We start from the raw sequence: 72,089 nt of genomic DNA on the forward strand, positions 1-72,089 counted from the left end.
AACACCTCTAACTCATCTGTCTTGAAGTTAAGTGCCCGACATTGTTTTTGCTCCATTTGTTTTGTATGTTTCAATGTATGTTTCAGGACTATAGAAAAGCAACTGGTTAAAAAGTTGCTGAGCTCCCTGAGATTAGAAAAGTAGTGTCGGTTGCTAGGTAACAGACACAGTTGATTTGTGATGTTGATGTTGAGTATTTAGGATTTCCTAACAGGAGATAAGATGGAAGTAAGAAAAGTTATTGTATCTGTATCAATGTATCTTGTTTCTGTGATACAGCCCCCAGGCCAACAAGTACAAATGATGGCACCATTTTTGGAATATTATAACAAATTTGTACAAATAGTACAAAAGTACTACCTCATCTATTTCTTCTGTTTTACTTCACTTTATGGGGGTTATAGGTTAGTCTTTTTCTAATTGATTTTAAGGTAAGGCAGTGGCGGTTTGGCTTGCAAACCCACGCAGGTGTTTTCAATTATACTGGCTGATTAGACTTATGCTGGGTTGCATGAGGTTACCAAAATCAATGAACCAACGAGAAAGAAAACCTTGAGAGTTGAACATTTACACGAGTCTGTACTGTACATGCCTTGTAAACAAAACGTGGTCACACAGGTTGGCTAAAGCATGAACTATTTTGAGTGAGTCATCAACCGGTTGTCTAGCTAAAGTGTTTACAGTTGTAGCTAGCTTGCTAACATGAAGTTACTGTAGATACTTTCCTGGCTCAAACTATGTGTAGTACCAATTAACATAATATATTCACTACCAAGCATACTCAGTAATGTATTAAACCAATAAACTTTAGCCAAACCAAACATATGCAGCTAACGTTACAGTTACAGTAACGTATGTCTTATCTTGCTGATGAAGTTAGCTCCCTTGTGTGCCTCTTAGCTAGTGATGCGTTAACGTTACTTAATTACTTCTTTTTTTTTAAACCTAACGTAACAGGTCGTTTTGACAACACTTACCTCTATTTATAAGATATGTCCAGGCTCTTCAAAGACTCTTATATCCATCTTGAATTAAATTTAGTCCGTGGACTGCACAATAAAGCAGATGTTAACACACTAACACAGTTGAAACGGCAGCTAGCCTAGGAGCTAATTGTTGTCATTTACTTGTTAGCATGTCAAGTAGAGCCAGTAGAGAGGGGAGGGGGCTGCACTAATCATTACTGATATATTCAAAGCTGTCAGGTACTTTATTAATTTATTATTTTTTACATATACTGTCTGATAACAGTTCTTATTTTAATGCACTCCATTCAACGAGGAGGTGTCACTCAAGGCATTTGTTTGGTTTAAGAAACAGAAACAAGTAACATTTTGTTTTTATTGTGCTGCAAATTGAATATTGTACATTCAGGCTAGATTAAAGAGTCTTCAAGGAATCTGGAAAATCATTCAAAACAGCAGTAAGTGTTGTCTATGACCTACAGGGGCTCTCAGAGTGTGGCTGTGATTTATCTCTTAAGAAAAACAGATGCTTCGCTGTGTGACTTGAATGTAATTATCATTGCAAAAGGCAAAAACAGGGGCTAGTGTGCGGACGGACACATCAAACATAGCAAATCAAATTAGCTGCTACATTGCCAGCACCACAGCAGGGAGTACCCAGGAATCCCAGAAAATGCTTACTGCATGTTTCTGGTATAAAGGATGTCCTCTGCTGTGCACTGTAGAGTGATACTCTTGAATGGGCATGCTGCGTTTTGTCCTGGTCAGAAGAGGTTATCATGGCCTTTCTTATTCAATTCTGAAATTAAATCAAGAATATGAGACTGTGTAAAGTAGGCCACTGCCTTCAAAAGAGCTGCGGCTGCGGCTGCGACTGTGCTGTGGGAGGACACTATTTTGATTACTGTCAAGTCTTAGTAATAGCAAGAACTATGTCTTACATAATCACACTTACAATGAATGTTTCCAACGTCAGCTACAGCACAGATGCTCTAAAGCAAGGCTGATCATTTTAGCAGCAGTTCCACATGCCTGTAGGTTGAATATAAAAAGATTAAAATAGAGTATGTTCAGAATGTGTGCGTCATATACACACATATAGATACATACGTAGATAAATGAACGTTTTCCTTAAAATATTTTGTGTGGTGTAATGTACCATTTATTTGGGAAAAACATTATGTATTTACTATGCATGTGCGATCCATGCAAGGATTTGTGTCTTGAGAAAAAAGTGACATCCTTTTTTATCTATGCATGTTAAGATTCCTCATAAAGCAGAAAGAACTGCTGCTTCTGAATCATCCTCACTGTATACGTCCCCCCACCTCTAACAGACGTGTGAAACATCTCAACGTACCACAATTTTAGTGGAATTAACGAAACATACATGAAGACAACCGCTGTCTGCCGTCGTGTTATTGTTTATACGAGATTGATTAATCACCTTTGATATGCACAATCTGAGACTGTGAATCAATTGAATTACTTTAACATGCAAGCATTTTTTGATTTAGGGATGATGCCATTTCATAACCTGGGCTCTACGCAGTTTTCAGACATACCGTATTTTCCGCACTATAAGGCGCACTTAAAAGCCTTTAATTTTCTCAAAAAGCGACAGTGCGCCTTATAATCCGGAGCGCTTTATATATGGATTAATTCTGGTTGTGTTTACTGATCTCGAAGCGATTTTGTGTGGTACACGGCGCTCTGTCAAAATGTTTTAGTACGACTTTTGTAAACTACAAAGCCGCACTGTGCTGCCTATTTCTATGTTTATAGAGTTGGGACATGTTTTTTGACTCAGAGTGAGCGCTCCTTGGTTTGTTGGTTTGCTGGGGGCGTGTCAGAGTGAGCGCTTCTGCTTTGCGAGGATCTTTGTTTACGGAGCTGCGAGATCAACACGTGGAGCAGAGACGCTAAAAAACTGTGTTTGTGTCTGTGATGCTTGAGCCTTGGAAACTATTTGTCTTTTTACGAAGTAAAATAAGACCAGTAAAGTCAAGAAAGCAAACCTTGCATCTTTATTGGAGGACTTTTGCATGTTAGCCAACTGTCTAGCTACGCATAGGGATACGCGCTGTACTTGCATAACACGCACCGCTTGCAGCATTATGGCTACCGTAGTCAGGAGCGTCGCGGAGTAATACATACTGTGCTTCACCATAATATTACAGTGTGTGTGTATAAGGACCCCAAAATGGCACCTGTCAAGAGACACGCTTACGACGCGGACTTCAAACTCAAGGCTATCAGTCACGCAGTAGAACATGGGAATAGAGCAGCTGCGAGAGAATTCAACATTAATGAATCAATGGTACGGAAGTGGAGGAAGCAAGAAGATGACGTTTGATTTGGCGGTATCAGACTGTTTTTTTTACGTGTTACAACTGAACAAGGTTGGGAGTTATTGTGAATACGCTCATTAACGTTTGAACAATGTTGAGTTATTGTGAACACGTTTAATAAAGTTTGACTGACTGACTTATCTGACTGTTTTGTTTCGCTTAATGCGCCTTATAGTCCGGTGCGCTTTATATATGAAAACAGATCGAAAATAGACCATTCATTGACAGTGCGCCTTATAATCCAGTGCGCTCTATAGTGCGGAAAATACGGTACTTAGAGGTGGACAGATAAGATGGAGCAGATCTGTGGAATACAGAAACCTCAGGTGTGGAGAGGTTTAGTCTAAAGTCGGAAGTGACAATATGTCAATGTGTCGTCTCTGTTTTAGTGGTTGGATGTCAGATCGTCAGCTCGATAATTAGGGCCCGGGGTGGAGAAAGAGCAGGGTAAACGAGCTAGTGGAAAAGCTGAAGTCACGCTATCGCACATTAGCCCAAAACTATTAATAAAAACTGTCACTCTAATTAATGGGTATGAAGAGATACGTACACACAAAAACAAGCACAAGTATAGGCTACTGACTGACACAGACGAACATGCTAACACATACACACAGCTAGATTCTCAAGCTCATCACATGCATGGCCATTCTTTCCGCGCACAAAATATTGTTCAAACTGTGATGCACTTTCAGGAGAGTGAAAAGAAAATAGAGCAAAGGGCAGAGAGAGCAAAGAATTCAAAGGAGGGATTGAGGGGAAATTAGATGGAGAGAGATGGAGAATAAGTTGCACAAAAGAAGAGCCGCAGAAAAAGAATCTCCAGGCATTCCTGTGGGTCGAGTTAATGAAAGACGTTGATGCATGTGCACGTGCCTCCCTGCAGTGCACATGCTCGGAGAAAGAAGGGGTTGACGGAGGCTTTACCAAGACCTCCCACCTCAGCTCACCTCACCGGCATGAATTATACACCACCCCTTTCCATCCACCAAGACAAAGAGGTGCACGCTCTTAAGATGTTAAAAGCCATTGGATGATTTATGTATGTGTGAGCTGTTTGGTGTGGATCTCCATGATAGAGACGGCTCCACGGGCTGAATGAAGAGTATTTGGTGATATAGTTTCTATTTCTCTCCACTGGTGATTGTACTAATGGACACAGGAGATGCCCAGCCTCTCTGAGCTCCAGCGTGTCTATTGATCAGTGATTGCTTGTGGAATGCTGACGTCGTCATCCTAATGGCTCAGCAATGTGATCAGTAGAGTGAAGTGTCAAGTCCATGTGCACTTGTGCAGAAAAATAGCTCAGTCCCAGAATTATTTTTTCCGTGTTGTTTGCAAATCCAGGACAGTCTCTATGATCTGAGCAGAGACAGCTTTTACAAAGCCAGGCCTCATAGAGCTGCACTCACATCTGGGTTATCACCATGATGCCACACTACAGTGAATAGGAGGCTTTTCGGGAGTATTTTCAATTTTGTCGCCGCCTGAGCTTTGCTCTTTTGCAATATTAGCTGCTCAGAAACACAAAGGGCTTCTCTATCTGTGATATGTCTTATTTTGATGCCTTGAAGATCTTTCCTATAATTCCTTATTTATGATGAAGCTGGCATGTTGTTGACATCACAAGGTTGAAGTATATACTATTCATCTTTGGAGAGGAGCTGCTCTTGTATGCACATATTGACAAGTTTGTCTCAGACCCTTAAAATGGAGGAGATATAACTGTATATGCAAAAATGTTAAAAAAAAGTAGAATAAATGTTATATGTATGTTTTATTATAACGTTTCATACATGCATGGAACATAATACAAATGCATACAGACAAACACAAAGCATGCACACACAAACTGACACACGGCCCTACCTACTAACACACACACACACACACACACACACACACACACACACACACACACACACACACACACACACACAGATTGTTGACTATAACTGAAAAAGACAAGCTCACACACATAGATGAACACAGTAAATTGTACATTCACACTCCTCAACACAGCATTGTATTGTATATTATGCAGTCTCATGATGTCATAAAAACCATGAAATGAACATTTCTAATATCAGTTATGATTATAAAGCCCCATTCACGCAAATGTTTTCACAAATAATATTCAAACAAGCCAGAACGCTATGTTCAGTTTTATAATAGACTGCTCGAGCACATTATTCACAGCAGTAAGGGAACATGCAAAAATATTTTTGCAGGCAGATAGCTTAACAAATGAAAGCCATGAAAGATAGATGAGGAAGTCAGTGCTTTATTCATATTTGATAGCCAGGCTTAAGATGCATTACCCACCCAACACAACAAGCCACAAGCTGGCAGTCCCAGAAATAATGAGCTTGAAGGAGCATCTGTGATGGCAGAGGTGTGTGTGTGTGTGTGTGTGTGTGTGTGTGTGTGTGTGTGTGTGTGTGTGTGTTGTGTGTGTGTGTGTGGATTACGCTGGACAGTGGTTTAGAAATGCTGTGTTGCAGTATGACAGGCGGACAGCTGTTGTCTCTTCTGCCTCGTCTTTTCATGTGTTGTACCAAAAGACGGGAAAGAGGTTCAGCGTTACAGACAACTGACTCATACCTACATGCACCCACTCAAGTACACACATCTTGAACTGCATGTGTGTATAAATGCTTCAAAGTACTCGGCCACCGCATAAAGCCACAAACAAACTACTCACTTCTATTTCCTTAACCCCCTCTCAAAACATAAACATTATCATTCATGCAAACATACACCTGTTGAGGTTTCCGCCCTCTGTGTGTGTGTATGTGTGTGTGTGTGTGTGTGTGTGTGTGTGTGTGTGTGTGTGTGTGTGTGTGTGTGTGTGTGTGTGTGTGTGTGGCTCCAGGTGCCCCCCCCCCCAGTGTGCCAGTCAGCCAGGCATCAGATCAGCTGATGTGGCTGGATCGATAAGCAGCCAGGCAGACTCTCTTCATTAGGAGTCCCTGGGGCTAGGCCACCTGCCACTCACTCACTGGCTCCTCTCTGGCAGGAGCTTCATAGTCTGCCTCTGGCTGCCTCCACTCAATAGATTTGGTGTCTCCATGTCTTTTCTTTTGTGTTCGCTTCATGAAATCATGTTGGTAGAGAGAGAAAACTACACACTGTACCTGCCACAGTGCTGACACACATCAACACCGTTGTTCTGGCATCCAGTGGAAGATCTGCAGGAAGTCCAGAGATTGATATGGTGAAGTGCTCGGAATTTCATGCTATTCAGATTCAGAAATCAAGAGGCTTAAAGTAGCATTGATGAAAGTAAAGAATGAGAAGGGAAAATAAACAATAGAGAGAAAACTCTAGGTCGGGAGTTGGGAAATTATTGTGAAAGCATCATGGTGAGCAACTTAGGAAAGAAATGTAACAAAGCAACAATTTAGAGATTCAGGTTTTGAATATGTTTAGTGGGTGAAAAGCATTTTTCTTGTAATGTCTCATCCTGTTATTTGGTTCAAAATGACTGAAATTCAGAAAGTGTAACTTGGGTTGTATATGTTTTGAGGCAAAGAATGACACAAAAACAGAATTAAATGGGACCACATTTATTCATGCAGTTTGTTTAAAAAAATCCAAAATGCTTAAGGCTAATCATAAATTTGAGTATTTAATCAAAGAGCTGCTGTGGGAAGCAGTTTGGAAGTAACCTAGCCAACAGTGTTGGCACATTCAGCTTCCCCCCTTCAACATTGCACAAAGGTCTAATAGCTGTGGCACTTGAGCTTGATGAAAGCAGGGCGAGGAAAGCAGAGTTAGGCTGTAAGAGGAGTTGGCCCTGCTCACTGCCACTCCTCCACATGTCTGCAGGTTCATTACCAGAGAGCAGGCTCAATAAGCACAGTCCTACATGCCCCATTTCCATACCACTACCCTCTAACCATTGCTCACCTGTCAGTTTGAAGCACTATTATTCAGAGCACCGGGTATTTATTCAGAACTGTGTGAGTACTGGCGGTTTCCAGGGTGAAAAGGGGGCTGACATATGCATTTTATGTGCATTTAGCAGGTGTTCTTATCTAGGGAAGCTTATGCTTTGTATTATTTGTCATTTATCATATCAATATGATGAATGACATGCAAGGGAAGGGCATCCAAAGCATGTAAAAGTTGAGTTTAATAACACACCGTTATGCCACACTATTAATCAAGCCTGTAAAACAGCTGTCTACCACAGTAAGTACAGTCTTTGCATGAGGTTATGTGACCCAGTATTACATGAAGGTACATTATAATATGTTGTATAGGGCTTTGTGTATGTACATTAAGCAAGTATGCTACTTGTATGTGTCTTAGCAGATACAATGGGACCTGCCCCGGTGATTTGTGTGTCCACACTCCACAGAAGGGCCCAGAGGCAGGGGGGGCTGGATCGTACCACTGAGATCCACCCAGCAGGGGTAAGTGAGGTTATAGCAACCACAAGCAATTAGCGCATCATCTGACAGCGTGAGTCTTCTGCTTCTTGTCTCTCTGCTGAGAGATTTCCGGAGGCCTGCGATGTTGAGCCTTATCGATTGGCACGCTGAAAGGTCAGTGATTTGGCTCACTGCCGGAACCTCCCCGTGCTCTGGCATTCACTGGAACTCTGCACCCACAATGCTCTGCTGCTCAATCAGGCTGGCACCGTGTGTGGAGCAAAGGAATACCCTGCTGCTAATGTAGGGAAACACATACCTAACCTTTCAATCATCACCACGGTTTATTCAGTGCGTCTTATGCGAGGCCCTGAAGACCTTGGAACTCTTGGGGGTTATAGTAACACTATTTTATCTCAGAACATCTTTTTTAATCCGATATTGGTTTACGCTAAAACTTGAGTTTCAAGGTTAACAGTTGAAAGGATAGTTTGACATTTTGGGAAGTACACGTATTGCTTTCTTGCTGAGAATAACAAGAGTGATACTGTTCTCATGAAACAGGAGAGTGGTATCAATCCTCTCCTCTAACTCTCTGCAAGAAAGTGAATAAGCACTAACGGCAGCGTGACAAAATCTCACCGCAGTTAAGGTCCAGTGTGCTTGTTGTTGGCCTTTTGTCAACGTCACCTTTCTCAGCTCATCTCCATGCACTGACAAAGGCAATGAGATTCAGCTGAAAGTTTCGGAAACGAGCAAAATACACCATTGTATTAAGAATTTCTGTCAGATAACTTCTGATGTCTGTCTTTCAGCAGGATTACAGAGAAACTTCTGACCTGATTTTCATGAAATGTGGTGGAAGGGTGTACCATGGGTCAGGGAAGAACCCATCACACTCTGGTGCCGATCCGAATCACAGAGCAAACGCACTCATTACATCTACAGTCTGGGCCGGGTTTGCCTGCACACGGCTCGTAGCTCTGACGTCACAAGCAAACATGGAGATGGCTGTATCTCTTCATATTACATTACATTACATTACATTACATTACATTACATTACAGTTCGTTTAACTGACGCTTTTGTCCACAGCGACTTACAATAAGTGCAAACAATCATGAGGATACAACTCCGAACAGCAAGAATCTTACAAGTGCATCAGCTTCAAGTAGGTGCAATCCTTTAAGTGCAGAACAATAGCTTCAAATAAGCCAAACAAAAGTGCAACATACAGAAACAATAGAATACGAATTCAACTATTAGCTACAAATAAGCCAAATCAATGTAAGTGCAACATACAAAGAGAAAAGTTTTTTGTTTTTCTTTGCCGAGGTGCAGTGGAAACAGGTGAGTTTTCAGTCTGCGACGGAAGGTGTGAAGACTGTCTGCTGACCTGACATCAATGGGGAGGTCGTTCCACCATTTTGGAACCAGGATGGGCAAACAGGCGGGTTTTTCTTGAAGGGAATCAGAGTCCCATCCGCAGTGAGGGAGTAGCGAGCCGATTGGACGATGCAGCGCGAAGTGAACGCACTGGGGTGTTTGGTTTGACCATGGCCTGGATGTAGGAGGGGCCTGATCCATTCACAGCACTGTAGGCCAGCACCAGAGTCTTGAAGCAGATTCGGGCCGCCACTTGTAGCCAGTGAAGGGAGCGGAGCGGCGGTGTAGTGTGGGAGAACTTGGGTGGGTTGTAGGAAAATAGTTTTTTGCTGCTATATTAATGTCCTGAATGTTGTATATTGAACCATTGCAAGATAGGGCATTTGGCCTTGGCAGAGGTCTGCGCTCTCTGAGTGCTCTTCTAGTTTTAGAAAGTAAAACAAAGTATCTTGCGTGGGAGTGTAACTACATCGCCTGATTAATATGTTTTATCAACACTGGATGAGGCATCAGCTCACTGACTTGCATGATTAATGCCACGTGTATGCTGCATCAATCTAAGTTAAATTTCCATTGCCAGGGTAGTTGGTTGTCTGTCTGACCAAGCAAATCATCATCACATAGGTAATGAATTATGCAGAGGCAGAGATAGGTTGTTTTTTTTCCACTAGACTTGGTGACTGCTAAAGAACTCTAAGTGCTGCCTCTCTCTTAAAATAACATTAGCCAGTTCTCAGATGCTTGAGCTTGGAGCTTGACTGCTTCCTGCTACTTTTTTTTCCCTCCCTCACCAGTTTCTTATCCACAGCCTCTGCACCAACAGATAAGATTAATAGACTACGGTAATTAATTCTCTGGCAGGAAAATTATATTTAAAAAAAAAAAACATTTTCATTCAGAATATGGTAATCTCAAGATCATTGCTGCGTAAAATAAAGCCCGGACAATAGACTTCTGAGGCTGGTGCGTCAGGTTGTATTTGATATACAGGCTGCTCCTGTGTGTGTGTGTGTGTGTGTGTGTGTTGTAAATGGGGAAGACCATCAGAATTAACTTACACAGCTGACACTGCCTCTGCAAAGTGATGAGGCGTTTAATTCACACATGACTATGCCCAGACAGCAAGGGATCTGTTCATTTGACCTGCATCACTACCCCCCTTAAGTGAAAAAGCCACTCAAGAGAAGGCAGAATTCAATTTAATCATACACTGTGAAAGGCAATGTCAATGTCTTTAGCACTCCAAAATCAGCGGCACATCAAGGTGTAGGACGGATTTCATCTCCTGGGAGAGTGATGAGAAAAGACATTTCTGAACAGCTCAAATTAAGTCTCTATTGGGTATAAAAGCAACACATGCAGTGAATCTCCTCACATGCTGCACACATGTGATTGCTCTGATGTACCTGAAGAAGTTTACAGTAGAGGGCACAACGTCTGAAGCCTTTCACCTAGGTTGTTAATGATCTGGCTCAGGAATGGATGATCCATGTTCCTCTGACTTAAGGTGGTTGGAGATGGAGCATGTTGGGATGCAGATGGTGGTGGTTTGATATCTTGAGAAAATACACTTAGTCGTTTTTTCTTGCCCAGAGTACAATGAAAGATCGAAACCTCTCTCGCATCTGTCTGTTAAATATGAAGCCGGTGCCAGGAGGAGTCGATTAGCATAAAGAGTGGAAACAGCTAGCCTGGCTCTTTCCAAAGCTAACGGACGGATATGGAAGTGGTATCGATCTTTTCATATAACTCTCGGCAAGAAAGCAAATATTTCCCAAGACGTTAAACTATTCCTCCTGTACTGTGGGCTATTTTAGTTTGTGGTCAGAACAGAGACATGGTTCCCTGTTTAATTGTGTCTACTACCAGTGATACTTTTCCCATTTCACAACCGAAAACAGCTCCAGGCCAATATGTAGACCTGAAATTTTAAATGTGTGTTAGAAAAGATTAACAATATCTCAAAAACCTGGAGGAACACCTGAACTAAGGTAAAACTAAATCAACCACGTCTCGTTTTGTCCAAAGGAAATACATACAGTAGATTTCCCTGGGGGGGGGGGGGGGGGGGGGGGAGAGGAAGTCCATTTAGTAAGCAATCAAGTAATCTGATGAAGTGAAATGACTGGGAGTGGGGTGGGGTGGAATGGTTAATCGCCTGTGGAAGCATTTTATCTCGTTGGAACACATTAAAATTGGTATTTGGTCAATGTAGGCTATGTTGGGGGAGGCTGTGAAAAATGACTGCCGGAGTGTGAATCAATGTCACTCTGGTGTTCTTTTTAGCAGATCACAAAAAGACTCAACATTGAATTCGACGGGGAAAGAAAATGAAGTGCAAAGTAAATCGCAGTAGAGAAACATCAACCAAGACGAAGAAAACGTCAGAAATAAAATGTGCACATAATAAGAAAACACAGCACACGGCTTTGTCTCGATTCCTATTTATATCCCAATCCATGTCGTCGACGTTAGAATTAACATATACTTAATATTTGCAGGCTCTGCCATGTACATTCGCTGTGGGAGAGGAAAGTGACAGACTCCAGTTCTGTGCAGACAAGTGTGATATGTGCTGTGACTGTCCTCCTCTCTCTCATCATGGTAATGCTCCTCATAATTAAATACGTCGGCAGTGTCACCATAAATATCACACAAGATCTGCATTCTGTGATTCTTTGTATTGAGACGGCAAAACGAGCGAGAAGAAGTCTTTAAATGCACTTCAAAATGTAGCTATTTAGAGACAAACACGTGCATCTGCAGTTTTCTTTGTTATAAAAATATAACCAAAAGCCTTAAAATAGCTGATACGTTGTTCAACAAGCTTGGAAGTGGAGTCAGTTGATCAAATCGTTGAAAAACTAAACAGAAACGGCAGAAATCAGCTTCTTCAAGTAGAACTTTTATCATACAGAGAACCATAATTCAAGTCTAAAGAAGATGTGTTAAGAAAGGTGAAAGGTGTTTAAGGCTGGGACATGGAAAGTCTTTAATGAAATTCATTTACCCCAAGTATAAACCTGCATAAGAACGACTATAACAAGCTCTCAAACACACCCTTTGTGTCTGTTTAAATACTTATTATTATTATTAGTCATAGTCCATTCTGTCAGTGACTATATGAAATCCCTGGCTGGTGTTTCAGGCGGAGCACATACAGTTTGTCTTAGTGCTGCTAAGTGCCCTGTTTGTTTTCTATGGTTGGGTACAATCATTTGACATCCATAGTGGCTAGAAAGGTCTCTGTGCCTGTTTTTAAAATGCTTGATCTAGCAGAGCTCATCAGTAGTGTCTTGAACATAAGCAGGGAGTGAAGGTAAAATGGTTCAGTAAGGCTGTTATAGCCCGACTAACCACACATTTATGTATTTTTGGAGGCATGTAAAAAAAAAGAAGCCATTCCTGGATTTTTATTATAAAAGGAATCTTAGTTCAGCTTCAGAAATGCGACCATTTTTATTTTTGCCTTGTGAGCATCTCTCTCAGTTCCAATTTGAGTGACAGAGATGTTGTATTTCAAACTGAAACAGATTTTGTGCTCCAAAGCCTGTTTTATAATTTATTGTCTACTTCCCCTGTGACAGAACATTCAATCCATTTTCACTGTATGAAAGAGCGTGTTACATCTTAAACAGGTCTTTGATGTTTCTGAACTAATTTTCCTTCAATTATTAACCCAAATTCAAAAATAATGCATTTTGATCCACACATTTGGTGACTTACTGACAAAACATGTGCTGTAATCTGAACATAGAGGGTAACAAGACTAAGAGTCTACAGCCCCGCTCTCTGTGATGATGTAATGAGGCAACACCACTGCTAACATGCTGATGTTTAGCAGGTACAATATTTACCATGTTCCCCCCATCTTGTGTGTTCGCAACATGCATAATTGGCTAATTAGTACATTCGAGGCTGATATGTCTATAAATTTGGTCATAAATCAGTATAAGATACATTTAAATTCTGGAGGAAAAATGTTTAGGGACCATTTTTGTACCCACAATGCAGCAGATGTTTAGATAAGTGACCATTTGACCTGCTAGTGGCACTACAGGAAAATGTCAGGATCACCAAAGTCATCAGGATTCATTATCTGGGAACTATTGATATGTGTACTTCATTTCATAGATATCCACACTATAGTTAGATATTTCAGTCAGGACCGACCGTCAATGTCATCCCCAGACCCACGTCGTTAGCGTGAATAGTTAACTATGCTGTAATCTAAACAAATCTCATCAAAAATAAAGAAAACAAGCACGATGGTCGATCTAAAACCACCTGTTGTATTCCTTAATCTGCCACAGAGTGCCTGTGATCAGAATCTGAGAAGTGACAAGTGACTGATTATTCAGGACTGGTCCATTGATGTCATTAACAAAGCTATGGTCCACTAATTTACAGCTACACTCGGACAGTGGAAGTAATTGAAAAGGGTGAGATATTATCCACAATCCCCTTCATAATCAAAGTCCAATATTGCTATCTACTTGTTTTTAATTAATCACACTTATGTTCAAACTGCTTAGATTGGGAATGGGGGGAGGGGACATAAAAAAAATTTAAATGAGAAAATTAAAAGCTGGCAAATGATCAATCAGCTCCAGCGATGCCTTCGCTTTGTGTGTATGAGTTTTGGATTCAACTCACTGCAGAAGGTGAAAAGTCCCAAGTTCTTGTGATTCGTGATGTTCTCAGCTGGATGATATCTTGGACCAATGTTCCTTGGACAGTATTCGGTGAGGTTCAACTCTATTGAAAACAGCAGGGGGAACTCGAGCCAAATAAGCAACACGCAAGCTGCCTTTGATGCTGCATAAGGGGATATGATCAGCCTCATCCAACACTGAAGTAGGCTTCTAACTAAAAGAAATTAAGTCAAGGCATGTGTGTGAAACTGACCCCCTGAAAAGGTGAAGTCAGCGATTCTGGAGAAAGATTGTTGACATTTGACCTCAACATCCAAACAAATACCCCCCTCTAGATTTACCGTCCCTCTCGCTCTCGCTGCCTTTTCTCTTTACACATCCTTGACCTTTCCCCGGTCTTGTGCGCAATGTTGCTGGTTGCCTGAGATAGTGTCGTGTCGCTCGCCCTTTGTATTTGTTTTCCGTTCACAGAGCCAGGGATGTAGACACCATTTATTTTTTCAGCGCACCGACCGAACGGACTGTGAAGAGATAATATCTGAATTTGACTAAAGTATATTGGATTAGAATTGCTGACTGCACCTTTAAGTATTTGGAGAAAATTCTGAGTGCATCATTTGTATCAGATTATTATTTCCATGCTCAAGTGTTATTGTGGTATTTGTGTTTCACATCACTGCTCTACAAAACACAATCCATGAAATGTCTTTTTACACTCAATTCTGAATGCCTGTAGTCTTATTGTATTTTCTTTTTTGTGTATTTATATTTCTTGTATACATTTTTTTATTCCATTTTAAAATAGTTTTTACAATAGTTTTAATATTTCTAGATTTGCTCTTATTTTACATTTTATTTCCCTTACTGCGTTTATGCATGCACCATTATAAACCAAAACTACTTCCTTGTATGTGTAAACCTACTTGGCATTAAACTGAATTCTGATTCTGACTCTTTAGAGTTAAAAGCTGCCACGGTCCATCTTTCCTTGCTTCCTGGAAAAACTGCCAAATGAAAACGATCCAGCAATTAAAACTGCAAAAACATTGCTCAGAAAACGACTGGTGGACTTCAGAATAGTTGGTTATGGTTATTTTTAACACATTTATCGACTGAGTGACTTCGTGGAAGCCTTGCTGCTTTATTCACTACATGATCCACCTAATCAGATACCAGGCGGTGGAGCTGCATACGAATTGCAATGCTATCTCTGTATCTAGGCCTCACATGTTTACTGCACCGTCTGGAGTCCCTCCTGAAAGTGAAAGTGTGTCATCTAATGTATGCAGCCAACAGTCGCTGTTCTGGGTATTGGAGATTACATAAACTAAACAGATATGCAGTGTGGAAATGGCCTCCTGTCAGTGTGTGTGTGTGTGTGTGTGTGTGTCACAGTTATATGGTTCCTCTCGCTCCTTGACAACTAAAGCCTGAGTATCTCCAAAGACTTTCACTATGGGGAGCCTTGTTTTGCATTATCATTAAAGACACATATGGGGGTGTGGGGCACTGCAGCGCTGCATGCATGCCACACCAGATCAAAAACTAAGCCTACACTGTGGCAGTTACCGTGGGCGCATTTGCTGAATTTCAGTACTATAGAGCTATTTTATACGACATATCTCACAGGAAAGCACCCAAAAGATTAGGACGAGACAGCGCTAGGGACGGCAGCATCACAGCCCTCTGCAGTGCTGCTCGTATTCCTAGGAAGACACCGACTGGTGTCTACGCAGCATTTGTCAGAATGTGAAGATTTCTGGCAAGTTTTCCATCAGAGCATGTCATCCTGTGTGAGAGAGAACCAGCTCGTCTCATGCAGAGTACAAATGTTGCATGCTTTTATTTCCAGCAGTGTGGTTCACTTTAATAGTGGAAATTGAAAAACGCACTCCTACAGAATTGTACCTTTTCTACTATGAAAGAAAAAAAGGCAGCTGTATTGTACTGCTTGTATTTCTGTATCTTTAATCCACCGTTCACCACGCCGTCACAAAAGACATGGCCGACACACACTCAAGATGCTAAGAAACAAACAGCAGAGCATCATCGATGAGTAATTGAGAGTGACTGCAGGGTAGAGCGTCAAGACCAGGGGGAACAAAGCGACTTGGCGCGGGCACCATATTTCACCATCTCACTCAGCAGCTGGTGATCAAAACAATCAGATATGGTTGGAAAACTCACCCCCCCCCCCCTCCCCCCCTTTTCTATTTCTCTTCTTCTCCTCTCATTACCCTCCGAGCATCTTGATTCACGTCTCCATCGCAGTTAAATGTTGATAATAGCCTGTTTTTCTCATCGTGGATGCTGATGAGTCACACTTTAATGGATCCACAACGGTGTACAGTGAGAGCAAAAGTGTTTTTTTTTAAGATTGTTTTTCAATAATAAAGCCTGACAAAAAGACACAAAACTCAACAGAGCGAGAAGAGGCAAAAACACGATTCCAGCAGTGCATTTTGTGTTTACTTACTTTACAATTAACGACAGTTAAACGGGTACATTGACATCAGATATGTTCCATTTATTATTTCCAAATAAACAAATATTGTTACTCTTATCCATCACTTTCCTAATAACAACAATAAAAGGCCACAAGAGTTACTGACAGCATTAACACATCAGTCACGGTGTTACATTCCAGTTATTAATGTTTGTGCATGTTTACCACAACTGAAACGTCTCCGCTGGGAATTGTTTCATTATAAACAGAAGATATGAGCATGCTATTGTAATATAGCTCTGCATGGTCCGTCAGTGTTGGGTAATAATCAGCTACTTTACAGGTTCAAGTGCTCCAACAGATCCCTGGAAAATCAACTGTTTACGACATGGGTTCGGTTGATTGAGCCTTATATGACCTGCTGGAGAGATATGATCCTCAACTAGCGAATATCACTTTTATTGCAGCTGCGTGTCCCGTATCAAATTAGCATACAATATAACGGCAGCATAAAGAACTTTGTTTTACTATGTAGGACATGTCTGGCGTAACAGATGGCCACAGGGGACAATAAATAACCCTTTTAATAACAGACAGAATATTTATACTGCACTCACAGGCTAAAGACACAAACTGAAAGCTGTCACTTCTTAAGTGTTCAATACATAAAGCATGAGCACTATATTAAAAAGGGAAATTTCACCTGTTCCTGGTAAATCTTAAGACTTATTTTCTTAAGTCTTAAATCATAGCATTGCCAAGGACCATGAACACCTAAACAACCACCTGTTCTCAAACTTGTCTGGGGGAATGTGGATCAAACTTTATCGTCTAAAAACAATCTATACAATCCCGAGACAGCTGTCCCTCCCCTCCCTCTGTGGAGCGGACTATAATCTTTCTACGGCCATTTGGTCCATTCCACTTATCAGCAAGCTTTGTCTACACAATCGTGTCCCGCTCATATTGCCAGAAAGAGCCTTTATGGATTACTGGGAACTTCAACCCCACAAATGATGTCCATCTTCCAATACGCTTGGAACTTCTTTTGTGACTTTGTGATTCAATGCACTGCACACATAAATACAGCAGTAAGTAAGTGAAGTACAGCCAAGCACATCTTGCGTTGTCCCTTTAGGCTTGTGTGTGAGCAAATACGCACAGATGTTACCACGTACGTGCACATTATTGTACATCATTATATTTGGCAAATGGAGGGAGTATGATTGTACTCAAGTGCCCACTGTTGTACTGGCAGAATGGTCTTCTTCCATCTCTCATTTATCCTTTCGTGAGTATACATTTGTATTTCAGTACGATCGTCCCTGACAAAGCTTCCTTTTGAGACCAATGGGCCAACAGCCCCGACAGCCTGTGAAGGTTAATGGTAAGGAAGAGGTCACAAATTGCTTCATTCAGTCTCCTCCATTATCTGCTCCTGCTGCCAAAAACTGCACTCTTGATGACTTCCATTCATAAATCAAACCTCAAGCACACAAGGAACAAGTGCTCATCTGAGGAGGATCCGACTGGAGCGAGTCCAAAAGATAAGTCCACCGCTGCACACCTCTGACACGGAGAGGGAGAGCCGATGATAAAGAATTGGGAGAGGACCAGGAAATCAATCAGGAAGCCATCTGGCAGCGCAGCACTCGGGAGACAACCAACAACTGTCTACTGCTCCACGGTTTCCCTTGGTCCCTCTGCATAGCCGGAGGGAGAGACACACAAGTGACCACAGCAACAGGGAGATCTATAGCTGTCTGATGCTGACGAATGGAAACAGAGGCAGTGTGCACAAATCAGAACAACCAACCAGAGTAATACATGTTCACTCAGGGGAACACCATCTTGCCTGTGCGTACTGTACAGTCAGCAGGGGAGCGGACACTGCAGACACTTTGTCACAACTAAGTACAGTTCTCTCTCATCGTGCAGACAAAATATACATTCAGTACAAAAGCATCTTCCTCAAGGGATATTGTAAAATACAATTTTAAAGTTGTTTCTTTACATTAAAAAAGGCACTTCGTATGGATTTCAAGTTTACAAGTAAGATAGAGAGGAGGATCCTATGGTTGCCATTTGCAAGAGAATAAATTCCAACTTATTTATGATTAAAGTTGAGATATGTCGCAAAGCTATGAAATAACACAGTAGTTTAGTCTCATCTACAAAATACATCATTTCAAATAGTTAATAATAACAGGACAGTAAAAACAGAAAATATGGCTATGATTTAGTCTTTTGAAGATGCATATCATTTTTTTTATAAAAAGCAGAAAACAAGTACAAAAATAACTACAAAACTAGCTTCATTTTACCTTAAAGTTACATTTGCATTGCAAAATGACGTCAGTAAAAGCTGAACTGGAGTTTCTCCTGTTATCAGTAGTTCGTGATTAAGAAGAAGTACTAGGTACTTGCATAATGTCTGTGATTTAAGGCTTTTTATAGTAGAAAGCACTCAAAATGTCCTGAAAAGGTTCTTATGAACAAAATACCTGAAGATTCGTCCCATTTTCTCTGGACAAATAGAGAACACAGTGAAAGAGAGGAACTTGCAGAGAGGAACATTGGCCCCCTCTGCAGGAGAAAACCACAAACATTTTTGAACATGACTCATGATGTGGCTCAGAAGAAATCCCTGTAATGTCAACCACTAGCTTCACCAGAAGCTCCGAGCTTGTTGACGGCGGTGTGCGGTCCATCCAGACAGATGCACACGGGTTTCAGTGACCGTGTGTGTGTGTGTGTGTGTGTGTGTGTGTGTGTGAAGCAAGTGCTAAATTGATCCTACAAGATTGCACCAGTAGTGGAGTGGGTAAAGAAGAAACAAGACAAATATCAGCATGTGCAGGTTCTCACAAATTCTCGATACAAAAACAAAAACACATTCCAGTAGGCTTCTGTCTCCCAGCAACAGCATCCAAGAAAAAGATGTTCCCCTATATATATATATATATATATATATATATATATATATATATATATATATATATATATATATATATATATATATATATATACACACACACACACACACACATATACATATACACATATATATATATATATATATATATATATATACAAAGTACTTCAGAAAGTAAGTAAAGTCATTTCCCAATTTGTCCATTAAATCCAGCCGGCACAAAAATGTGCAAATGTTGAAGTTTGGAAGGAAGCATGGAAGCTTCCTTTCAGAGCAAACATATCAAAAAAGCATTTCAATCCAGCCATATCCCTCCTCAGGATGTCAGCCCTGAATAAAACGAAATTGAAATATATTCTAGGGTTGATACAATTACATTCTCTCCTCAAAGAACCACTTCTGGTGGAGGCTGTCGGAGCAGTGTTGGAGTGAGGGGGCTGGTGTCCCGTTTTCTGTCTTGTCCACCGCCTCGACACACTTCTGGCTCACCGCGTGGTACAGGCTCCCGTCCTGAAAGCAGCCAGGTGGAGAAAGTGCATTATAAAATCAACGTTATGCATAAGACAATAGTTACGTGCTGGTTAATCACTCTACTGGCCAACAAGTAGTTATTTAATACACGTCTAAAATAACAGAACAGCTGCTATTATCGTATTGTATTCTCTCTATTGGAACATATATATCTGAATGGATCCAAGAAGTGTGGTTTAGCTGCTGACTGAGCGTGGTGCGACGACTCTGAACACAGGCTTAACAAGTTGCAGCATTGTGTGGTGAAACTTGCTAATGGCGCCACACTTTCGCTCAACAACTGTGGAGTATCTCGGCGTATCGGGCTTGACATGACTTTGACTTTGGCATGAATTAGATTTTGGCCCCCGGAGGGGACGTCGTGATTCAATTCTCTCAGCTTCAATCCAGTAATAACGCATTAGTATAGTATAATTTTGAAAGGAAATAATTCTGCCAGTTGAACAGTGCTTTCTGATTAATGACACGATTATACGTTTTGCCAAAAGCCTATTTCGCAATGAGGTTTTCAGAACTGATAAATAAAATAAAATCATCACATTATTTATATTTCACTCTGCCCTTGTATGGGGAACAGACACATCTGCACAAAGAAGAAAGGCTTGGAGGTGATTGGATTGGTGAAGAGCTGGGGCTCCAAACAGTAAGAGCATTGTGAAGCATTAGTGGCGGTTAGAGAAGAAAGTAATAGATATTGTGAAAGTCAAAGAAATTCTAATTTAAAACAACTCATTGGCCACTGGCCTCACACTCTTCGGTTAGACCTTGATTTAACTACTTACCTCTCTGAAGACAAATTTCTGGTCCGCAGATATAGGTTGCCCTCGTGTTCTACACAGCTGCAGAGTCAGGTAGGTGCTGATGTTGTCACCCACAACGCATCCAGCAGGTTCCCTGGTGTTATAGCGGATCTCACCGTCCCTCGAGTATTCAAAGAACTGCGGGAGGACGAATCAGCTCTGAATCTTTTTATGCAAATTGTATAAATGTCAAATCTTTTTCTTTTTTTCAATGACGGTTTTATATATATATATATATATATATATATATATATATATATATATATATATATATATATATATAGCTTGAAATGGAAATTCTTTTCCAGAAGGAAGAAATAGAGTAAAAGAAAGATCATGTGTTATGCATGTGACCCAAAGTCAACTCAACTGACTGAAACACAAATGCAGAATTTCAGTTATAACAGAAGGAGGTCACTTTAGTCACAGAGAGCCTGTAAATGTGTATGTATGTATGCATGCATGTATATGTGTGACTCATGTGCAGCATGAAGGCAAATGGACACAGTGTACTGAGGGATGTTAACGTCCGCGCATACACACACACACACACACACACACACACACACACACACACAGCGTGTACTGCTGGTGTGTGCGCGCACTATGAATCAAAGTGTGGGGCGATTCTGCAACATGCAAATCAGTCTGATAAGGCAGACAGCACAAGCGCTGCTTCCTACAGAGAAGACATCAGTGTGTGTCCACAGAGGGCTGATGGACTAACAATGGTACATTTCAGAGTGCTTCCTGGACTACTGTCAACCACAGAGGATAAAGGCGTTGGGAAAAGCACTCTCCTTTGTATCAACAAGGCCGACATATCGCTTTTCAACCCTCGTAAAAAGGCAAACTCGTCCACTATTCCCAGATATATTCTACAAACCTTTGTTCTTTACTTTGAAATAAGATGACTATTACTTTAAGAGTCTCAGCAGCGATTGATGATAATGATAAACTCTATAGTTGTCAAGTAGCACTGAGAATAATAAAACATTTTCACAATGCATCACAGCAGACTGAAGGGACTTTTCACCAGACAACACGTGAAGAAAGCGTTGATGGCCTGAAAGACTGACGTTCATTACCTGGTTCTGACCCATGCCGTGACACTGGTAGAGGATGACCCTTTGGCCCACCACAATGTGTTCATCTGTCGGGTTGTAGTCAAAACAGTAGTTGGTCTTGCCCCGGTTCTTCAGCTGTGATGAGCAAAGAGCACGTCAATACATCTTTTCAGATATTGATCAAATATAGAGAATTTCTATATATATATATAGAAATTCATGCCAAATATGACACTTTTAACCTCTCTATATAAAAGTCTCTCGTGTGCACCGCTCGGCTTGATTCGGTACATTTATGCTCCGATAAAACCTGAGCAATGAAACGATGTTATATAATGTAAAAGAAACCTGCAACATTTCCCTTTGTTAACATTCTGCCTTCTTTAACAATGAGATGACATTAAAAGTAGGACTCTTCCTGGACCAACTCCAACTTAACCTTTTGAAGTGCAGACTTTTACATTTAGGTCGTTGATGTATACGTGTACATATGTGTATAGAAGTGAAAATGGAACAAAGGGAAATGGGTGGGGTTGGGGGCTTTATTTAGGTGCTGTACTTTCACTTTCTGTCGCTCTGTTTGAGCATACAACACATGTTTAGTTTCTGTTTAATATGTTTTATATGTCATTATCACTTTCTTACTTGATTCTTCATTTACAGGCATCATCTGCTTTTTCCAATACAACTAATCAACAACCTGACAATCAGCACATGTGTTCTCACCATTCCAAACATGCCTGGCTGATCCTCTGGGACGTGAATGTCGGGGTACACATTATCCAGATACCACCTGAAGCTCTTGCAGCCCAGCTTCTCTCGGAGCTTCTTCCGCACCGTCACGTCTCCGAAGGCCTCCTAGAAACAAGCCGCGAGTGTTCCACCGTATTATTTTTAGCACCACATTTTTTTCCCATAATAACCTGAGATTCAAAACAAATAACAAGAACAGACATTGCTGTAATGTGGACATAACATGATTATAAGTATCAATCTTGAACCTCTTGATGCAGTCAGTCAGCCTCGTTCTCTGATGTAATGCTATACAGCTGCAGCAATAGCACCACCTATAGGTGTTCCATAACACTACACCATTACATTCCTAATAAAAAGATGCCTTCAAGGCTTGTTAAAAAGCACAAACAGAACAGACAATAAATACAAGGTTTAAAATACTGTATAATATTCCAGATGTTCAAAAGAGAAAAGTGCTATGTCATGGTCTATGGGAATGTCCAAAAGATTCAAAACTTGTCATAAAATGTTTGTCAGAGATGTTTAATACCAAAGTCTGTTTAAATGTCAAACTGTGTGTGCTTGGAATATATCAGGAGGACTATATACAAACTGGATTTCTTCTAGCCAAGAGAGCTATTGCACTATGTTGGATGAGTATGGACTCTCCATTGTTGAGAATGTGGGAAAAGGAGCGTTCAGATTGTATCGGTCTGGAAAGACTAACTTACATTGAGAAAGGCGGAAAGATTTTGATTTTGTCATTTTTTCATGAAAGTTGGAAATGTAGGATTTACCTGAAGGGAATGTAGGACATTTTCTTATTTTTGTGTTCTTTCTTTACGATATTGGTGCAAGTTGTGTGTGTGTGTGTGTGTGTGTGTGTGTGTGTCAGAAGCAAACAATATGTGTGTGCTCATGTAAATACCTGTACGCACACACAGCACAGTGATCATGACTAGTGATTTACAATGCAGGGAGGAATACAGTCTCCACTCTGATTTGCGAGTGAGCATATGCTCAGCACACCTTCCCTGCTGGAGGAATGGTTCAGCAGCACTGCAGGATGATGGGTGACGGTGGTTTGCCCAAACACAGCTTTTATTGGCCCTTCATCAATTTATTTTCTCAATAGATGGATTCCCAAGGGAGAGAGTCCACCATCAATGGGAAGGACCAGTGTGGACCACTACAGTATATGAGGCCAACGGTAGGAAAATTAAGGACCAGTAGAGGCGCTATTTAAATGACAATGAATAGCAAACGTAAGAGTGACTTGCAGTCCAATCACAATCCAGCATATGGATCAGAAAGGGGTCAGTGTGCAAATTAACAGAGAGTAAAAAGACGGTGGGGAAAACAACAGATACATGCTTACAGATTCACTCTTTAGTCTGAGTCATCCCTGAAAACCACACTGTTGCAATTTGAATCTAGTTTATTTAGGTTTCAAAGCGCCTTATTACTTATTAACCAGGAGTTGTAAACATAACTCGCATGGACTGACAGGTGACTCATCAACTAAACAGTTCAGTCATCCATCATCCTGTCACCCCAATGCACTGTGTTTTTGCTCTGGGGAGGATGACAATGTAATCGCCTACCCGTCTGACTTAAAATATTAAAATGATCCATCAATATTCGTATTAGACTGACTCAAGTTACATTTATTGTGGGCGTAGAACCAAATCAGGACTAAAGGGGGGTCACGTTTAGTCGTATCAGACCTCAGACCTGAGTTTATCTTTAGCAAAAGGAAGTCAACTGATCCTGAAGGGACAAAAAGGAGAACGTTGTGTGTGTGTGTGTGTGTGTGTGTGTGTGTGTGTGTGTGTGTGTGTGTGTGTGTGTGTGTGTGTGTGTGTGTGTGTGTGTGTGTGTAGCATCTGCTTTGACAACGTCTGCTCGCTCAAAACAGGTTAATATACGTACGAATATGCAAGAAATATTTTGATCAATGCATTGTTCAAGTTTACAACAGGGATTAATTATCTCTTCATAAAAAGGTTTGACAAAATCTGCACCCGCGTACGTCTGAAACAACAAAACAGCCAAAATAACAGAACATGAGAAGTGAGATAAAGGCTGTCAGATGCTGGGAACTCTTACAGTGTCATGAGAATGAAACCTCATTTAATATAATATATTGACAAATGTTGGAACTATTAGAATGGGAGCAGCAGTGTTTGTTTAGAGGCTTCGGTGTATTGGGTTTGCCGAGCCACTGCGAGGTTGGCAAGGCTACCTCCTCTCAGGGACATGAGTGCCACCTGATCTGTGTTTAGAGAGCTTCTCCTCTTAACTACACTGCCACACACACACACACACACACACACACACACACACACACACACACACACACACACACACACACACACAAGGACAGGTGGGTGACACCTGTTGGCACGGCGCGACACGGAAAGGTGGTAATCACACACCGGAACGCCCTGACACCCCTGTCACCTTGGGTGTCTGCCACTCATGTATCCCAAGTGTCACTTAATCAAGAGAGCTTTTACACCGCAGCGGGAGTGCAGTGTGTGTGTGTGTGTGTGTGTGTGTGTGTGTGTGTGTGTGTGTGTGTGTGTGTGTGTGTGTGTGTGTGTGTGTGTGTGTGTGTGTGTGTGTGACTTTGTGCATGTGTGGAACATCAACAGTGTTGTGATGAGTGCAGCTGCAACTGTCCTCCCATTACTCCATAAAGAAAACAAATAATTGGGGCGTTACTATGCTGTTACTATGCTGTTACTATGCTCGCTTATAAAAAAGAAAAAGAGTTGTATTTAATACCACATACACAGGCACACCATCTGTGCAGACTCACCAGTCGTGCGTGGGGGTTTCGGTGGTAGTAGACCTCTTTGTATTCATCCATCCAGACCTCAGCAGCTCTCACGCTGTTCGCCAGTGCTTTACTCCGGGAGTAAGGGGCCTTTTTAGGGAACACATGACCCACATGGGAGCATGGGTGGACCTCCAGGCTGCCCCCACACTGCCAAATCTAAGAGAAATCAACAACACCACCACCACGAGGGATGTTGTTAGCCTCGCAGCCATGACTCAATCATTCAACACAAAGCACAGCCTTGTAGTGGAGGAACTTGGAAACAGAAATGCATTTTTGTTGTTGAAGGAAAATATTTTTGGTTCCTTCCCTTTGGGAAATTGCGGTTACTGAAGAAAATGAAAGTGAAGATTCTTCAGTGCAATTACAGGATTAGAATCTTTGGCCTGTTTTCACTGGTTGTTTTAATTCTTAGTCACATGATGCAACTCTTGGTAAATGTGAACCACATCTGGATTACCTTTTTGGTGCCGAGTGTTAAAATGTGCATATTTCATGTTAATACGGAGACAGTATATGCATTGTGACTTGTTTTTACATAAAGCTATGACCTTACACAGGCAGAGTATATGTACACACACACACACACAGACATCATTTCTTACCCTGAAGGAGAATTCCAGGTTCTCTCCTCCCCACACCTCCATGCCTGTGTCGTAGGTCCCCAGGTAATGGAAGTAGTTCTTGCTCACAGCAAACAGACCACCTGCCATAGTAGGAGACCTGAGGAGAAAAAACATATCAGACGATCATTTCCTTGCATCTTATGAATTATCAGGATGAGACAAGCGATATATCAGCTTTAGCACCAGCTGATAGTAGTATAAGTAATAATGCACCAGATGAAATTCAGCGCCTCCTACAATTCAACACATGTTTGAATATCAAAAACTAAATTTAAGACTTTAACAATCCGCTTGGGACGCTGTTAAAAAGTGTGTAATCAAGCGGTCCCACTGACACACCTGATGACATCAATGGGCGATCGGCGGCGTTTCTGTTCATATTCTGGGACAATGTGCCAGGTAAAGACCAACCGCCAATCAAAGCCCCCAATCTGAGGTTCACCAGCGTTCCCTAAATACTGGAAGGTGTTCCAGTCGATCACATCAATGACAGGACACACCACGGCCGAAGGCTCCTCTTTGATCCTGGAGGAGAAAGGAGAGAAAAGCTGTTGACGGGGAGAAGCAGTGCAACAAAGCAAAAAGAAAACTCATCTCAAAAGGTCTGTGTCAACTTTCTGTGCTGCCCTGACTCTAAAGAGAGCCCAGTGACTGAGCATACAGATTCTGAGTCAGATAAATAACAGCACTCCTTTAGCGGGCTGATGGAGATTCCGTGCTTCGCTCTGTGACACTTCAGTTATGCCTTTCAAACCACACTGACAAAATACTCAAGAGAAAGAGTCCATTTTCCTGCTGAGGGTTTTCTGACCTGTGGAGCAGAGGCTCTAACCAGCCTTCATGACACTCGCAGTGACAGTCCAGGAAGGTCAGCACATCACCCGAGGTAATGGATGCCCCGAGCAACCGGGCCCGCACCAACCCCTCCCTCTTGGTGGCCCGGATCAGACGCACCTTCCTCAAACTTGAGATGTACTTCTCCAATGGCTCCTTCAGATGAGCTTCAGGAAATAAAACAAGGAAACAAACTTGAAAAAATGTAATTTATTTTATGTGTGTGTGTGTGTGTGTGTGTGTGTGTGTGTGTGTGTGTGTGTGTGTGTGTGTGTGTGTGTGTGTGTGTGTGTATATTGAGAACAGTCACTTCAAACATTATGATTAAATGGAACATGGACGACAAGCACAACACAACAATTACAATCTGCTGCCAGCTTTTGATACCAGCTGGTAAAGCTGATTAAGAAAGAAAGGAATATAGTGTTTAAGAGTGTTCGATACACAAGTACTACATTCAGATCATCCATCTGGTGTCTGGTCACTAAAAAAAAACACAACAGTACATGGATGTATTTGAGTGATAAAATGGGCTTTGATAAGTTATCTCATTAATCTGTGCGTCTTTAACAGACCGTCGGCACGATTCTGAGGATTTGTGTTGATTTATGGGATAAGATACAAACATATATGCACTTAATAAATGTATTACAATGTTTATTTTTCTGTGCCTGTGTTCTAAAATTGGATTGTGAATAGTTTGCGGTCTCTCCATCTCCGCCTAAAAGAGGGAGAGGCAGGCATGGCCTCATTTATAGGATTATGAAATGTTGTAGAGCCACTCCCTTAGCCCAATCCGGCTTCCGCTCACAACACAGCACAGAAACAGCGCTCCTGAAAGTCACCAATGATCTCGTCCTCTCCTCCGACTCTGGACACCTCACCATTCTCATCCTCCTCGACCTCACTGCAGCTTTTGACACCATCCACCACACCATCCTGCTCTCCCGTCTCGAAACCTCCTTAAACATCACCGGCACTCCTCTCTCCTGGCTGAAGTCTTACCTCACAAACCATCAACAACTGCACCTCCTCCCCTGCCCCAAGGCGTCCCCCAGGGTTCGGTGCTTGGTCCTCTCCTCTTCATCCTCTACCGCCTCCTCCCTCTGGAACTCACTCCCCAAACACATCCGTGACTGTACCGATCTCACCATGTTCAAATCCCAAATCAAAACCCACCTCTTCAGATCTGCTTTTAACGTGTAATTACTTCTATATATTTTTAATGTTGATGTCCTGTTTTTCTTAATGTCATTTAGATTCACCACCTGCTGCTACCTTCCTGTGTCTCTGTTTGATTTTCCTAATTGCCAACATGTCAGTCTGTCCTCCTCCCTTCTATCTATCTGACACAACTCCACCTGTCTGTGTGCCTACCTGTGTGTCCCTCTGACAACCTTTCTGTCTGTCAATCAGCCAGCCTGGCTGCCCCCAGCCCCTCTGCCTGTCCATCAGTCTCTCCCTCCATCAGGGCTGTGCTCCTACCTCTGTCGCTGTAGTCGTCCACCAGCACCACCTCTTTCAGCAGGATGTCAGGTGACGTCTCCAGCACGCTGTGGACTGTCCTCAACAGGGTTGACCAGGCCTCGTTGTAGAAGGCGATGACCACGGAGGTTGTCGGCAGGGACCGGTAGTCATACTGCTGCTCTCTGCAACTGCAATATAACATGTGTTACAAGTGAGAATACAGAGAGTAGATGGAGCTGGGTAACTAGGTTACACCCCAAAAAAAAAAGCTTGAGTAAATACTTTCCATAACCAAAAGAAGTGAACGCAATGGAAAGCATTGAGATATGGCAAGCCGCAGTAACTCCCTAACAGCAATAGACTACAATAGATTTTTAAAACCAGCTTGAACTTTATTACAGTGTGATAAGATATGTTTCTTTGCTATATTGGTTGACAGTACACAACTAGTTACTTACAGTGGGTTCCATCTCTCTGCCAGCCTGCGGTGTAGCGACACTTTATCACTGACATAAGTGTTAATCTGATGCTTTTTGATGCTTTCCTCCTCTTCTATTTTCTCCTCTCCGTTCAGATTCAGCTTGACTGCTCTCCCCATTTCACCCAGGGCATTTAAATCCAAGGGGGGCCTCTCGTAGACGGGTTTCTTCAGCTCTTCATTCCCCACTTCTCGCTCCCCGGGGGCCTCTCGTCGATTTTCCACGCTCACGTCCCCGGAGTTGTGTCTGAAAAAGACTAGATATCCCAATAAAGTGACACCAAAGAGGGAAAAAAGTAACTTGTTGCGATTCCTTCTTCCGCATAGTGCCATCGTGTCGTTTCCTTCCTCTGTGCAAACTTGGGTTGAAGTTTAATGCCCTGAGGAGCTGCACTTCGCTGCTGGCACTCAGCGCCACTGCTGCTGGACTGACCCTCTCACCAGCCTCGTCACGTTTCCGTTGGACGACTTCAAGTTTAGTCCGCATTCCTTCAGGCGCAATTAATGTGACTTTACGTTAAATTGCGTGTTCATACAGTCTGAGACACGTCCAACTACCAAACCTGGTAGGTTAGGGTTACTCATTGAACCTTGACGTCTTTATCTTCACGTACGTTGGAGTAGGACACTCCTCCTCCACCTCCTCTGTTTAACTGTGTTCTGAGGATACGTGTCTGAAAAGGATTAACAAACTCGGATTAAACTAGTTATCTCCTCGGATTAGCTAGCTAATCATACCTGACCTGTGGATTTCCCCTGGAAACAAAACAAATGTAGGTCAAATAAAAAAAACTGTTAACTGTTTCGTTTAGTAGGCTGTCCATTGAGAACATTAACTGTTACATTTAAATAGCCACATTTCAACTCGTCTTAAACATTATAATGTGTGTCAAACTACTATCTTGCTAAACTCTTTAGTGTTACCTTCCGAAAACCCGGTTGAAATTGATTTTTAGTTGAAGTTAAACCTATTGTCAAGCGAGCCTAGTTGCAACAACGTTTCCGGTTTAAGAATACCAAAGTAAAATGCCTAAATTATACTGATACAATTTCCAGCAATATAAATAACCAAAATTACTTTCTATGTAGTCTCTTATAGATTATTTGATTAAAGAAGATGTTAGCTGCAATCATATACTGTTGCTAGAAAGTTTTTGTGAGTATAATTTTAAAGAATAAGGTGCTGTAATTTCTGCCATTTATTTGTCATCAACGCACTTTTAATTTGAAAGTGAAATAGTTCAACCGGAAAATATATGTGTTGGCTGCTGTAATTTGACAAAATTGATGTAACGGAATAACATGTAAATCTTTTAAAAGGGACAAACATTATGGCCCGAGATATTTAATCACAAACATACACTTTGAGTTGATTTCCGTGTTTTTCTTAAATATCAGATACAGAGAGTTGATTTATTGACTTTTTCCGGGTTCCGAACATGTAGTAACAGCCTAGGTGGGCCATGTGACTAATGTTCACCCTTGTTTACATTACCGTCTTAAAAGTGTAGGTTTTTAACGGTGAGCTGCTATTATTAATAACACGACCCCAGCCCCAGATAAAAACACATTATATATACAATCCTCTTCACTGACCCTGGGAGAACCCAGTACTCAAGGTAGTACTTGGTGGTCCTATTTCATATCCAGCTAGTCATTTATGTGAAACTGAAAGAAAACTCTTGACACCAAAGATGAAATCTAACGCAAAATGTATGTTCAAGCTAATTAAAAAGCTAAATAATTAAGACGATCTTTCAAGGCGAGAAGGTAATTTGAGTGGCATATACTGTTTGATAGATCACTCATATTGTAAAACTACAAAGAGACATGGGAAGGCAACAAGTCAGCTGGAGTGTTGTAATATGTCACGGTAGACTGGGCTTGTTGTGTCTGTCAGAGACACGATATTAATGTTAATGCATGAGTGCGTTTTCATTTAGGACCGGATGATGGATAACATTTTCCATGCAACAGATATTTAGTGCAGATATATGGGAAAATGAAACAATGGTGAACTGCATATGCACCTCTGGGCTAAGATGTGATCCTTTCTGTTGTTACTCCACTACAAGCAGGTATCCTACTACAGTATGTCTGGCATGGACTAAAAAACAACCCACAACAAATACATTAATCCTTTATTCATTTAAGGCATCAGGACTGAAAGACCACATATTTTCAAAATATGACTTGTATTTCTATATTTCTATAGCCAAGCTGTCATTAAGCAATGAAACGCTTCAATGGATGTGCATGAGATGAAGTACAACCACTTTTATATTATGTTAGGTCAGAGAAAATCTAGTGCTGGGGGATATGGTGAAGATTAACTTTATGCAGCAGGTCACACAAGGACGCCTGCAGCAGCATCAAGAGACTACAGTAGTCAATAATTAGCACAAATACTATTTATAGAATAAATACAGATCTGTGCAGTGCGTTTTAGCTCGTCTGCAGCAAAATCAAAACAAACAGTTGTTCCTGAATAAATCATTATAAACTTGTATCCTTCCTCTGTAGTCCTATCTTTGGCCTCAACTAGCTTCACTCCTCTGAATAAGTTCCTATTTTTCCTACTTCCCACTCTCTCACCTCAACACTTGGGGTTGTAAAGAGACTATTGCTCACAGCGCTCACCTCTAACAGAAGAGGAAGATACACTTCCTCAAAAAGAGTAAAACATTCATGATTTACAGTATCATTAATTTATCTTTAAATGAGTTCCTGGATAGAAAAAACATATAATTTTATGATTTAAAATGGCTTGATTAGCAATATTTGCTGCATTGATGTACACTGTTACTTACTCCATGTATATTAAAAATATACAGGTTAGCTAAAACATGAATGTAAATTAACAGTCGAAGTGATTTCCAACATCAACTATTTAAATTCCTCTCCTGACCTTGACCCTGTGGTCAGTATAGGAACTATGGCCTGCCATTAGTACTCAGTGTAATTTGCTTTCCTACCAGTAGATGGTGCCAAATGACTGTGAATACTGACACACACACACACACACACACAGAAAATGACAATGTTCATCTGTGGTTAGTTTTTTTTTATTTATTCTTTCAATCATCCCAACAGCTTTAAACACCATTGACCCATCCATCCCATTTCAATCACCCTCATCTTCATATCAAGTAATCATCACCGCCATCCCTTTTGCATTTTCAGTAGTTTTAAAAAAGGTGCTTTACGACAGCACTGTCCCACTCTGGTCTCTTAAACCAAACATTATTTACAAAGGTAACACAAAACAGGAGTCCTCTTGCTGTACATGTTTACCGACTGTATCCATCGACCAGTGTGAATATCTCATATTCACAAGTTCAAAAAGGACCACGGATGCCAAACATTGCTCAGCAATAAGCAGTCTTCGGCAAATACAGCTGCAAGTCTACAAACATTTCAACAACAGTTACACTCGTAGTCATTGAATCTCAGTAGAAACACCAACAGGAGTGTTTTATGATGCTGCTTCAAGTACAGTTTACACACTGGAGTCTCAACAAATCAGTCTGGCACTGCCAAGATGAAGGATTAAATCAAACAGGCGCTCCCTTTAAGCCATTTTGTGTCTAAATAAGATGAAGTGCATCAGGCCAGTGTTGTTTTAGCTTTTAGCATTTAAACACATTTCGAAATACATTAGACATCAGCTGGCACATTTAATTTCGGCACAAACAAGGTCTTTAAGGATGACAACCAACGGGGGTTCTTCATTTTACACAAAAGAGAAGAATAGATTACAACATACCTGTCAACTCACTTAGCCCCCGGGGGCGAATTGCACTTAGTACAAATGCTTAATGAATGCTTCAAGTCTTGTTCAGGCACCATTCTACCGTGAAACTGGCTCCACAGACACAAGATAGAATTAAGAAGCAGTCTAGTATGACCGCGGCGCTCTCTCCCTGTTTCCCTCTCACATGATGGAGCATGTTAGGAAGTAGCTGGTTTGGGGCAAAGTGCTGCAGGACCTTACATTCCTGGCCCGTTTTCTTTTTCTTTTTCTGACAACTCAACAAACAGGCATTAAGATTTAACAACAATAATTCTTATTAATTGCACATCACGGTAACTTTCTGTAGTGCAGCATGATGTTTGCATGACATTTTCTAGGAAATGCTTCAATGTTGCTGAGAGGCACTTATTCATTCTCTGGACAGTCCAATGAGTTTCGCTGCTTTCAAGTTGTCTCATTAGATGAAAGAATACATGAAAGTAACGACACTTCAGATGTGCACTGGACTCCACTTTGGTTGCAGAGGCACTTGGATGAAAGCAACACAAAAGTAAAAGTCTAAAAGTCTCGAGTTCAGCCGGTCTCCTTAAAAAGTCCAAATAAACCTCGGCTTGCCATTCTCATTCACTCTGCCGCGCTGTGCATTCCGTCATTCAGTCATTCACATGGGTACAAAAGCTCTGAATTAGGTGATTCATTGGCGCCAAGTGACTGTTTCACCACCTTTCATTTGCTCGCCATTGCCATTCAAATGGAGAGCAGTCATGGCGAGAAGACATCCACTGTAGTAATTGCACTATGGTAAAGAAGGTCACTTGAGGTTCTCTGCTACTTTCTATCCTTCGTACCACTCAAACTTCCACTGCTGATTGTTGTCCCCGGGGGTACATCGCGTCATCTGGGCGTCTGAGCGGCCCTCTGGTGTGTGGTAGGCGGTCAAACACATGTCTGATTGAAGGTGGACGATGGTCCCGTCCTGAGAGGTTTTAAGGAGAAAGTTTAGATTAGAGGTGTGGACCAATGGGTACTTGGGGTGTACTTATGTGTGAAGCCCTACCTTTCTGAAGTCCCAGGTGACACTGGGAGGTTTGGGCTCCTTGTCACCAACGCAATGTCTCATACTGATTGAAGTCTGTCCCTCGAGTACCTCAGCACACAGCTCTGTCACCGAGTTGAAACGGATCTCTTTTTGAGATGTGTATTCAAAGTACTGCAGCAGAAGAAAGAGCTGGTTATTCTGTATATACGGCATGAATAATAGAATGGAAACTACTTTGGAAAGAAACCCAACTGTAAAAACAGCAGTGACAGAGTAAAACCCTGCTCTGCCTGCTTTCTAATTGTTTTGGTACATCTCTCGTTCTACCTTAACCTCTCTTCTTTATTAAGAAAGCCTTTCAACAAGCACTATAGTGCAGTTAGGCTTGCTTTTTCCTACTAGGATTACACAAGGTTTTCCTCTTTTCCGCTGCTGTGGCATCAAGTCCTGGCTAGGCCACCATTGCATGTGTGTGTGTGTGTGTGTGTGTGTGTGTGTGTGTGTGTGTGTGTGTGTGTGTGTGTGTGTGTGTGTGTGTGTGTGTGTGTGTGTGTGTGTGTGTGTGTGTGTGTGTGTGTGTGTGTGTCTCAAGGGGTCTCAGTACAGACGTGAACACGAATCCAACTCTCCTGTCTCTGGTGTCAATTCAACATTCTGGCCCATAGAGAAAAAGGATGCAACACTGCCTGGGCTACCCATTAAACAGAGGGTCAGGTAATCAATCTTCATACTTCCCCATCCTTCTCTTAACATCTCATACATCTTTCAGGTGCATTAGGCCCAATAATGGTAGTTTGTAATAAAGGACTTACTCGGGGGCCCCTGTGTCTAGCTTCAAACTTATTTACCCAGGCTGTGCCATTCACTGTGCTGACGAGGCTCATGTATCTTTGAAATGAAACGTGGTTCTTATGTGTGCCAGAGAAGGAGGGGCAGGAGGGAAGGCGGTGAAGGGCCCTTCAAGGTTTTTGTTTCAGTGGGGAGACATACAAACATTGATTTTCAGTCACACATGGTGCTTTCTGTGACTGGGGACACCTGATGCGGTGCATCAGTGGGGTAATCAGAGATATCGAAAGGAGCCCTGCCTGTTGTCTGACTCCAACATTAAATATACATCTTCACAGACAAACAACCTGCTGGTTGCTAAACCGGCCATCACTGCAGTTGGCAGGCATTCAGTTTAAAAGTACCTGTGATTCAATTGCACAATATTGTTGGGTGTAGGTGCATGCAATTCCAAACTTAGTTTTTCCCTTCATTAAATTCAAGTCATGCTGGACACACCGGCAGAGAGCAATTTTCTGTTGTAAATCAACTGTGGCAGCTCTTTTTAGGGGTTAGCAGAAAGGGTTGACATTTCAAGATACATCTCCCACTGGGCCAAGAGAGGTTGTGAGATTGTGACAAGAGGGAATACGTGCACGAGAGGGAGGAAGAAAAACAGAATAAACGAGGTGTGAAATGTGTGATGTACCTGGTTGCCTCCCTGGCCGTGGCAGCCAAACAGAGAAATGTGGGCACCTGTGGGATTGTGCTCTGGGGAGTTGTAGTCCAGACATTCTGAGTGTATCCCTGAGCTGCGCACCTGGCAGGAGGAGAACAATAACTATCAATAAAAAAATGTGAACGCTTTATTGATTCCTGATAGAAGTTTCTCTTGTTTGTTGTATTTCTTTAGAGGCTTGTCAGACGTAAAGTTGCTTGAAATACATCCATTTCTTTTACTGATGCTTTCTTATCAAACTGCCAATGTGTTTTACCTCTACACTTCTTAGTTAGTAATACCATTCCACATGCGCGAGCAATGCCCTCGCCCTAACATGTGACTTCACAGCTCTTGAAGTGTTGCATGGCAAGGTGGTGGATTTGTGGATGTTAGTGGGATCGTTTTTTGAAGTGGGGTTCTATGAGGTACTTCTAGTCCGTGTATCATCTGGCGTCTGCCTTCAGTTTGGAGAAGCAGACAGGAGTTACGGCACAGAAGCAAAGTAATGTACTGCTGTGGATGGGGGCAGCAGTAAAACGTATTATACTCAGGGACTGCCGACCACCATCTACTGTACGTAATACCCACTATGGAGAAGTACCTCATAACACCCCACTACAAAAATGCCAAACTATCTTTTTAAGGCCTAAGAAATCCTTTAGAGATTTTACTTTTTTTCCTTCAGACACAATTGTTACATCGCTGTAGCTGAAATGTAATCATTTTAAAAACCCAACCGAGAATTACGTGCAAAGCATTTGAAAATGGAACACCCCGCCAGGTGTCTGGATTGTTATGTTATAGAGCCCAGTCCAAATGGGATTCAAAGCCTCTGCTTGTCTTAGTCCAGCCGTCTCACTTTCAACAGAACTTTCCCGCCAGCCTAACCCCCCCGTTTCACTCCAAATAAATGGAATTTAAAAAAAAGGGAAAGACAATTGCAATGCCATTTCTTTCTGACTTCAGTAACTACGTCTGGTGCTAAGTCAGACCAAGATCTGCGATAAGTGCTGCACTTTGATTGTGACAGGACAAATAATGCAATACAGATACGGAGGCAGACACTCACAGCCCCATGCCAGCCCCCCCTGTCCTCAGGTATATGTAGTTCAGGGTAGATATTCTTCAAATACCAGTCAAAGCTGTTGCATTTCAGCCTCTCCCTCAGCAGCAGCCGCTCTGAGATATCCCCATAGGTCTCCTGGAAAGTAAACACACAATGAATAAGTCCTCTTTCACTGGAATGCCAAACTTAATTAAAGACACGTGTAACGACATCACCTCATCTCCACTCTTTGACTCGTCTTTGAAGCAGCTAAAACTAAACAGTGACGCCATAAAGGTAAATATTGACATCTGTGAGAGGACCCGGAAAGTAAATGGCCTGATTGGTTGCATGTAATATACGTATATCAGATAGCTGTGTTTGCTGAGGTTGTTAACTTACCTTTCAAAGTCCAGAGCAAACAGACAATGTACAACTTTTAACTGCCTGAGTGGAATGCAACTACAGGCTCTCACGGATACACAAAACTAGTTCATCCTCTGCAGTCTGTTAACATTTTATGACAGCAGCATAATATACTCGGAGCTGATGATCTGGCAGTGCTGTGTTCAATCTCCCCCTGACCAGGTAATTTATTGTTTGATCAAAGATCCCCGACATTAATAATGTACTTCTATCAGATAGGCGAAACTGAGATACATGAATTTTTGATGGTGCCCAATACTCAGAACCTGAGAGGCACACGGCATATGTATCGCACGCACACTCGTGCACACGCCTGACACAGTCAGACAGACAGCGTTTCATCATATGTTGACACCTAGAGAGGTGAATCACATCATATAAAACATCTAAATCCAACATTGAAGGTTAGCTGTATTAACATGGTGTTGCAAGGCTTCAGTTTAGCAGTTGAGTGAAGAACAAGCCTGTAGAAATACAGAGTTTAGCACCGAGATCATCTATTTTACGATTCAGAGTATTTCTAGCTAGACAGACTGTATAAAAACTTGCTTCCTCTAATTTGTAACTGTCCTACCTTTTTGGCCGGGGGATTCCTGTTGTAGAAGTGTTGTTTATAAGAGTCCATCCAAACCTCTGCAGCTCGTACGGTATTCTGGAGGAAGTTGGGCCGTGCATAAGGGGCCTTCTTAGGGAACACATGGCCTACATGAGAGCAGGGGTGAATCTCCAGGCTGCCCCCGCACTGCCACACCTGAGGAGGTCAAACACATGGCATACCATATAAGAGATCTTCTTTAACCTCATAACCTGGAAAACAAGTTCTTTATCGTTGTTAATAATCTCCCAGAGGTAGGTTTACCAAACCCTTGTACGCAGTTAATATTCATATTCCCACTACAAGATTAAATATATGGATGTCATGCTAATGGCTAGCAGCGTATACTGTACGCATTGATCTTACCACATGGAAACCCTTAGCATGATGTAGATGTTGACATATTATGATAGAGAATCAGCAGTTACACAGATCTGGTGATCATTAACTAGGTAGCACATTATCTATTGTTTACCGTGAGTTGAAAGGATGTGTTACAACTGGTGAACTTTGGCACTCAAATGTACTACGCGTGTGTTTATGACTTGGCAATAATAACCTGCCAGGTAATTATTTATTTGACAAGAGTCATTTGCAACAGGTCTGCTTGATGGGCGTTGATTGTGGCGACTGATGCAATGCTAGAAGTTCTCTCTGAATGACAAACACAGCTCTTTACCTTCAAACTTCATACATATTCAATCCCTGAGTCATGCATTTGAAAACATTTTGGATGTATGGTTATACATTTGCTTGATATTCCAGCATGAACAAAAAAAAAAAACACCCTTAAAACTAATGAAAGGTTGTTAACCTGGTTGTTCTCAATATTCAGCTGAGCTATGTTCCAATCACACAAGGCACAATCATTATCATATATCCAAAGCCATCACATGACAGTCCCTTCCATCTTATTCTCAATCATTTTACTTCACACTATTTTTTTTTTTTTTTTTTTTAGCACAGGTTTGAAAACCAATTCACTAAACATAAATTATGTATGGCAAAAAAAAAAAAAATGCATAACACATCACTCAGGGGAACAAGCCCATCCGTCTTCACCCGTAAAGCACATACACACTATAAATCATGCACAAACTATTTAAGTTTCCTACCTTTGCATGCTCCTGCTCCAAACACACACAGAGACTCAAATCTGGGCCAATTTGAGTGACGCAAACAAGTGAAAAGCGACACCAACGTCACAACAAGGTATCAGCCAATATCAGGGCGCAGTTTCAGATGTCGTTACTGACTGCGATCTGACACTGACACGTGTCCCTCTCACACCGACTACCCACTGATCGTCAGCTGTCAGATGGATGAATCAAAAAGGGAACAGTGGCATACACACTATGAAAAAGAAGATTCTCTTTGGAAATAAAATGCCAATCAACCTCATTAATGTGTCCGCCTGCTCTTTATCACAGTAACAAACACTCTGAGCTAATGGATGTTCTGTCTGTGAGTAGGAGGTTTTGCTAACAAAGCAAATGAGATGAATCACCCTTTCTCAACATTTTCAAAAGCCGTGCTCTGGTCTCATGTTGCTAAGTGGCATCGTGATGGTAAAGTAGTGACTGTGTGGTCACTGAAGGAGAACTGAACTCACCCTGAAGGAGAGCTCCAGGTTTTCTCCTCCCCACACCTCCATGCCCATATCATATGTGCCCAGATGCTCAAAGTAGGCCCTGCTCACAGCAAACAATCCACCTGCCATTGTTGGAGACCTGGTAGAAACAGTGAAAATAAGAGAATAGTCATTTTCAATCCAACGTTCACACCTCCATACACAAAAATAACTAATTTAAAGACTCAATTACTCAATTAAAAGAAGCCTTTAAAGGGTAACTATACCTCAAATAGTAATAATCCTGCCCACATCCTGTACAGTGCAAATCAGGCATCACAGACTTTAAACTCTTTCCTCCGAAAAAGGTTTTGTGTGAAGTTTCTTTATAAAAGTCAGCTTCAACGTGAGGCAGCGTGAACTTAAAGTTAATAGATTGTTATGTATTGTACGAGAGTTTACGTTATTATGGGCGTGACGAAACTGAAAGGAGGATTGGGATACACCACCTGTTTTCAGTACGGGCTTGATCCAGAAGTTTTAAAGATCAGTTAAACATTCTCAGGGTGTAATAGGAGTGGAAATATAGAAAGTAAGTAATACAGTAATATAACACGTACAAATTAGCAGCGAGAGGTGTATTACATTTTTGAGAGCAGAGCGCTACACTGGGACGCGCCAATCTGATAAAAGTGATCTCCCATGAGAGTAGACCTCATGAAGTATCATACTGTCACCTGATGGGGTCAATCCGAGACTTGCGCCTCTTGCGTTCCACTTCGGGGACCGAGTGCCACTGAAAGGTGAGTCTCCAGTCGAAACCTCCGATCATCGGCTCATCCGTTTGCATGTAAAACTCAAAGGTGTTCCAGTCAATGGTGTCGATCACAGGGCACACAATGGTACTGGCATTTTGACCAATCCTAAACACAACGCATGGCCAATAACGTGCAGGGAGAGAGAGATACAATATTGGTTTAGTATTTGAGTTTTAATTTGTAGGTCAGGTTGAGATCCTACAAATATTTAGTGAACAACCCACCTTTCAAGCAGAGGCTCAATCCAGCCAGGGACACACTCACAGTGGCAATCAAGGAATGTCAGTACTTCACCCGTAGCATAAGTGGCACCAATGAGACGCGCCCGGACCAGACCCTCCCTTTTGTTGGTGCGGATGAGCCGCACACGCTCCACTTTACTGATGTATTCAGCCAGTTGGGATTTCAGGTAGCCTATTTTTCAAAACAAACACACACATAATCATCATTACCATGTGTAGAAATACTCGTGTAGAAATACTCTGTTAGAAGTAAATACCCTGCTTTCAAACTTGTGAAATTGACCAAGGGCTCAGTAAACCTGTAATAAGACATGACAAATGATTTGATGATTATATTTTGTGTTAATCTAAATTTGAATCTGCAAAGTAACTAAAGCTGTCAAATAAACATAATGGAGTAAAAAGTACGGTAAGTGCATCTGAATTGTAGTGGAGTAGAAGTATAAAGTAGCAGGAAATGGAAATACTCAAGGAAAGTACAAGTACCTCAAAAAGCTGAGAGATACACAACTACTGCCAAATCAGTGAATTATAAAGTGTGTTATGCTGCAGAGTGGAGTTATAATGCTCTGCAGTTTTGGAAGTACTAGCTTTTTAATAATAATTACACATTTATCACGTAAGTTGAGTAATTTGATTCAATGTTAACATAAAACATATTGGTTTAACCACAATCAATAAGTTAAAAATGTTGATGAGTAAATTACTAATACGTTTAAAAGTTAACTTCAATATCAGGTGAGTGGCGTCTGTCTGTCTGTCTGTCTGCCTGCCTGTCTGTCTGCCTGTCTGCCTGTCTGTCTGCCTGCCTGTCTGCCTGCCTGTCTGCCTGCCTGTCTGCCTGCCTGTCTGCCTGTCTGCCTGTCTGCCTGTCTGCCTGCAGTAACTGTTCCGGTTGGGGAGTGGTATGTTGAGCATTCCATTTGGTCAGGGTGGTCAGAGGAGAGGAAATGATGTCATGGCAGCTCAGTGCACACTGAAGTCATCATTATGATGTAATGTCTCCCGATACACACACAGACTAGACTAGCTGGGACCAAATACTAATTCCATTAGGACAGAAATCAAGCTACTCCTATATCCAGTTTCTAAGACGAAGTAGTATCATCTACACAGTCAGCTGATGGAGAAAAGCTAGTAAGTTGACCAATGAGTTGAGACTATTTTGTCACAAACAGTATACAATATATATATATACACAAACACACACACCCACCACATTCAGCACACCGTGAAGTAACGCTAATCCTGATCACAATCTCATCATTAAAGCAATGTGTCCGGACTAGTTCCGTTAAAAAAAAGTTAAAAAATAGAGACATTATGTATTAGTATTCACTGCTCCATTGATAGCATCTTTTTCCATAACAGAGTCGTGCTTGACTGGTTGTCTTCCACACTGTGAAAGTGAGAAATTCAAAGCAAAACTAAGGTTTGTTTTGTCCACTTTATTAAACTAGGCTAAGGCTGTCGGTCCTCTTTTCTGAGTTTGAAAGACTTTTTTTTACTGATGGTTTTATTTTTACAGACAAAAACATTGGTTTATTAATCATTGTAGAGTGTCAGACCTCGGTCACTGTAGTCATCAATGAGGATGATATCTTTCAACAGGATGGCAGGCGTGGTCTCCAGGACACTGTGAATAGTCCTCAGCAGGGTGGACCAGGCCTCGTTGTAGAAGGCTATGATCACAGAGGTTGTGGGTAATCGCCGGTAGTCAAACTTCTTACTTCGGCATCTGAGGTATTTTTGTGTGTGGGTGGTGTGGGGGAAGAGACAGACAGAGTTGACATACACAACAGTACACATGTAGATATATTTTTCTTTTCTTTTTTAAAGGAAAGCATCCTACAGGAACTCATACAAGCAAGAAATGATTTTCTCATATGGCCGGAGCTGATTCAGCAACTATTGTAGCAGGAGGAGGTATCTGGTCTTAATCCAGATGGCAAATCATTAAAACAATAAAGAGCCGCAGAAATATGGAAGGGGGTGGGGAGGGTATCACACCAGTGAGCAACATACCACAGCAGTGCTCTGGGAGAAACCACAGAAACTTGAGCAAACAGAGACGAAGAGAGCAGAACAGAGAGAGGGGACAGGGGTAACGCTGGATGAAATTCTAAATGAAAAGCTGTAAACTGATAAGTTGAGGGAATGAGAACAAAAAGGGGGCATGAGATAGAAAACATGAGAAAGGTCAAAGAGCTCTACCAGTGGCGTACAACACTGAGGGAGTGTAAGCACTGGCACAGGCTGAATGACTTCTGATCATGTTGCAGCCAGAGGCTCAAACCACATCTATGACACTGTTGGATGCAATTTGGAGTTAGAACAAATGCAGTACACCCTAGCACTAGTCACAGCCAATCAAATAGGCTGTTTCCCTTCCTTTAAAAGCAATGTGTTGCAACAGTTTCATGGTGAGAACAGAGAGTAGTCCAAAGCATCACAAAACCTGCTCCCAGGAGGAAACTCATTTTGATTTGATTCACCATCCGTTAACTGATGTATGTGAATATACAACATGGTACTCCTCACACTATTTAAGTAAAACTAGCTGGCATATCATCCACAACACAAGTCTGTAAGAGTATGAATGGAATATGTTCATGCAAAAATAGCATAGAGCACCACTGTGTCTTGAGTCATGCAACTTCGTCATGCTATGGGCAGGCAGAGAAGCACGAGCTCCATGACACCAAACCTGCACACCACTTCCTCTCTGCCAACTCATTCCTCACTACCCATCATGCACTGGGATAAAAGCGTCTGTACAGTGCACGGAATCCGATTTTAAATCACAAAAATCTAGTCCGAGATGTGGTTATGCTGGAGGACTAATAAAGATGTCTCTAGTTTGAATGCTATCCTTGCATATAAGCACAGGGTTGGACTTTGAACCTTCCTGGCAGTTACTCAGCCCAGTGAGAAGATCAAAGCATCTTATCAGTCTACCCTTGGATATGCAGGCGTCGCTGGTAAAATGGTTTATTCCAGTTTCACCAGGGCAAGATTCATTTAGCTGTGTCTGTAGTTTTAGTTTAGATCATTTAGCATGGCATGTTTAGTGCCAGAAATGAAAAATAATTATCCTTAGATGTAATCATAGAACTGCTAAAGAGAATATATGCATAATTGGGACACTCCAGGGAATTTAAAACAAATACATGCATTTTACACAAAGGGTGGTTCTCACCACACCGATGAATATCATAACTGGGTTTCACAGGTAGCCAGTAGATATAAGCGATAAGGCAAAGGCGGAAGGAGAAACTATTAATAAAAGTCATCATACTCTGTGTGTCATCACAAAGGCTGAGTTGAGAACAGCTGTAGACATTAGCTCTGGATGGAATAAATCCATTCAGACAGGGAGCTGCTTACACCAGCTTCAATAAGCCCTGCAATGCATCCCGAGAGCTTCCATCCTTGTTTCTAACTGTCAGTGGGAAACTGATCCCAGTAAAGAGCTCAACTTAATCTCTATTGAGAAATGTATCCCGAACACAATTGTAGCAGAGCAATCAGCTCCATGCAGCTTTGAGGGCCAGATACATATATGTTTTGGCTAGAACATCTGTGGCTATTAAATAGCAATAATAGAAGAATTATGGATTTTGTAGAAAACTAATTGAGTCAATTTAGTCTCACTTTCTGACTAGGATGCATTGCTATACTCACTCATTCATCCTGTGGTCCTGGATGTGCCGATGGAGGGAAATCTTATCACTGACATAGATGTTGATAGCATAGCGCTCCACACTGTCCTGCTCCTGTTTCTTTTCCTCAGGGCTGAGGTTGAGGTGTGTGACCCGACCCCACTCCCCCGGCGCATTGCTGTCTGGTGATGGCTTAATGTAGAGGGGCCTAGCCAGCTGCCCAACAGCGCCGTCCTCCTCTAAGGATAGCTGTCTCGCCATAACATCGTGGCCCTCGTCTTGGTCCTCTACAGAGGCAGAAAAGGGGATAGAGGTGCGCGCTAACAGAAGGTAGCCCAGCCACAGCACCCAGAGCAGCAAACCAGCCTTGGCCAGCACACCAAGTTTTCGAGAGTAACGCCCCCTCATGACGGAAAGCCCAGGAAGGCACCGTGACTGGCTGAGCTTCGGGGTGCTCTACAGGACACAGGCCTCTGAAGAACACAAAGAGAACATGATCATTCAGATTATTATAAAACATGTGAGAAATATAAAACACAGAGGGAAGGAAAAGTGTAGGCATTGAGAGAAACATTATACCATGGCACCACGCAAGTACCACTGACGGGAGGAGATTTACAAGATTGAACTCTTTAATCAAAGCTCTGCCGATTACAACCCATTCACAATTAAGTGAAGTTACACCCAAGTAAGACAGTACTAGCCTCTATATTTGCGAATGCCCCGAGGACACTGCTCCAATAGAGCAGACCAGCAGTAATCAACAGCGACATCATAAATATAATCGCATGCTCAGGGCTGCATTAAGATGCTCATCAAATACAAATTGCACAGATGGAAGAAGCTGAATTATGGTTTACAGTACAGAAAGTGTGCTGAAGAAATTGAGTCTGTGATGCATGCACTCCAATGACAGATGTGAACTTCATTACAGCGGTGCAGTTTAAGTCACACAGCACACAGTAATCTCCAGTGAGGAGGAGTTTCACCAAGGGCTGTGTGTTGGCAAGAATCTGGCGATAGAATACGTATCACGATACAGGGAATATGATTCAATATATTGCGATACTGTAAGCGAGGCGATTTATTGCGATTAAAAAAACAGCTACAGATAAAATATCACATTTTCAGTCTCTTACAAAGCTCCTCAAACACACAACCTGTTATACAGCATTCCCAGCTTTTGTGCAACATCTGCACATACAAGAGTAGCCTACATATATTTCATGTAGTATGGTACAATTAAAATTAGAATAAGAATCAGGCAGAGAAGGGTTCCTCATTTTAGGATTTCAATTCCCTTCCACTGAGTGGAAGTGTAAACAGGCCAAAAGCCTGGGTGGAATATTTGCACAAGGATGGATCCCTTTTTCCCTCATTTTGAAATAGGATTTGAGTTTGTAGGTAAACAAAGACAGTAATTTAGACATTTGTCTCAGACAGATCAGTTTAGCACGGCAGGATTTAAAAGAGGGTTGCGGGAAAAACAGACCACTTAGCTGTGTTGACACTGACCTGAATGTAATCACATAATTGTGTTGCATTAATATTAGAGCAGGGTGCCATTTACAGCAGTGCCAGCCCGTGCCAGACATGCTTAGAAGCAATACTGAAGAGCGCACACACACACACACACAACAACACACACAACACACAGTGTTTTCTCTTCCTCACACCAGAGCACAATGATTTCCTAATTCTGTAAAACAATGGTTAATTCTGGGAACAGTGTGACCTTATGTATCTATAGAGAAAACACTGTCAAATAAAAGGAGTGTGTGCAAAGTGCTGTGTGAGACATCTATGATACAGAGTCAGAGGAAACTCAATTCACTGAGAGTCCTTCAAGGCGGCAGCACAGCCCTTTCACTCCAGCCTGGGCCTTGGCCAAAGGACTCGGGAGTCCTGAGGTTACAAAATGGAGACGCCGGCAGACAAAAAACCCTTTTATTGGCTGTTCATCACACCTTCCACTCTCTCTGAATCTGATAGCCTTACTGGGGAGCCGTTTGTAACAAGCCGTAGGGGACAGAGGCATAAAATGCAGCTTAAATCCTGCCCCACTTCTTTTTGGCTGAGAGGGAACGAAACAAAAAAAAAAGTGGGCGAGGGATAAGATTTTCATTTGCTTCCCAAGCTGCAATCTGTTCACCCCAGTCACGCTAACAGGACTTTAACAAGAGAGAGCAAGTAAAAAGACAGGTCAACAATTTAGGTTACATTTTTACAGAAGAAACAAACTGTTTGAGTCACTTGATTCTAAGATGTCAGGTAAACTACGTGGCACATGAAAGAGACTCCAGTGCTCTCCATGGTTCACGTGGAATGAGCAGCATACTGTACAATACATGGCTCATTTCCTCATCACCCAGTCAAGAGAGGAGGACAAATATCCCACAAGCACCAGTGGGAACAGGTTACACAAACAGCAAAGCAACCCCCCCCCCCCCCCTCCCTCCCTCCTAACCAGTTGGCCCTTTTCAGTTTGTAAAAGACCCATAAGACAGGGTCACTGACTCCTCTCCACAACACAAACATCTCTTTGCTGCTTACATTCTGTGTATACAATACTGACAGCAACTGTTTTAAAGGAGCCGGGCTGTGATGAGGGATGACAGGCTTAATGTAAAAGCTGGATAGAGATGTTTTCATCACAACGTATCTGACACACATCCAAATAAATTCAAACAGACTTAAAATGTGCTGTAAAAACAGGGCAGCTTTGACACATTATTTTCTCTGGCTTCACTTGAACAGATGCCAAAAAATTGTTCCACATGAAAGCAAAAGTCAAACTCAATGTCCACCATATTGAATGAAATGTCAGCCTAATGACCCTCTACGGGCTGTCTAGGGATCTAACTTTTATCTGTAGGATGTTATCTTCACAGGTGTTAGGAGGAAAAGAAGAGTGAGTCCATGTCACGAGTATAGCGGCAGTCAAAACACACTGTAGCAACAGGTCTCTTCGTCTGTCACATTAAACCAATGTTAGGGTTATCTGTTTAGCAGTCTTCAGAGAGGGCGAAAACTCTCAATTAACGTCGCATTTATTATACAAAGTAGCACAGCCGTGACATATCTCAACTTTTTAAACATGCATCTACGACAAACAACTTTTAGTGGCCAAATAGCGACCAGTTGTTGTTGTTTTACGTCAGCATTAACGTCGTTGTCAACTCACTGCAGCGACTAAATGTGTGATTTAATGGTAAACAAGTAAGGAAGTTACCGACAACAATTACACTTTGAACATAATGTACACGACAGTTACAAAAGCACATTTGTCTGAGGAAAGCAACGGTGGTAGCTTGTTAGACTTTACCTTCAAAACAAGTTACATGTCTCGAAGTTTCTTTCAAGTTGCTAAGGCCGTTGTTTGTCACCCTGACTGCGGTCGTCTCCAATCAAACCTCTGGCTTGCAGATGTCAGCATACCCACATCCTCTCCTCCACGTTTGGCTTCTAACCCGTGTCGAAGCAGTCACGTAGAGGTTCCGGTGAGCCCTTTCACAATAAAAGCATCAAGGGGAAAGCTTAACGTTGAGCAGCAAGTGCAAATGATAGGGCTGTGCGATATAGCCAAAATCTTCAATGATATACAGGACTGTCTCAGAAAATTAGAATATTGTGATAAAGTTCTTTATTTTCTGTAATGCAATTAAAAAAACAAAAATGTCATACATTCTGGATTCATTACAAATCAACTGAAATATTGCAAGCCTTTTATTATTTTAATATTGCTGATTATGGCATACAGCTTAAGAAAACTCAAATATCCTATCTCTAAATATTAGAATATCATGAAAAAGTATACTAGTAGGGTGTTCAACGAATCACTTGAATCGTCTAATTAACTCGAAACACCTGCAAGGGTTTCCTGAGCCTTGAAAAACACTCAGCTTGGTTCAGTAAACTAAATCACAAGTATGGGGAAGACTGCTGATCTGACTGCTGTCCAGAGGACCATCATTGACACCCTCCATCAGGAGGGTAAGACACAAAAAGAAATGTCTCAAAGAGCAAGCTGTTCACAGAGTGCAGTTTCAAAGCACATCCACAAAAAGTCTGTTGGAAGGGGGAAATGTGGCAGGAAACGCTGCACAACCAAGAGAGATGACCGCAGCCTTAACAGCATTGTGAAGAAGAGTCGCTTCCAGAATTTGGGGGAGCTTCAAAGACAGTGGACTGAAGCTGGAGTCCAGGTATCAAAAGCCACTGTTCACAGACGGGTCCGGGAAATGGGCTACAATAGCCGTATTCCCATGGTCAAGCCACGTCTGACTTGGGCTATGGAAAAGAAGCACTGGACAGTTGCAGAGTGGTCCAAAGTCCTCTTTTCAGACGAAAGCAAGTTTTGTATTTAATTTGGAAGTCAAGGCGCCAGAGTCTGGAGAAAGGCTGGAGAGGAGCAAAATCCAAGTTGCTTGAAATCCAGTGTGAAGTTCCCACAGTCAGCGATGGTTTGGGGAGCCATGTCAGCTGCTGGTGTTGGTCCACTGTGTTTCATCAAGCCCAGAGTAAATGCAGCTGTGTACCAAGAGATTTTAGAGCACTACATGCTTCCGTCTGCTGAAAAGCTCTATGGAGATGAGGAATTCATTTTCCAGCATGATCTGGCACCTGCCCACAGTGCCAAAACCACCAGTAACTGGTGTACTGACCATGGCATTACTGTCCTCGATTGGCCTGCCAATTCCCCTGACCTGAACCCCATAGAGAATATGTGGGGTATTGTGAAGAAGAAGCTGAAAGACACCAGACCCAACAATACTAATGAGCTAAAGGCCGCTATTGAAGCATCCTGGGCATCCATAACACCTCAGCAATGCCACAGGCTGATTGCCTCCATGCCACGCCGCATTGATGCAGTAATCCGTGCAAAAGGATTCCCAACCAAGTACTGAGTGCATTAATGGACATTTTCAAATGTTTGATTTTGTTTTGCTGTTATAAATCTTTTTTTTTTACTTGGTCTGAGGAACTATTCTAATTTTTTGAGATAGGATTTTTGAGTTTTCTGAAGCTGTAAGCCATAATCAGCAATATTAAAATAATAAAAGGCTTGCAATATTTCAGTTGATTTGTAATGAATCCAGAATGCATGACATTTTTGTTTTTTTAATTGCATTACAGAAAATAAAGAACTTTATCACAATATTCTAATTTTCTGAGACAGTCCTGTATATATCACGATATAGCATGTTTTCTGGTGAATCAATAAATCAATAGTTTATATGAAATAATCACATGATAAAGTCTATGTATTGTGTGAATGAAAAACTTCAGTATTTTCACATTTTATTGAGAATTTAAATAAAATAACAGTAAATAAATAAAATAATAAATAAAATAAAAATGAATACATATTTCCAGCTTTACATTGACTATGTTTGCATCCATGCACACACAATCAGATTTAAAACATAGTTTGTTTAACTGAGTTTCATCAGAATTTGTGAGAATAATGAGTTAGTTATTATCAATTTAGACAACATAATTGTGTATCACAATATCTCGATATATTATTTTATCCCGATACAATTCCATTGACAGACGATAAATTATTAAATTTAATTATTGCCTAGTGCTAATAAATGAAATAGTTAATACACATTAAATATATGTGAATTTAGTCCTTTACATAGAAATATCTCTGACAAAACGTAATTGTTGAAAATACACATAAATAATAATTGTATTACATTAGCCTTTCTCTTATTCGTTCCTCATTCTTAACTTCCACATACAAAAAAAAGCAAGAGAGAAAAATACTTTATTGTACCTTACTTCCGGTGTTGGCAGCATCATCACCAGTTACTTGACGCAGCACTCAATGCTAACCACTGTTAGCTGTCATTGGTCTCTGCTGCGATTTCCCTCTGACTATATATATATATATATAATTGCTCCTCCAAACACTTGTATTGACCTATTCAATCAGTATGTACTCTGTACTGAATGGAAAATGTATACAAAGTAGGTCAAATAAGTTAACGGTATAACTTAAAAACGTAGGTCTGAGTTTTTGATAAGTTTTAAGTGAAGAAAAGCTGCAATAATTCAGAAATCTTCAGGATATCGACATGATTTGTAGGCTACTTGAAAACGAATATCTGCTGTGCTGTCGTCTCGTGTGATTTAAAAATAGTCACTTGAAAGCAAAGTGTGTTCGTGTGTAGGTGTCTGATGGTGTGTCGTTTGGTGTCATATTTAGTTTTCGTTCATCCAACAGATGTGTCTAAAATATATTTAGACACTATAAATATATAAATATTTATATTTAATTAATTTAAATATAGAGCTACTCAAACATACTGTGTCACGTGTTCTTGAACTGACCGACCTTTAGCCTGTATGTAAAGGGTGTCACTGTTTGTATCTATGAGATTATCATATTTAACATAATTCAACACAATGCACAAAGTTAAAAATGTGTTATTTATTGTTGTGCTTGAATTGCAACATGTGAGCAAAGAGGCTACAACTTTTAATTTGGTAGGCACAATCCTAAATGTAATTCTTTTACAAAACATAGATTACTTTCATCGGGATGAAAAGCTTTAAATGAGGCATTATTTATTCAATACAATGATTTATGAAATACATCAGTTAAATTAAGCATGAGAAATTTATTTTATTTTGGATGATTTTCAGATTTTTCAGCTTTCATAAACTATTATTTAGAGAGTGTAGTTTTTTATTATATGTAGCTTGGAATAGATTTGACATAATTGAAAGTCACAAAGTGTCTTAAATCCTGTCTTGATGTTCACAAGAATGTTGAAAGGATCTATTCGTCCACTGCATGAATGGACAATGTGCCACACACACACACACACACACACACACACACACACACACACACACACACACACAGACCTTCCCTCTGTGTGTTTGCCATTATAAGCTTGGTTTGTTTTCCCATAGTCTAGGTCCTGCCCAGAGCAAACCACACTTGCCTAGAGTGTGCAGAGCACTGGTGCAGCCTGTTGTTAGGGAGACACCTGCACCTCTTGGTAACTTGCCAATGTTTTTTATTACTCCCTCTCTTTCCTTCTCCTTTCCTCCCCCTTTTCTTCTCCCCAGTTGAAACCAATTGACGCCTCCCTCTGTGAGGCTGATGTGATCCGGACCTGAAAAGGGTCCCGTTTCCGTGATAGGGATCTGGAGCTTTCACAGCTACAAGGGGGGCTCTTGTACAGGTCTTGCATTTCAACCTTTCTCCCCCATTCAAACTGTTAATTAGTTTACAGATGCAACATGCACTGGTTGCTCTTCATTCCTAAATTAGTGCCAAAACCTATCACTTTAGAATCAAGTATTGTTTTACTCTATCTATTGTGAGGAAACAGCAGATTTGTGCATTAAAAAGCTTTTCTACTAACCTAAAAAGTGTATGTGGCTAAAGGCTAAGGCTAAACCCAACTGGGTCATTTGTCAAAAAATAAATCTTTATCTAAGTTGTTCTAAATTTAAACAAAAGTCTTCTGTTTCTTCAGAGGTTTTATTGAAATCTGGAGTAATTCCAGTCTTTTTGGCCCTTTCTAAATAGGTATAGAGGCTCTTGATTTGTTGTTCAGCGACCGGCTAAGCCTGTTGCTGTCCTTTATAATAATCTGCAGTTGGACTCAGCTCAGTTGCTGCAGAGCTTATGATTGAGATCTCTCTCATTTGATGGATTTGAAGAACATCAGTCAAGCGGATTGAAAGAACCGCATCAGTCAGTATTTGACCCGGTGCCAGAGGCTGTAAGATCAGATGAAAAACAGTTCAAGTAAAGAGCGCCATCTAGTGACTGCATGGAATACATCCTATATAATTACACCTTACCCAGCATAGGAATGCCTCACCACTTTAATGGGGGGGGGGGGGGGGGAAATCTGATCCTAGCTGGTTGCAGAACTGAACAAACATTCAAAAAGCATGGTGATTAAATCCCTCTGGAGCTAATTTGGACTGAAACTGAGCAGCAAAATGGTCCTGCTCCCCATCCCGAGTCACCCCTACTCTATCTCTTTTTCCATTCTCCTGCAAAATAAAAGAACAAATGAAATACTAAAGTTAAGCGACCCCTACCCCTCTGTTTTAGTAGACAATAAATCAGGATCCTCTTATCTATTTGGATGAAGGGTTCATATTTTGAGCTAGAATACACATGAAAGATTGATGCAGCACTTTGAGAGATTCTGGTTTCTGGTTGATGAATGTTGGCTTATTTGAGCAAATCATCATGTGTAAGATTAGAAGCACAGAGCTGCATGCTGAGTTTGTCAAAGGACTAATAAACTGCCACACTTACACAACAGTGATGCAAGGAATGTGTGTCTTTTCTCCAACTCTTGTTAACTACAGCTCTATTCACATCTGAACTGACTTAACAATGATTTTTATTAGCTGGTTGTCCTTTGTGCTTGATGTTCATTGACTCTGTTCGTGCAATAAATCATAGCAAATAGAGGTCACATTGTGGGACCAGGCTCCTTTAATGGAAATGGATTCTGGCCCACACTCTCCCTTAGCTTATTAGCTCCCATTAGAGCAGGATACACAACGACCTTCAGCCATAAGGACTGAATATGTTATCAATTAGTGATCCTGATCGTGAAGGTCGTGCCTCTTTTACGCCCTTGGTCACAATATAAATGAATTGGTTATCATTACGTCAGTCAGATCTCGCTCATTGAACCATATGTCCCTAAACTGAAGGGTGTGTGCATATCCATGCATCACTATGCTCACAGTGCTGGTTAATACTTTACATTGTATCCCTCAGAGAGGTAGGCAAGTCTGCAATCTGTTTTGGAAGTGGGTGTATACATGAGGGAGAGAGAAAGAAAGACTGTGACAAAGAAGATGTTCTGGACAAACAAGAAAAAAGCACGGTCAAAAGGACATGATAGATATAAAAGTACACCATCCATTCTGTTGTCAGTCTGACACTGCACCTTGTCACAGATATGACTTTGACCTCTTTTGATTCTGTGAGACTTCTGCTCTGTGTGTGTGTGTGTGTGTGTGTGTGTGTGTGTGTGTGTGTGTGTGTGTGTGTGTGTGTGTGTGTGTGTGTGTGTGTGTGTGTGTGTGTGTGTGTTCAGAATGTTCAGAAAACAATGAGAATGTAACACTCGAACACTCAGCTAATCTTCTTCATCAGGACTCTGTGGCTATGGTTTTGTGATTTGATTGACAGTGGACTGGCTAAAGAAGCAAACTCAAGCCAACAAACTGCAATCAGAAACGGATTATAAGGGGGGGGGGGGCTGCAGACAATTTCAGGGGAGGGTCAGTGAATGGAAGTAAAATAATATTACATTAGTTATCAAAAGAAAATTGCATAAAATAGCCTAATAAATGTGTGTGATTTAGGTAAAAGAGATATTCAGAGATATAATTGTTTTTACTTTCCGAGAGTCAGAAACTAAGCAAGTAAGCAAACTAAGCAAACTAAGAGGGAGGGGACGAGGGGGCGCCAAGCTTTGTCTGAGGAGAGTCCCACAGTCAGACTTTGAAAACCCCTAAAAACAGTAATTACACTGAAATAGTCCAACTGAACCCCACCCTCTTCAAACCACTCACAAATAATCAGACATAGTTTACATAGCTCATAGTAGAAGGCCAAAGAATATGTGTTCAGAGCTTTTCAATAGTAAGTTCATCTAATCATCTTATTGTATGTTGTGGTTCTAAACTCAGTGAATAAAGAAACAGTTTGGCAACATAAAGTACAAAAGAAAAGTAAAGTTAGGTAGGGTTGTACATAATATAAAACTTTAATTGTGAAGTAATTAAACTATTGCTGTCATGACTCTGGATTTGTGTTTATTTATTTTGTAGAGTTCACCTCCCTTGTGTTATGTCTTGTGTTTACTTCCTGTCTTTGGGTGGTTTCCCACCATTGTGTCAGTTCGTCTCGTCATATCCTTGTGAGATCATGTGCAACGACCAGTGTTCCATGAAGTGTGCTTTTCAGAGAAATTTGTATATCCTCCTTGTGAGCGTTTTGAGTTGTTATTTATTCTACACTTTACCCTTGTGTCCGGAGTCGTGCAATTGAGTCTTCCTTCCTTGTGTCTGAGGCGTAACAATTGCAAGCACTGCTACAAAGTTGAATCATCCTAGGATGTGCAAGTTAACAGCCGACTGTTCTTCATTGTTGTCGCAAGTGATTTGGTGTTATTGGAGGGCTATTAGTTATCTCGTGACATGAAAGTGCAGTTTGACAGATAGTCTGTGGCTGCTTTTGTAGCAGTGTTTGTAATACACTGAAGATATGTGTCACATTTATAAAAGCACAGGTGTAAACAATAAGATTAGTGATGACTGAATTCCATTTGGCTGCTTTTGTTTCCTGGTATTGTGCATACTGGCTCACTGTCATGACTGTGCTACAGAAAAAGACCACAATATATTCTATCTGGTTAAATTGTCCTGAAAGCAATAAAAAATAATTAAGGCTCACTTTAGAGAAGACTGGAGTGGTGGTTGTTATGGTCAGTGTGCTTAGCTGCATTCTCCCTGCACACTAATTATGTATGGGGAGGAGTCGGGTCATTATGTGTTATCCTATTAGGTGGTTGCCAACCAAGGCTGAGCATGTGTGTGCTTGTCTTTTTGCTGTACGATGTATGTTGAATGACCGTTACAAAGGTTGCAGGACAAAGCGCCATTCCACTTGTTTATGCAGCTGAAGTACGTGTCATCAGCATCACAGAGCGAGGGAGGAGAAAGACGAGAGATGAGCAGGAGAAGGTTGGGGGGGTGGGGGTGTTGTCTATGTGCCAGTCAGCCCACTCAGCAGTCAGTCCTCGCCAGCCAGGGAGCCCAATGGGAGTGTCTGAAACATACATCCACACACACACACATCCACCTCCTCACTTTTCTCCAATCACCTAATCAGCACCAGACTCCTCTGTTCCTCTGTCGTCCAGGCAACGCATCACATTCAGCCCAGTGAGCATCTAACTTGTTTGTTTCACTCCTGATTCCCAATTGAAGGGAATGGGATCAAATCAAATCAAATCAAATTTATTTGTATAGCCCAATATCACAAATTATACATTTGTCTCAGTGTGCTTTACAGACTGTACAGGTTACAACATCCTCTGTCCTTAGACCCTCGCATCGCACAAGGAAAAACTTCCTAAAAGAAACCCCAAAATTAAAGGGGAAAAAATGGAAGAAACCTCAGGGAGAGCAACTGAGGAGGGATCCCTCTCCCAGGACGGACAGACGTGCAATAGATGTCGTGTGTACAGGATAAACAACATAGTGGCAAGATAGAGCCTGAGCGAGAGGTGGACAGAAAAGGGTGAAAGAGAAAACGAAGGAGAGGAGAGGAGAGGAGAGGAGAGGAGAGGAGAGGAGAGGAGAGGAGGGGGGAGGAGAGGAGGGGAGTGGAGAGGAGAGAAGGAGAGGAGGGGAGGGGAGAGGAGAGGAGAGGAGGGGAGAGGAGAGGAGAGGAGAGGAGAGGAGAGGAGAGGAGAGGAGAGGAGAGGATAGGAGAAGAGAAGAGAAGAGAGGAGAGGAGAGGAGAGGAGAGGAGAGGAGAGGAGAGGAGGGGAGGGGAGAGGAGAGGAGAGGAGGGGAGGGGAGGGGAGGGTGGCATGCAAACGACGCTGCTCGGCCAGAACAGGCACAAAGATGTGAGTCGGCAGAACGGCAGGTCTGCCTCTTTGAAATGGGATCTGTTCAAAAATGAGCTATCAAATTGCAGTAATTGGCTCCTTCTTAAATGACAGTTCCTGATGTTTTTTTATTTTTTACTGGGGGAGGGGGTGGGGGGGTGGGGGGGGTTTGTGATAAAAAATATTTTCTTTCTTTTTCATTTGGGTAGCAAACACCCGAAGAATTGGTAGAACTGGAAGAGTGCGCTGTTCATAGATCAGCCTCATTTGTAGGGAAACAGTGTAATATTTGTAATTAGAAGCAAAACAGATAATCATCATAGGGTATTATCGCACAGCTGCCAAAGATGAAAGTGCATGTCTAGACTTTAAATGACGATGGTATCTGCAATTGCTTAGCCTTCAAAGGAACCCCAACATCAAGCAAATATGTATCTGCCTTTATCTGTTAGTCTTTCTTTCTGTTCAAAATATCTACATCATAAGCAGTGGTAGCTGAGAAATGCAGCGTGATGGAAGTTGTTTTTCGGAGGTACAACGATTGCATTGTGTCTACAAGGTCAAACCAATTACCGTTAAGAGCATTCGAAGAGATTTTCAATCACTGGGTAAAAAACAATTCCCTCCAACCTCTCTATGAGGACAGAAATACACAATCACGTAGGTAAACAATAGCACAAACCACTTCAGACACTATAACAATCCAGCTGTATGAATCACAGCCATGCAGCATTGGGGACCCACTGATGGGGCCCCTGCTGAGCTTGAGGGCCCCTTGTCCCCCTCTGTTTGCTCCTGATAACACTGCTGGAATTGTTCCTCAGCCACCCTTCGCGTTAATCAAAAGCCCTGGGACAATACAATTGTTTTGAGCTGGTCCCCACACTGGTGCTTTCATGGCAATAATGTACATCATCAGCAGCTGCAGCACCAAAGTCCTGCTTCCAAATGAGCGACTGGCACCGACCAGCGCCTGACTGAAGATTTTTTATATCCTCCTTTTTGCTCCGGTTGTAAACGCCATAGAACTGCACCTGACAATATCTAACACCTTTGTCTACAGCTTTTTTATTAAGACGTTGCAAGGGTGTACTGTGAATTGAACATTGCCATGTGGCTGGTGATAAACTAAAAACGTGTTGATAATGGAAAATTGTGTCTTAGTTAAAACCTTAGTTTCGCCCTCCGGATCTTTTGAAACCTGAACAAATTAAATTCACATTTCACTGATGTATTATGATCGTTATCGCTAAAGCAGACTCTGTTGAAAACACATTATCCCAGGCTGTCAGAAAAAGCAGCAATTCATCACTTTAGTCTTTGTCTTCCTGGCTCATTTTAAAGCTCTGGCCCTTTAAGGAACACCCTCATAATTGGCCTCTCATCATGTCTGAGTGAATCTGACAGGGTGTCAACATTTACGAGTTCCCCGTCCCATCTGGTGTCATTTCCCCTCATTGAATGTACATCGCAGCCCTTTTTTTTTTTTTTTACAACAAAGCAGGGATTAGTGTATGTGCAAGAATACTTGATTCATATCCGCCCTGCAGGGAACCTCTTTACCCTTTAAAGTTTTGTGCAAATTCAGAATGAGTGAATAACCCATAATGCCGTATGCCGGTGGGAGCGGGGAGCTGAAAGTGAACACTCGTCACTGTCAGCAGTCTGCAGCTTCCTGCCGCGGAGTGGCTGATTCACAGAAGGTCACCTTGTGTCTGTAGGACCTGAGCAAGGGGACTGTCAGCTGATAACTCAGCACTGGACTATACTCCCACTGAGGATAGAGAGGGGACACTTATCATGACTGACCCCTATCTGCTGTCAACTGGAGATTCAGTTCTCATCTTTTGAAGCTCGTATCACTCCCTCTGTCCTTTGTTTCTCCCCCTCTGTCCCGTCTCCCTCCCTTTTCCTCGTTCCCTTTTGCTACCTCTGGAATTTTGTTGTCTGTTTTTCACACTTCATCTCTAGCAGGGACTGACTCTGTTTAGCACTTTTATCTTCTGGTTTACTTTCTTATTTCATCTCTGTCTTCTTTTCTGTTTCTCACTTTTTAAAATGACTTTCGCCTGTTTCTCTCTCTCACACACACACACATACACACACACACACACACACACACACACACACACACACACATACACACACACACACACACACACACACACACATACACACACACACACACACACACACACACACACACACACACACACACACACACACACACACACACACACACACACACACACACACTTTCTTTGTTTTAGTCTCTATCATTTGTTCTACCTCCATGACTCTCCCTGCCTGTGTCCGAACGATAAGTCTCCATCTGTTCGTTTTTACATACGTTCGTTCTCTCCACCTCACTTGTAGAAAGATTGAAAGGCTTCCATATTTCTCTGTCTCTCTATCTGTCTGTCTTCCTCTGTCTATCTTTATACACCCACTCCTCCCCACCCTGCACACCACGAGCCCTTAAGCTGGAACTCAAGGGAGCTGACATGGAGAGAGATGGTGGTCATCCAATCCAACGCCGGAGATGAGAAAGAACATTTTCCTCTGATCCAGCTTCTTCCCATCAATGGATGCCATTTTACTGTGAACATACAATCCAAAAGACAAGCTTAGATTTGTATTTACTTTGCATAAATTGCTTTAGCACAGGAAATTAAGTTCAAGCCTATTTATTTTCTCTGCGCAGAGACATCCCCTGAAAAAGCCTTGTGATTTTGAATCTGTTCCCCGTAACTAAAGGGAGCGTAGAATCGATTTCACCTCAGGTGTCATCACAGTGATGACATATAGGATTTCATTAAAATCACAAGCAAATTCCCTTAAATTACAGGCCATCAGCCCGGTGAGGCTTAGCATATGTTGACGTTTGCATTATCAAAGTTACACTTCAGCAGCTTAAAAGTGTTTCCAGGAGCATCACAAAATGTCTGACTGCTTGTTCCTGCGACACGGCTCGGTGGGTTTTACAGGAAATCTGTGATCCGATTCTCTCCATCAACTCAATGAACCTCTCAAGGGCATCTTCCAGTGCAAGGAAGGACACACACACACACACACACACACACACACACACACACACACACACACACACACACACACACACACACACACACAGGCAGACATGCACATACAACCTCACATGGACATACAGATTCAGAATATGCACAAGGAGAATTATATTGTCCAAATATTTAATTATAGGTAAACACATCCAGATCAAAAATCTACATGAGCACCGGGAGAACATAAACAGAGATGATGGGTTCTGTCCCGGTACTGAAACACCACACCACTGTTATATTAAAAGAGCTTACAATGTCTTAGTGTTCTTTTGGGGGTATCTGCAACCTCAGCGACTTCCACGGCCAGATTATCAAACATAATTCTGACTTTATTTGCTGAACACTTGTGCAAAGTTTTTGTTTCTATTGACTGATGTGTCACTGTCACTCGCCCTGTCTGAAATTCTATGAAAAGTGGCAGCTGTCTAGTGTAGCCTTGCTTAGTTTGAATAAATCATCCTCTTTCACTCTATTCCCCACTCGCTCCCTCTGTCCCTCTCTGTCCCTTGCCTCTCTGGCTTCGTCCTCTTTCACTACTTATCTAATCCTGCTGCATTTCCCTCCTCGCCACTCTCTATCTCTGTTCTCTTTCTCTCCCTTTCCCCTTTCTGCTGGTCTGTCTGTATCTCTCCCAGCTGCCAATATCTTTGTCCCTCTCCCACCATCTCCAACTCCCCCGCTTTAATACTTATCTTCCTCTTCCCTCTCTTTCACTCTCTCTCTCTCTCCTTTCCGGTCTCTCTTTAGAAGCTCTTATCATTGCTAAGTTGCTCAAAAAGAGCCACTTCCTCTGTCATCTCCTCTGGTTCATTTAGCATGTTCTACATGCTCAGAGTCTTTGGATGAAGTCAGGGACTGTGGCTTCCTCACTTTTGAAAAGTGATGGCAGAGGTATAGTATAATTAAAAGAAGACGGACTTCTCTCATGCACTCTCGGCCATTTCTCCAGTATGTTTTATCTCCTCTGCCCATATGCTCCCAGTCTCTCCAGCTTTGGCCATCTCGCCCTTTACACATTACATGTGAGTAGGAACGGATATACTGCCACTGGAATACACTGAGGAATTAATTACGCTGCCATATGCATCTCGTAAATTATGTATATTGGCAATCCTTCATCACAGGAAACAAGCCGGACTTTATGAGTCCTTGGTGTCCACTCTTTGTCTTTGACTACATTCACAGCAATATGCTGTACTTGATTAGGAGCATCCAGCCATACTATTATGTATTCCTTTGTCTATAGCTACACTTCAGCATGAGTGGCTGCACATAAACAATAGTTGATTAACCCAGATGTGAGATGTGATACTTGTGATATATTACTTTTTCTAATTGTATTTTCTCTTATTCAAAGCACAACACTGACTATATTTCACAACATGTCATCATCAAACATAAGTCATTTAACCTGCTGGCGTGATATTCAGCCTGAAGGGTGCCTGCCATGTCATGTGCTGCACACCTCCAATCTAACACAATGTGATGAGACACCTGTAACATGAGGACTTTTGGTCTTGGCTTCCTCCCCCTCCCGACCCTGCCTTCAGTCTCTCTCTGCATCTCCCCCGCTGTGAACTAAATACATTCCTTGACTTGATATGTTGCTGTAGCATTACCATACCAACTAGGCCATTGGGGTGGAGTTAAAACTGCAGTAGCTAGGGGGATAGCGCTCTCTCTCCTTCAATATGTAACTGCTGATTGCAGACACAAAGTGCACTGGTGTGGGAAAATATGCGGAACAGCAAATCCTTGTTAAAACCGGATCTGTCCACTCTAGGTGTAGGATGTAAATGTTTCCTTCAGCTAATTAGTTACTTTACAAAGCTGGACTTTTGTTAGTGTTTGGTTTAAGGATTCAAATGTTTTGTTATTGACTGCAGAACGACAGAGTTTGGCCAGTGGTATTAATCGCCTCGTCTAACTCCAGGCAAGGAAGCGTCAGTATTTTTGAAGAATGTCAAACCATTCCTTTAGTCTTCAAACCAAAACAAGACAACTTAGACATCTGTAACTGTAACTGTAAACATCCAAACCAAGATGAAAACTTTATTCTGAAAAGAAAGTTACCTTAGAGCGGTTGTGGTTAAACTTTCAGCGGTCACGAAAAGATGTACACTAATTATAAAATGATATTTCAGAGTTGTTTCACCTCAAGCATATTTTAAGATCAGGTTATGAATCACTCCAAGAGGTATGTCGCAAAAATATTTGATGGTGCTCTGGGCTATATACTGATAAATAAATAATATTGCTTCTGAAACATCTGCACCAACAAGGGGTAAACACAGTCAACCAATATCAGCTCACACTGCATTCAGCACACAGCCTCCTTTCAATCCTTCGGATAAACAATCGTGGTGGAGGGAGATTGAAAACAGCAAGCACCCGCGCCCGGATTTATATTCCAATCAAGTGACGCCCCTGTTGGAAAATGGCACACACACACACACACACATACACACACACACACACACACACACACACACACACACACACACACACACACACACACACACACACACACACAATGATTTCTGGCCATTGTACTGCATCTCTGTCCTTTCCCCCGCCCCCTTTACTGCCCTCATCTCTCCTCTTGTTATAGAGATGACAACAAAGACAAAGGGTATCTCGCTGTCACACTCCGACCTCTTAATCTATGCCGTTCGTTTGGAACCTGGGGCGAAGACGAGGAAGCATTTAAAAGGAGCTCAGACAGCCGACGCCTGTCTCCATAGCACCTGCCCACCTCGCCAAGAGGTACATCACTGTTGACCTTGTCAGGAGCTATTGCATCACGATGATGTTAGCTCCCTGGGAAAGTCGGAAGTGCTTCTTCATTTGACGCAATGCAAGGCTCATTAAAAACCCATAGGGCTTGCATTGTGTTTATGGTTTCAAACGAATAACAATCCTCGATGATGCTTTAAATGTCACAGTGCGAATGTCACTGTGGAGTTGTTCTCACAGGGCTGCAGATATATGCTTGATAAGGCTTGACCTAAAACAAGTACAGAATTTTAAGTAGGAACACTGAGCACACCCCATTATAGTCCAAAAATAACTCATCCTTGAATCCCACTGTTGTCATTACAAAGCACACAGGAGTCACACTTTTTCTCCGAAGTATTTTATTGCATTTAAAATGTCAGAAAGGACAATATGTTGATTTTGAAAACCACACCTGACAGTGATAAGGGAACAAGCTAGCTGTTAAGTGAGGAGCAGGTTTGGCAGGTCCGTGGTGAGTGGGATCCATCTGTTTCTGGGAGCTCGGTCCATCGGCGGTGGGCAGAGAAGCATACAGGCGGCTCCACTGGCTGCAACACAAGACACGAGCGGGAAGGAGGAGCTGGACCCATGTCCTGTGTTGCAGCCCCTGGCCCAGCCAACAGGTCACTTTCAGCTTGGGCTGGCAACAGCTGATCCGCTGTGAAGAGGAAGACAGGGAGACACAGAGGAAGGAAATGAGGGGGAGGGGGAGGGGGCAGAGAGAGAGATAGTCAATTACAATAGATTCTTGTGTGAGAGACAGATGGAGCAGACGGGAGAAAATGAGAGGAAAGAAGTGAGAGTGGTGGGACCAGAGAATGAGACAGGGGAACGGAGAGGAAAAAGAACAAGAAGGATAATAGAATGAAGGAAAATACTAATGGAGAGCGAATGAGAGCGAGAAACAGAGAGCCAAAAGGCGATACACCTCCACAGACACCACATTCATCACCTGGCCAATGAAAATAGCCTTTTTCACCTAGCGAAGAGGGGGTCGGCCCTCCCAGCTACGTCTCATATCCACCTTGCTCGACACACAAAGAAAAAGGCTCCTCTGGCCCAAATTGCCTGACTAGAAGGTTAATGACTACTAGTGCCCAGGGTCCACAGAAAAAGATCTGTCTGAAATTTCCTGATATGAAAACCCTTTGGCAGATTTGGAGTGTGTCATTGGGAATTTTTTTAATTATTATTATGGTTGTGCATTTTGTATTGAAAAGTAATCAGATCCGTTGGGGTGATTTTGGCGTAAAGATCTGAAATGTGTGCAGGCGAACTGATGTTCGTGCTGTCTCATGGGGAAGCAGTTTGTCATCAAAGAGGTAGAAGGCATGCAATCAATTCCCAAACCACCCCCGAGTTATTCTCTCTCGCTTTCTACTCGTGTCTCTCAGGGAGTCTGCCATGTAACCGGTATTAAAAGGTCGAAGCCGAGTGAACTCAGAGCTGCTTGTATCAGAAACAAAGGTCTGAAAATGCCATGACTTCACAGACATGTCCTTGTATCTGCAGGAAGGAACATCAACAGGCAAAACAACAAAAATGGTCCTCCGCCCTTCTTTCTATGACATTTACCCCAAATTATATGATGTGGCGTATTCCCCGTCAGGATTGTTCTCAAATCCCCTAATCCTCTCAGAGATTCTTACATCAGCCTCACTTCAAACCAGACTTTGATGCAGTACGGTTAGGCAATTACATGAATATCTTTCTCTCGCCTAGTTCCTTGTACGAAAATGGGTACAACCTAGATTTGAGACCACAGGGATATGAACTCAGAGGACAGATGAAAGAAGCTGAAGGACGAAGCAAGCAACAAAGAAAGTAGATGAGAGCCAGGGGCAACATTTTATTCACTTAACCCTTTTTCGTATTCTGAATACAAACCTTGTAAAAGAGAATATATATTTCAAAATTTTGATTAAGTTTTGGGCCAGAGTAAAGTCAAGGTAACAATGTCAGACAAAACTGCACAGATATTTTATCGGGACTTGTAATTGGAGTATTGCTGTTGAGTATGAAGTCCCACTTATTCTCCATAATCGGGACAATGCTCACGAAGAGTGTAATAGATACGTGCTGTGCATCCCTTTAACCGAAAACTTATCACTGAAAAGATCCTCCCCTATTCATAAAGTCACACAATGGAGGACTCAACAATGGCGCATTATGCCAGCTGTAACAATGGTGTGACTTCTCTGATCACTTTGTGTTATAGAGGCACTTTTTAGATTGCTGGCACAACATAAGGAGAGAAAAAGCACATGGTATGAGTCCTAAATTGTTTGAGGAAACTAAAGAAAATGAGCATACCAGATTCATACATTTACATAATAACAGAGCCCCTATCTTGCCCCAACTTTATGTTTATTAATATCACTGTTGTATAAACATTCATAATGGGACAGAGCCAAAGGTCTAAGTGAAAAATACAGCTGTCAAATTACTCAAGGCAATTACTAAGGCTGTTCATCATCCCATCAGGAAAAACACATCTCCGGGTCCATCCATAATTTAAAGGCGATGACTATAAAACTTTGCATGCATTAATTTGCATGTTGATCCATGTACATGAAATGCGTCCGTAAACTTGAGGTTAAGGAGCCTTGCAGATCGGCTCTGCAACAATAATTTCGTTGTGTGGGATTTAAGAGGTAAAAGAAAAGTCTTGTCTCTGTGTGCCCATTCGCTTACTCTTTACGCAAGGCCGCAGGGAGCTAATAAACAAATAGACTTCACACCACAGTCTTAGACGTGATTCTCTCACTTTTAACGAGGACTTTAAATGTCAACCATTGTATAAATCACATCAAGGGCCAGACATTTAGGTAAACCCAAGGTTGATTGTTTGCTATCTGTCCAACACAGCAGTTGAACTTTCCCATCATACCTATTCAAAGCTAATGTGCAAAGACGCTTACTAACATTCCCTTTACCGTGAAAAATATGCACTCACATAAAGCTTTCCAATGCTTTTCAGGGCAAGTCTTTGAACACTAACGCTCTATCATTTTATTATGAAAAGCACATAATGGAAGAAGGCTTTACTATTCCTCGCTATTCCTCTCCTTGTTATTCTACATGGATACACAACCTTTTTACAAAGACCTGAGCTGGTCCCTCCACTGGGTCCCTTTCCTTGGTGTCTCGTGAAAGAGCCACTGTTCTCTTGGGTTCTGGATGCTAGGATCATCCTGATTTAAAAAAAAACACTGTTTGTAGAACCAACATCTTTGTTCTCCTCAACCTGATTATGCATGGTGTAGCAAAGTAGTCTGTGCTCGCAGCTCTGCTTCCCGGGACACACGCAGACTATCGCATAGGATTGTACACATGCTCACTCTGCCTTGTTCAGAGACACACAAACACACATCCTCTCATTGCCTCAAAATCTATTTTTGATACTGAGATCTATAAGGAATTATGCTCTGAGGCTGTTGTTTAAATAAAACTGGGATAAAAGAGGGAAGGTCGAAAACCAGATCACCTCCTTTTGAGTTTTCACATGCTCTTCCATCAGTACGTGCAGGAAGGTTTTGCTGAAAATAACGCAAGAGAGTTTCCAGTAACAGTTGAGTGACTCAGCCCTCTTCACAAATAATCTCCACGAAGGTGTAATCACTTCAAATGTTGAAAATTAAATCCTATTTATCTCACACAACACTACTGTGAATAAAGCAGAATGTGAAGACCTTGAAGTAATGTTGATAGGAATGTGTGTTAACTCCCAAAGAAGCAAGACAACTTCCAAACTGTGAGTCCTGTGAGCAAATGATTCTGTGACCTTGGTTTTCTCTTTCTCTCTGTTACTGCATCAGACCATTCACCCACACTTAATTTGAAGAATGGCTATGATAAATGCATCACAAGCAGGGGGTGCTTGAAGAGTGCTTACTCTCTAAATGATGCATTAAAATGACAAATGCTTCCATAACTAAGAAGCAAGAGGTCTGGAATACTAACGCACACATGCACACGCAAACATTTCTGCACTGAGACAAAGAGCACAGCTGCTTAAAAGTAGTAAATAAACTAAGGATTAGCAAGACTGCACTCACAAAAAGTCTATGCACAAAGGACTTACACAAATGCAGGACACAGCATAAAAACGGATTTCCTGAATGATCGTATAGCTATTAATTATTCATTCAAGTGGAAAATTACACTCATTACAGAGAAAAGACTATTAAACTCAACAATGTTCCTCCTGCAGATGTGTAAAGTCAGGGAGTTCTGCAAGGGAATGACCTCAGATAACAGCCGCAGACAAATGCGTATCTGCGATTCCCATCAGCATGCAGGAGAAAACTGATTGAAGTGGACCCTTGAGTTGTTATAGCAGCATTAAAGCGAGATGTCATCACAAAGATGTACACCACTCGCAACTGAGTGTAATCTTGCACTTAAGCACACACACACACACACACACACACACACACATGCAGCATTACAGCGCATTGTGCCTTTTCTCCCGAGCTTTCTCAGCACTATTGGAGTTGGTGTTGCGTTTCAGAAGTGATAGCTGGCTCCATCGCTGCTGCTGGGGTCGGCTTTTCCCTGCAGATGCTGACAGGACACTTAGGGATGTCTCTGCTCCCAGGTCCTGAGAGAAGAGTCCTGCTGGCACCAGACCCGTTTTACCACAGCACAATGGATACAAGTGTGGTCCTATGTAGCTCAATGAGTGGTGCATTAATAGAGTCAGGGCTGCGGGTTCCACCATCTGTGAGTCAGTGCCGAGCATGGCAATTTTAGGGTCCCAGTGGTGAAATAGATTCTAAAAATGTGCACAACTGTGGAATTAAAAGCAACAAGTATCCATTGACTATCTAATTTCTGGATTTTCTCACATCTCCAGGCAGCCTTCAAAGACTCAAAATACTGCTTATACTGAGTGATCTCCTCTGGCTTCAGGGTTCATGTGCCCTGCAGGAAAATTAGGTTAATTTATAACTGCTCAGATCAGTTGAGAAGCATTCTTTGATCATGCATTTTCATCATCTCATCACAAAAAACTATTTTGCCAATTTGCCTCAAAATCAGTGAATAATAGTCAACCTACCTTTCCATCACTGTCCTGGTTCTTTCTCATGTCAGCAGCACGCGGGAGTAAAAACGGGATCAGGATGTGGTCGCACTTTAAACACGATATCACCTCTCTGTCTGCCTGCCTAAACTGTCTGTCGCACTGTCTGTCTCTCCCGCGGAGTCGCAAATCAATTGAGTCCTGGTAGAGAGGGAAAATCCGTTTATCCGCGGACTACACTCAAGAGGAGCTGCATCGCTTGGCTATTTCAATTTTGTGAGGAAGCGCCTCCCTGACAGCGTCTGATAAAGTGAAGATTTACTCGCGGACAAAGTGAGGAGCAATCCCTCACACTTTAGCTTACTCCATCAGTTTCTGTGCGCTCTACACTGGCCCAGTGATTTAATATCTCTTCAGTGTCTGGTGGCAGCCCCCCCTTCTCCTCATAAACGGACACAGACACACACACACACATTATACAGAAAGAAGTAAGCTACATTTTAAAACTTCAGCCTCAACAGCAGTAAAATGATAAATATTAAATATGAATTAAACAAAAATTAATTAACAAATAATAATAATTAAGCCTAATTAAACCATAATGGATACAAATAGCATAAATATGCAATCATTAATTCACTATCAAAAGAGGCATACTGTAGGCTACTGTTAATAATGCATAATTATAATGCCATATATAGTCTACCCCATATTCTACTTTAGTATGAAGTTCCAAAAGAAATTAAAAAGGTGATAATAATTGAAAGGATGACGTCAGAGGCTATTTCTGTTTAAACTCAGACAATTGCGCGTTACCATAGTCCCTTATAATGTATTATAAGTGGCTATGGTAACGCGTAATTGTCTGCCTTTGACTAAAATTGCAGCATATAACATCCAAGTATGCGACTAAACAACCTACCTTTAGGATATTCCGGGAAACGATGTGCGTAAAACGCACCGGTCCAGAGATCAGTCCTTGGGCACCCTGCGACGAACAGAGCAGGTGCTCTGTGTATTGTCGGTCGTGATGAATGAAATCCCCTCTAGTGTCGAACAAAACCTTTGTGGAACTTATGTCTTGTCATCACAGGTCTCTGTTTAAGTGGGCGGGCGTGTGTCTGACCAGGTTGCTTTATTTGATACCCGCACCTAAGAGGGTACCCATGCGCACTCGGTAAACTCTCCCTCCCTGCAGCCGCTGATATAGAGATAAAGAATTTCACATTTTCACATAGCTCTTTTTCCTCCGAAAAAAAATCCCTTAGACCCGATAAAATAATTTCACGGGATCCTGCAGGAGTTTTGTAGACTCGAGCGATACATCTAACCTTGTCGGATGGCATAGGTTAATGTACTGTATAGCCTATGTGTTCTAGGATTTAAGAAATCTGGTTTGATAATGCACAGGATACAGCAATAACGATGTCAATATAACCCACACTGTCGTCTAACATTGGTAATTATTACTGTCCAATAAGATCTATTAAAGAAATGCTAACATCAATCTGTTCAACAGAGCTAGGTTGAGGTAAATGAATAGCCTCATTTATCTCGGAAATGCAGTCATGAGTTAATGTGTGAGTATTTAACTTTAGGTAACATTACTGTCTGATAAATTATCACAAGACTGTCTAATACATGAGCCTTAATACAAGCATTTAAGTTAATCTTAAATCAGATTAATTTTCAATTTGAAGTAAAGGTCCACGCATTTAGTTTTTTACATTTCATTTTTAATTTAAGTCAGTTTAATTTGACCCTTTTTAACCAGTAAGCAGGGGAGAATGATCTGTTACATTGTGCTACCTAAATGAACAATCGCTCCGCATTGTCTCTCTGATTTACTCAATCTCCCGCAATGCACCGCGAGCAACGTCACAATCTCGCGACCCAACGTGGATTTGCAGCAACCCAGCGAAAGAGGTTTATCGAGAAATATAACACATTTTCAACTAGTTTTGGCAGCTGCAACTACAACAGTGTGTGCGCGAACTTTATTTTAACCTCCGTTTCCACGTCATTGGTCGCTTGAACGTTTCCGGAAGAAGTTTTAACTCGGAAGTTTCAGTTGTTCACGAGTCGCACGAGCACACAGCATGAAAATTAAGATTCTTCAAGACCAAAAATCAGCCAGCTTTCTGTTAGACGCTTCATTGCTGTACAAAGACAAATGCCCTGAGCTATCACGGTTCCTCTTGTAAGTAACTTTGTTTAAAATCTTACATTAATTTCACTCTCACAGCTGAGTCCTTCTTGTATTGTTGTAATAGTAGCTTGTAGGCGCTAGGTGGAGGAGCTCTACCAGAGTTAGCGGTTGACTTCCTGCCAATATGATACAACTGTATTTATGGTCTGATTGTAACAATATACTAAAACATTTTAACATTAGTTTATCCCAGAGTAGTAAACATACTTCCAATAGTCCAAAAAAAACAACAACAACATTATTTAGAATTAAAATACATTGCTCTCTTTAACCATATCACACCTATTTAGGCTATTATATGCCTTCTTCTTTTGATGACTTATTTTAACCTCCTGAGCCTCTCCTAAAAACAGTTTAAAAAACCTCTGATATACAGTAATATTACAGAAATATTAACATATTAAATCAGTATTTCCTGTGATCATAACTGAACTATAGGCGTGTTAAACAAATATTGTGTAAACAGACCTGTAATAGTATTAGAAAAAGCATATGTAAAAGATTTGTTTGATGTCTAGTGCTACACTGTATTAAAAATACCTGTCAATCCATTTGAGAGTGATAGCATGCTCTTTATCATTGAACCACTGAAGAGCTGATCATGTTTGACAATTGACTGTGGTTGTTTACAAATTGCTCATCTTATATCTTTGCATTTTACATTTGAATAAGACTTGATTATGTGTTGCATATATGTTCACTGCTTTTGTATATGTTCCCATATGAGGGTGTGTTACATCCATCTTGTTGACAGATCCTCAGTGACTACATTCGCAGCTTGGTTTATCATTGTCGGTTGCTTACTTTTGTCTTTAGTGATTGCACAATCAAGATATTGTTATTGTGAAGCATGGCTGTTTGTGTAGTTCCAGTGGCTATCCCTATTACACAAGCTAGTTGTTTTCAGTGGCTGCTCATGTGCAGGTTTGGTGGTGCAGCATGTGTGAGCTATTGCAACTGATGAATTTAGTCTTTACTTTCCTGTCATTCAAACTTGTGCATTTGCAGGGTGACGTAGATTTCATTGGTGAGGTCTCCGCACCTTCCTAACAAGCATAAAAATGAGAACAACACAGAGAATACAAGAGTGCTGCAAGCAAAGACGATCCCTCTTATCATCGGGTAGGCGAGCCAGACAGTCTTTGAACCTCGCCTCTTCTCTTTTATCTTTTGCAAGGTTGCCAAAAGGACTCAAGTCTTTTCCAACTGCCTTTATCTAATATGCCTCCGGTAGTAAAGTCTTTCCATCCCTATTAGAATAAAACACAACATAATTAATGCTGGCTTCTAATTTGCGTCATCATTTACAGTTCACTGCTTCAGTTTTGTTGCTCTTGCCAACATAGGAATTTGTTCCGTTTTTCTTTGATGGCGTATCCCACACAGTGGCAGTGGCCTTATTGTGTGGAAAGTGAGAGCTGAAGAAAGAGAAGCAGAAATCCTCTTAAACCTTAGTCTGTGAGTGTGTGAGTGTGTGAGTGAGTGAGTGAACTGTGAGTTGGGTTCCATCCATGTCCCCATATCCTCCAGCTTGTTTTCACTTTCACCGGAGCCAGGAAATCTGTGGGCAGAACCATGAATGGAAACAAAAACAGAGGTTTTAATAGTGAAACCCCAAGTCAGGGTTGTTTTACGGATGTGTGCGAGCCCACTGCTATTTTAATGCATTGATATATTCTCCAGATTTCCTGGCTATGGATGAGCTGTGGTTAAAGAGAACATTTTGACCACATTTAGCCTAACTATGACCAGCTGTCTAGCAGGCAAGACACACATCTGAATATTAGGGCCTGAAGGATCTAGCTGGTTTCATGCCAAAGTGCCTGGCAGAGAAGACACAATTAGCAGCCACAGCCAAAACACCCTAAGTGTGATGAGCTAATTGACTACTGATTTAGATCTTCAGCCAGAGTGATAATATGGAAAGCATATCAGGAGGGAAATTACTGTTAAGAATTGAAGTTTCAGATTGAGATCTTGGACACAGTTGATCAGTGTACTGAGGGGAAATAAACGTTTTGTTTTTGTCAGCATCCGCTCAGATAGCTGGCATACGTGGTCAGTGTGAGATGAGAATGCTTTTAGTCCTCACGAGCCACGACTGTTTCTCTTCCTCTGGGGGTTTCCAGTGTCTTCGCTTTATCCAGTTATGGTTTTGGTCATGCGTCACTGGAGTGTTTGTGTCGTGTGTGTGTCCGTACTCATTGACACTACTACGGTTAATTGTTGGAGATTAAGTTACTGCATTCTGCCACTGTCTTCATCTTCTCTCGGGCTGATTATGACTGAAAGAGAGTGTGTATTAGGGCTGACAGTGCTTCAGTAGAAAAGTATCAATACTGACGTTTAATAAAGGAAAGGTTCTAGTGAACGTGACCGCCTGTTTCATGTGTGTTGTTTTGTCCTTGTATGTAAACTGACGTCACTAAATTGTGGCTCCCTCTCACAGACAAGTGAAGCCGTTTTCCAGTAATTCATAGTCATAGTGTTTGGTAACAGGAGCCTGACTGAGTGGTCTGCTGACCAAAATATGCAGCATGTCTGCTGGACAAACAATGTCACAATGACTCTGCTTTTGAATAGCCTCAAGTCTTTTTGTTCTGCATTGTTTCTCTTAATAGAGACCTGCATATTGTCTGTGTTGTTACAGATACTGTATATAAGTAATAATCCAACATCAACCATTGGAGCTTTGATATATCTGTGGCGTTCTGTGTTGTGCAGGCGATAATTAAAGCTGCAACTTTCATTATTATGATTATTATACGATTATTTTCATTATCAAATGTTTACTATGTGTACCTTCTTAGTCAACAGCTGAGGTCGAGGGGAATGTCATTAGTTTATGATGTCATAAACCAAAGTATTGGACAAATAAAACCTTTTTGTCCTGACATTAGCACTAAAATTCAGTGGATCAACAGGATTATTATGAATCTTATTCCTTAAGGGGGTCAATGATTACCATGTCAATACAGGTCACTACATGTTTCCGTCCCGCTCCCAACCCCCCTTTGAGACTTCTTTGCCCTCTCCCCCCTTATAAACTACTTGCTCTCATCTCCCCTCGTGTCTCTCTCGTCTTACGGCCCCTCTCAGCTGGAGCTCTAGACTGAAAGGTACCTCCTGGCCTCGCTCTCTGTCACTTCCAGCTAATAAATGGGAACCGTTCCAGACTATGCTGTAGAAGGATAGAATATCTCGTGTTCACTAATTGATGCTGACCAAACCACCGCCTGATTTGTATCTAAATATCTTTGAGTTACAAGCCTCAGTGAAGGTTTGTTTTAGAATATGCCAGCAGCAGCACCACAAATAGCAATACAATGTTCATAGTGCTTTTCCTTTTATGTGCTTTGCCTCAGCCAGCACTTCTGCTTCTAATTACATTATTACATTGTAGACACATGCACATGCACACGCACACACACACACCCTGTTGCATCTTTTAGGCTCTCTTTATTGCATCTCCCAGATGTCAGCAGTGCATGTGTAGGACCCATATCTTTCAGTGTTCATCACTACAACTAAATGTGCACTTAAAAGGAGACGCATGACAAGTATGATAATAAGATTTGTGCAATTTCTGAGAGTTGGCTAATCAGAGGAGATATTATGGGGAAACAAAATCCGAAGAATCCAGCTTCTGGAGTCATCAGTGGTCTGTTCATAGAATTTGCTTTGTCAGCACTGCAAAGCAATAACAAATGTCTCGTTTTATGAAGTCAGATTGTTTTTGCCAGTGGTGTCAGTTGCACCTAATGATCATTGATTATGAATAATGAAGCAACCACGTCAGGAAATGTATTCTAGACCTGCTTTCTCAATAGGACTTTTATACCAGCTTAGAATGATGAAAACGTTTTTCTTAGCAACTAACAAAAGTGTTTTCTGGGAATTGTTCAAGGCCTGTGAGTCGTTATCCGTCCTCTATAAAGTCACTCGCCGGCCTCGAACAACTTCTCTTAATTTGCAGTATTTTCTGACGGGGCTTGTATATAATCTGACAGTTTTATCCAAGTCAATGATCATCACATTTGGGTGGATTCAAGGGACTATGACTCAGACTGTGGGATGAGTCATGGCAGATAGCTTGCAAATCTCTCTCTGTGCCGCATCCAACGTCATCCAGCAATATAATGCACCATCTCAAATATGGTGTGGTTAAGAATGCAAGTGGAGAGCATCAACAAACTGCAGCCGCCAGACACAGCAGCAGCGCGGCGGGT

General features: G+C 41.6%; 3 protein-coding genes and 1 long non-coding RNA gene across 4 annotated transcripts in view; 1 reads left to right on the plus strand and 3 right to left on the minus strand.

The window, feature by feature from the left end:
- Positions 1 to 9,036: 9,036 nt before the first annotated feature.
- LOC115015843 (uncharacterized) lies at positions 9,037 to 14,889 on the minus strand. Its single transcript, XR_003833034.1, has 3 exons — positions 13,738 to 14,889; positions 10,488 to 10,637; positions 9,037 to 10,366 (listed from the first exon to the last, which is right to left on the minus strand). It is a non-coding gene; the product is annotated as an uncharacterized LOC115015843 (long non-coding RNA).
- Positions 14,890 to 19,231: 4,342 nt separating this feature from the next.
- Positions 19,232 to 29,433, minus strand: galnt12 (UDP-N-acetyl-alpha-D-galactosamine:polypeptide N-acetylgalactosaminyltransferase 12). Its single transcript, XM_029443091.1, has 10 exons — positions 28,481 to 29,433; positions 28,041 to 28,210; positions 26,533 to 26,722; positions 26,061 to 26,246; positions 25,701 to 25,818; positions 25,075 to 25,251; positions 22,242 to 22,373; positions 21,537 to 21,650; positions 20,431 to 20,586; positions 19,232 to 19,627 (listed from the first exon to the last, which is right to left on the minus strand). The coding sequence occupies exons 1-10, from the start codon at positions 28,831 to 28,833 to the stop codon at positions 19,490 to 19,492; spliced, it is 1,734 nt and encodes a 577-aa protein (XP_029298951.1). The 5' UTR covers positions 28,834 to 29,433; the 3' UTR covers positions 19,232 to 19,489.
- A 2,116-nt stretch (positions 29,434 to 31,549) lies between these two features.
- On the minus strand, positions 31,550 to 46,630 carry poc1bl (POC1 centriolar protein homolog B (Chlamydomonas), like). Its single transcript, XM_029443501.1, has 11 exons — positions 46,466 to 46,630; positions 43,163 to 43,613; positions 41,047 to 41,216; positions 39,461 to 39,650; positions 39,156 to 39,341; positions 38,461 to 38,578; positions 36,828 to 37,004; positions 35,852 to 35,983; positions 34,771 to 34,881; positions 33,312 to 33,464; positions 31,550 to 33,230 (listed from the first exon to the last, which is right to left on the minus strand). The coding sequence occupies exons 2-11, from the start codon at positions 43,546 to 43,548 to the stop codon at positions 33,090 to 33,092; spliced, it is 1,764 nt and encodes a 587-aa protein (XP_029299361.1). The 5' UTR covers positions 43,549 to 43,613; positions 46,466 to 46,630; the 3' UTR covers positions 31,550 to 33,089.
- Positions 46,631 to 67,494: 20,864 nt separating this feature from the next.
- Positions 67,495 to 72,089, plus strand: part of rmp24 (ribonuclease MRP subunit p24) — an 18,159-nt gene continuing 13,564 nt past the window's right edge. The window contains 1 exon segment of the mRNA XM_029442568.1: positions 67,495 to 67,851. Within this exon segment, the coding sequence (XP_029298428.1) occupies positions 67,751 to 67,851 (101 nt within the window). The 5' untranslated portion in view covers positions 67,495 to 67,750.

The sequence above is a fragment of the Cottoperca gobio genome, chromosome 11 (genome assembly GCF_900634415.1).
Source record: "Cottoperca gobio chromosome 11, fCotGob3.1, whole genome shotgun sequence".
NCBI classification, from domain to species: Eukaryota; Metazoa; Chordata; class Actinopteri; order Perciformes; family Bovichtidae; genus Cottoperca; species Cottoperca gobio.

Bases quoted from the DNA above. Each gene is read 5' to 3' on its own strand.
- galnt12 (XM_029443091.1), bottom strand. From the start codon at position 28,833: ATGGCACTATGCGGAAGAAGGAATCGCAACAAGTTACTTTTTTCCCTC. The intron at 25,819-26,060 runs GTGTGTCAGTGG...TTTTCTCCTCAG, and splicing joins TCGCCCATTGATGTCATCAG to GTCTCCTACTATGGCAGGTG. The intron at 22,374-25,074 runs GTGAGTCTGCAC...GCTTGTTTCTAG, and splicing joins GAAACCCCCACGCACGACTG to GAGGCCTTCGGAGACGTGAC.
- poc1bl (XM_029443501.1), bottom strand. From the start codon at position 43,548: ATGAGGGGGCGTTACTCTCGAAAACTTGGTGTGCTGGCCAAGGCTGGT. The intron at 39,651-41,046 runs GTCTGACACTCT...TTTGAAAAATAG, and splicing joins TGATGACTACAGTGACCGAG to GCTACCTGAAATCCCAACTG. The intron at 38,579-39,155 runs GTGACAGTATGA...TGTTTCTACCAG, and splicing joins TCTCGGATTGACCCCATCAG to GTCTCCAACAATGGCAGGTG.